The following is a 60938-nucleotide window of genomic DNA, read 5'->3' on the forward strand; positions in this document are numbered from 1 at the left end:
TACTGTGGCTCTTAGAGAGTAAATGAGTGAGTCTGTACTGCCGTAAGATTGCCCGAAGCCCAGAGGTCGCCGCAGGAATTGAAATTAAGGGGGAGTGTTGAGGATAGAGGAGAAGCGCATGTTAGTTTTAATTTTTAATCGTGGCGTTCCTGTGTCGTGTAGGAATAGCAACGTTTATTGCTCCAACACTCATATCAAATATGACAAAGGGAAATCACTGCTGCGGCCTATAAATGAGGATCGTTTCCAGTTCCCTTCCCTAACTCTTCCAGAAGAGTTACAGTACCACGACCGGGAACAGAACAAAACGATGGGTTGAAAAAATGAAAAATTTGTTTACAAAGGATGACATAAATCTCAAAAGAAAGTTTTCGATTATATCGGAAAGTATAGGCGAGATAGAGATAGGTCGACAGTTCTTCATATCATCTTTTTAGCTCATCTGGGAAAAGTGCAGTGTGTGGAAAACCATTTCACATGAAAATCAGAACATCAGACAGTGCCTCGAAGTTCCTTTAGAGCAAATTTGCTCACAAGAAGTCAATACCAGGAGGTTTATTTCGCTTAAAGCTAATGATTATATCATGCAGTTCTTGTTTTGTAATTATGGCTAAAAAGGCGGACACAGAGTTTGATTCTTTAAAGTGTATTGGTATCTCTGACTGGAAGATACTTTCTCGGAGGCCAGGGCAAAAAAAAAATCTACTAAACGTAACACCGACTTCGATGGAATCTCCCGGAAAGAAAGAAAGCGGGGAGGTGTTTCCATAAGTTTTGCCACGAAGAAGAAATTTATTCAATTCTCGCCGTGCGAAACCCGACATGGTTTATGGGGACATAACCTCCCAAAGTGACTCAGGCTATGAGGAACACCGCAGTGAATGTCTCCTGAAATTTCGACCTCCTGGGGATCTTTAACGTACACAGACATCGTACAGTACACGGGCCTCTAGAACTTCGCCTCTATCGAAATTCGACCGCCGCGGCTGGGATTCAACCCGCGTCTTTCGGGTCAGCAGCCAAGCACCATAACCACTGAGCCATCGCGGCGGCGCGAAACACGGCAGTAAACTGCAAAACCCTTGCCATAAAACTGGACTGCTTTAGTGGGAGAAAAAAAATTGAAATGAGCAATTCAACGTTCCAATAGAAAAATGAAAGGCGCAACAAATAGCCACAATGAACATTTTGCAGTGACACCAAAGGCAGCCCTTAATTAGTCGATATATAACTGCTTTAGGCTTTTACAAATACGCTTTAACGATACTATCGCGATCAAAAGTTTACGGGACGCGTGTTCACGGAAAAAAATCATTGTAGCTCTGCTTCGCGACGCAGTCGTGCGTTATTGTTACCAGCGGATAGAGCATCCAGTTCCCTTATACTTTACATATTTCAGGAGACCGGATTACGTGACTGCGCCGCAATAATTTTGGAACGAAAAGCGCCCCTTCTAGCATGCAAAGCTGAAGGTCAAATTACGCTTGGATTTGACCTCTAGCTGGAGGCTCGCCGCAGATATGGCTGTAACGTCACACCACGTGGCTAGTCGCCACTCGTTCCGCCGCTGCGCCGACCGCCACTCAGACCGCTCGCTCTCGATAGTTGTGTCGCGTGTCTAACCACGTGATTCACTCTTGCTGAATTAAAGTCAACGCTCGCCGGTCACCGGGACGAGTTCCTCGAGGAGCCGGGTAGGTTCTAGTGATCCCTACGACAGAGAGCGTCACGAAACCGCGTTGGCTAGAGAAGTTGCGAAAGCGGGCTCGTGGATTTGATGAAACCGATGAAGAACGGGAGGTACGTTTGGAGAAGCAGCGGCACAGGCAACGCAACGGTCTCCCTGAGGCGCGCCAAGTACAGAAGCCGCGCTGGTCAGTAAGGAGAGCCGAACCTCGTTTATTGCCAAAGCTGGGTGCCTTTTTATAGGCATGCTTAACGTGAGGGAAGGGGGGAAGAGAGGGAGAGAGAGCGGCGATAACGGCTACCGCAAAGGAACGAAAGGGTGCGCGCCGGTGACGCGCGCGCAGCTAAATTCACTGAAGCATATGCCACAAATCGACACTTTTAATTGGGCTTGCAGCGAGTTGCGGGCGTACGCATGCTACAAACCGTAGCGTGCGCGCGCTACGGACACGTTGCGGGATGCGTTGACAAGATGGCGGCGCCCTGCTTGCCCGCTTCGGAATAAATGCATGTCGCCTGAGGATTCTTCGACACGATAGCTCGCTCAAATGGTAGCAGTTCGCGTTTGTTTCACACACTCTCGCCTTCGCTTAGTATATGCGATAACTAGCCCCTGTTTTTCAGATAATTTGGCGATTTTCAAGCTCTTAGGCCTAACATTGAAGGACTATGGCCTAACTAAATGCAGTGTTTATTCCTCGCAGGAACGACACCTGTCGCAGCAGTTCTCTAGCTTATAGTCACTTGTCACATTTTTTTCGATTTGCATAGTTTTTCACCTTGGAATAAAAAAGGCTCGCAACGCACCCACCCTCGTTATCAGTAATTACGGATGAAAATTTCTTCAACCCAGCGTTGATGTGCTTTGACTTCTTGTCACTAGATGGCAATACTGTTTACACGCGCCCCCTCTGCGACCTGAACATCGAGAGAGCAAACTCCGCAAAACTGCGCATGCGCGCCCAGAGGGTAGGTGGAAAGGAGGACGGTTGGCGGATGTGACGCCAGAGGGCTTTTCGGTTTTCTGTTTTTGCGGCATGTAACTCTCAAACCCCGACGCCTAAAATTATGCCGAGGCCGAGGATGGCGCGCGTTTCAGAGAACGGGCGAACTCGTGTATGCTCCAGCGCCTCGTTGCACTATCTGCGCTTTCGTTTCTCTCTCGTGAATCGGCCTGCTGCTGTTTTGGTAGATGCGAGCTCGGTGAATTTTGCTCTCAGTTCATGGTTTAGGCAGTCCTACCTTCAACCTTTTCCAGACTGAGGTGAGTGCTGTCAAAATAATTCATTGTGCACGCGCGATGTTGTTTCGTACTTGCCCGCCAACTAGATAAAAAGTGTTCGTCGTCGCTCTGTCATCGCCTTGTGGCTTGTTGAAAGAGCTGCTGCACGACTGCGCAAGTGTGTGACGGTCTCGATTATTAATGCGGCGTCTTCTGATGTAAATTTCGCGACATCGTGTGGGTGAAGGCGCGCGAGGAGACCGCGGAGTGGCGTCGATGAGGTCGTTTTTTCGCGCTTGAAAGGACTGTTGCATGTTTGCTACTGTGCACCTATCGATAGTCGGTTGCCTCTAACGAAGGTTTGTCTTTTTCAAGATTCATCTCCTTCGCTCATGGCCTCTGTACAATTTGGCCGCAACTGTTATTTCTGTGTGTGCCAGCGTAAACGCACTGGACTGTGGGATTTTACTGCCTTCCTCGCAGCTTCAGCAGCTGGGGTACGTGACTTCCGCTATGAAAGCGTCGGGATTCCCGACAGGTAGGTGGCGTTTACCTGTGCGGACCAGTTGTATGTTTTCCTTCCTTTTTCGCGCGGTGCTGCAATGCAGGAGATCAGCTTCTTTGTAATATTTCCGAAGAGCGAAAGAAGGGGTTGCTGGCCAGCGAGGAGCCTAAGTTTAAATATGAGCTGGCTCAGTGTGAAAAAAAACTGGCGTACCTCGGAGTGCCACGAACCTTCTGTACAGCATGAGACTGCAGCAATGCATTCATTGTGCTTATCCGCTCAGGCCCGTCACTGCCAAGTAACTCGTGTAAGGCGACGGATGCCGCAAGGAATACGTGACTTCATTAGCCTTCAGCTAGCACTAGGTCGATGCCCATGGAAATATTTATCGTTTTACAACCGAAATAACTGCATTGGTATAATTCTTTGCGTTTGTTTAAACATTTGGGATGCCTGTCCCTACCATAGTTTCCCAACACTTGTTCTGTGTGCTCCAATGCATTCGAGGAAGCTATGGGAAAGATTTCCAGAAAAAAATTAATGCATTCATAAGTAACAGGCTGTGCATGCCTTTAAGCCGCTGCCAAGGGCACTGAGAGGGTATTCAGACAAACCAAAGATGACGCTGAGCCAGCATGTCTTTTGGAGGATAGCTAGCGGCCGCTGTGTGGACTTCGTGTGGCTGTCAAGGGACAAGGCAGCAGCTGCTATAACCACTTTCCAGTGCAGTTCATCCATGCAAGCAGCATATGCAGCACTTACCGTATCAGTGAATCCACTACACTGTTTCGTTTTGTTGTAATTGTTTTGGAAATGCACATCTTCTGCATTTACAAAACAATTAATTCATGTGTGTATCAACCAGCAGCTACCAATGCCGTTACTTTGTTTTTCTGCTGCAGCAGGAGCCCTCACTTGCTTTACTCAATTCTGGGAATGAGTTTGTTGAATTCATCTGTGCAAACTGGCCGTGTTTGTAGCATTACTCTGATCTGCAGCGTGCGCCTTTCCTTATTTGCAGATCCTTCCACCAGCTGGATTCTACCTTGACCTCATTACCACAGTGAGCTGAGATTGGTATGGCGTAATGCATACTTTCGCTGTTTCCACCGGTTCAGAGCGTGCTCCTGGTTAAGTTTGAAAAAGTTCGAATTTTTGAAAGCATGCCCGCAATGTATTTACTTTTATTGTGGAGTGTGTATTTTGGCACCTCTGCATTTTACGGTACGCTGTTGTTTGAAAAGTTATTCTGAGCACTTTCGGCTACATGATTTGCAGAGAGAGAAGTTGGGGAAACACCAATGCACCTATGTAATTTGCCTACGGAATGAAAGCAGCAGATTTAGATCTGTACAAGTCTGTACTAGATTCATAAGCAGACAGTGTGCCGTATAGAACAAGCTATACACAGCCTCTTGTACATGTATAACAGCTATTGTTCTGTGGGAGCAGCCTTTATGTGAAGCTGCTGTGGTGGCTCAGTGATTATTTTGCTCTGCTACTGATCTGAAGGATGCGGGTTTCCTAATGCCTAAAATTCCTAAAAAAAAGTCTTGTGTGGAAGCACTGTGCGATGTCAGTGCACGTTAAAGAACCCCAGGTGTTCGAAATTTCCGGAGCCCTTCACTGTGGCGTCCCTCACAGCCTGAGTTGCTTTAGGACGTTAAACCCTCATAAACCATAAACCTTCATGTGCGGTGGTGTTCAAAACATAGCTTTGTTGAAGGTAACTTGGCATGTAATAGGCCACAGCTTCTGTTGCAACTTGTATGAGGCAACATGCCCCCAGATCTGTCGCCGTGTATTGCAGTTGCTTGGGTATACTAGAATTCAAGACAACCCTTCATCTGGTTGCCTTTGAGTCAGGTGCCCAAGTGGTTCAAAGTTGAAACTCTTAATGGACTGTAGACACCTATTTTTAGTTGCATGTTTTCTTCTTGCAAATGGTGCTTTGGACATTGAACTTATGGATCATCACTTGCTTTTGCCTGCAACTGCTAAATAATTTATTACTGAATTTCTTATTTCATGTTGTTCTCGTTTCAGTTTTATCAACCGAACAATGGCGGTGACATGTAGTTGGCCTTTAGGTTGCGTCAGCAGGAAGAAACTTCACTATACATGCTTTTACGTAGGTTTGATTTACTACAACACTTAAACCAGCCTGCTTCTAGAAATGGATTGGCAACAAATGACGTGTCAGCAGTTGTATTGCTGTTTTTATCGTGTCTCACGTGACCTAGATACCAACTACACATCACAGCCATCGTTCAGTTGATGAAACCGAAACAACGTCGGGAAGAAATACAATTCTAAATTATTTACCGGTCATAGGCGAATATCGCACGGTGGTACATGTATATTAATGTCTAATGCATCATTTGAAAGAAAACATGAAGCAAAAATTTGGTGTCTGTAGTATTTTAGGCACCCTGTGAAATACTCTTGTGGGAGTGCTACAGAGAGGAAAGGAAAGCCCACTTCATTGGCAGCATTTTTGCTGTTTTCCTTCATGCGTTTTCTCACCTGAACAGTTTTTCTGTAGGTAATGTGCGAACACAAAGAATTGAAACTTCTGTTTCTTCAAGTGAGGACTAAATTTACTGTAATATCTAATATTTTATTATTGTATTATTACTGCACGATTTATATTGATGATTCTTCTTCCAAAACTCCAGGGCCTTATTTAGCTCTCTTAGGCTGTTGTACCATTCTTTAAATCTCTAGAGCTGGTTAACTGCTTCATGTTTTTGTACTTTCTGTTGTATATTTCTGCTCTGTTAGTGAGAAAGATTAATCTCCATGAAAGTGCGCCCTCCCAAACAGAGTGGTGACATGCTCAGTTTATTAATACCCCTCCGTCTCTTCGTTATACTCCTGTGTACATGTAGGTCTTTGAGGAACTGAAGTTTTTGTGCATAGGTGAGTATATAGTTTGGAATTGAGATGTGAACTTACAGTTGTAAACCACAATTCTCAATTTTCGCAGTACATGCACCATGACATGGTGCATGTACTTGTGTGGGATAAAGTAACACACCTGTCCCCTTTGTTGAGCTTGGCGCATGATGGCCTTAGCTGCCTATGTGCCATAAAACCCAACACAACACAACACCTTTGTTTCAAAATGCATTTGATTTCCACTCTTTGGAGTGCAACCTTATTAAATCAAGCTCTGAATATAGAATGACAGCAGCAGCTTTGTTAGCCGGGCCACCATCAATGCAGACAACAGTACCGTCGATACACCCAGCTCTGTATGGCATTTGCAAGTGCACCGTAAGCACAGTTAGAGTAGTTCTAGGCAGTGGTGGCGGCAACGAAGGCAGCACACTATTGGAGAGATCAGTTGCCAGTGCTAATCAGTGGCAGTCGTGGAAGTAAGCCAGAATCTTGAGCTTCTCTCAGCAGCAGTCCTAGTGGGCAGGTCGGTGCAGGCGTAAGTCATGAGCAGGAACAGGGCAGTCTGAAGTCCATAGTCACCACTCATGGGGAACTCTGGGACAGAAGAAGGTATCTGGGTTCACAGACATATACTTTGGTGAGGAGTAGCTCAGCTGCAAAAGAGCAATGTCATTAGAGGGCAGGGACTGCGGAACTTTTTTTGGGGGTGGGGGGGGGTTGGGGGGCAGGACTTGGAGTTTGTTCAGTTATTTGTTTATTTATTCCATGTTTTACTAAAATTATTATTGAATTTTATTTACTTTTGGTTTATACTCTTATATTTTACTGCTCAAAAATATATTTGAGCAGTAAAACTTAAATTGAAATCGGCAGCTTTATAACCTTTTCCAACCTAGCGACCACTACACTGGACATCAGAAAAAAAGCAATGAAAAAAATCAAACAAAGCTAAATCAAAACCAAAACCATTTTGATGGCTTCTGGAAGAGACGAGCAATATCTCCATCATGATAGTTCCTCTCTTGGCCGCATCTTTTTAGGAGGGCAGCTTCCACGAGCAGACCGCCACGCGCGACGTGCTCAAGCAAACAATTTCTTTTAAAGTTTCCTCTTCATCCAATTCAAATATATAAATTCTCGCAAGTGAATCAAATTTCATTTGAAACAATGGTTAAAAGTTTGCCCTAGTTGTGAGTAGTTTTTTCGCAATGTGATAATATTTTTATCTCCAATGTACTGGTCACTAGGATTTAATTGTTCGTATTGTTCTAATCCCTGCGCAAGCAGGTTACATTTGATTTTCAATATTGTTTGGTGCCAAAATTACATAACTCCCACTATCGTTCGAGAAATACCCTGATGTGGATTTGTCGTGCAAGTAATATGCTTCTGAGCACCATTTGGTTGTTTTATTTGTAGGAAAAACTCTCACTAATGAGGAAATTCAGGAAATTTTGTTTGGAGACTACTCGAACCTTGATGTCAATTCGTACTCAGGCGGCAAAGCGGAAAAATTCCAACCACAGTCTGTGCTTCATAGTGAAGAAAGTAGCTGCAATTCTTAAAGTGCAGATGAAAATGTGCTACTCCTAGGGCAACAAATAAATCCCAGTGTTCAGTATACTGGACATGGTTCTCCCTTGAAAACCGCTGTACTTACTGCCCTCGTAATTTGTTTACCAGCTTTTTAATAGCTTCTTAACGAGATAAAACCACCACAAATGTTTGTGCTCGCCACAAAAATTCGGGATAAAAAGGGATAAAGATGTAGATGCAAGGAGTGATCAACTGCATTCAGAAAGTTTGCGCATAGTCTGTGTGAGTTCTGCAAATTACATTCATGAACAGGGGTCAGTAAATCAACTAGTACTGCAGGGATGTGATTGGCTGAGGTTACTCAGATGAAATGCTTTATGACTGGCTATAAAGCAACTAGCTGAGCCCCGCTGTGCTTTACATTAATAATGTCCTAAAACTGAATGTCAGAAATCTCATCTGGGTGCATATATTAAGTTAGTCCTTAAGGTATATTACAGTATATTTAAAAAAGTGATGAATACATGCATGATACAGTAAAATACAGTGAACATTCCAGTAACCTGTATAAACATTTCTTTCATAACAGCTATATATGAAAATCAAACTTTATTTGGCTGTTAGCACTCCCCTTCCCCCCCTTATATGAATGTGCCAGTAATGCCAAAATTAAATTTATTCATTCATTTACTTGGCCGTCATGTTCAACAATGGGAAATGGGCACTTGCTGCTGGAGGAGTAAGGTAGAAATTGAAAGCTCCACCTTAAGGGTGTGACGCGATGAGTTGAACGTAGTGGGTTCTTTCCCATAAATGCAGAACATCATTCTCCACTTAACATTCAGAGGTCCCTGGGAGTCCTCATACCACTCCTGGCGTAGTGGTGCAGTGGTTTAGAGGTGCGCCACTGCTCTTCTATGGCAGGTGCTGTCACCGGTGGCACTTGAGCGACAAACGTTGGTCTTCCCGAGCGACCAATCATTAATTTAACTGCCACCCGCCACGGTCACCAGAAAATCCGGTGTCAGCGTCGGCATTGTGTGTGAAAAACCGCGTGCATGGCTCGGGCAGGTGGTGCCCAGAGAGCAACCTAGGAGGGAGGTGGGCCGTCTTGGTCACGTGACCTTGCGGCTTCATCACAACCTGCCCAGCGGAGAGTGAGCAAACAGCCTACTTTGGCAGGTGGCAGTTAAATTAATGATTGGGCGCTCGGGAAGAGCAACATGGGGCTCACCACTGGGAGTACCTGTCATCGCAGGGCAGTGGTGCATCGTTTAACTGCTGCACCACTGCTCCAGGAGGGGCATGAGGAGTCCCAGGAGACCAACAACGCTATCGTGTCATACCCTTAGGGCCAAGATTAAGTGTCCCTTCCAATTTTTCTTATTGTAGGTCATGGTCTAAATCTGCAATTCCTTCTGTTTCGGTTGCTATAATTTTTTATCAACTGCATAAAAACCTGCATACTTTAATTGTGGTGGTCAGTGCAATTGCTTCATCCACTACGCATTTCACTGTGCTAAACAAAAACTTATTCAAGTTGTCGGGAAGCATGGGTAACCACAAGGGGAAAGTTGCACTTCTACTGCCAGGGCAGCTGTGGTGGTTCTTTTGTGTGCTTGCAGGTCCAGATCAGCTTCTTCAAGCCCTTGTGCTGCACTGACAGCATCCAAGCAAGTTGTATTCCTTCTGTCAAGGAGAATGTTGTTTTCTAAAAATGTTCTGCGAGGACTACAGCAATGCATCGATTGCTCCAATGATGACATACTGCATGCAGCATGAGAAACAAAATGGCAATAGAAAGAGCACATACACATACCAGCACTGCCTCACAAGTTCAGGCTGCAGATATTATTTTGTCACAGCTACAAGACAGTGCTGGCACGCATATGTGTTTGTTCTATTGCTGTCTAATTTCTCACACTGTGCACAGTTTTATGTGCTGCCTCCAACTAGCCCAGCTTGCATTGCAACCTACATTCACGGCTGATAGGAGACTGTGCATGCAAGCTGCTGTTTACAGAAGTGGTATACAGGGTGCTCCGTATTTATCAGTCGGGGTTGTAAAAAAATTCTCCTGCGCAAACTACTTACCTGTTTGGACTTGAGCACTGGCCATAACGTAGCTTATGATAGTCTGCATTTTTCAATAATTGGTTTAAACATCAGGACTTGCTTGAATTGTCCGGAATCGGCGAAAAACTACAGTTGTCTGCACGGAGAATTTTCGTCTAGGTAAGCGGAGCAGCATATTTGACAGGCTGTGCCAACTGGGGTACTGCGAGACCTACCCCAGCTCCGAGCAGGGATATTGTTTGCGTCGCAGTTCACCAGATGGCAAAGCCTCTCAAATCGGCTATCCCGCTCGCCTCCATGAAAATTCCGCGCGCAGACGACTCCAGTCCTTCACCAATTCTTGGCAGTCCAGGCAAGTTCCGACCTTAAAGTATTTATTGGAAAACACAGATATCATAAGCTACCCTGTGGTCTGTGCTTTAGCAGAAATAGACCAGTGGTTTGCGCAAGAGAATTTTTTTACAACCCTGACTGATAAATATGGAGCACCCTGTACATGGTTCCTGTACCATGCAGTGAATGCACTGGCAAAAAGTACTGCAAAAAGCTATCTACATTGAGGTGGTCATTTTTCTTTCCACGATTTCATTCCAGAGTGAAACAGTTATATTTTACTTCTGTTCTCGGAAAAAAAGGGCACACAAACACGTACAAAAAAAAAACTCACGCAGTGGCTCAGTGGTTATGGTGCTTGGTACCTAACCCAAAAAACGTGGGTTCAATCCTAGCTGTGGCAGTTCCATTTCAATGGAGGCGAGATGCTGGAGTCCTGTGTACTGTGCGATGTGTCAGTGCATGTTAAAAGACCCCGGGTGGTTAAACCGACAGCCCTTCCTTCACTATGATGGCATCCCTCATAGCCCGAGTCGCTTTGGAACGTTAACCCAATAAACCAGACCAAACCTGTTCTTGCAAAATGTGTTTCTAGTTCATCACTCTGATGCTTTCTGCTCTCATTTGGAACATAACACTGCACAGTGCTGTGATCGACAAGAAAAAAGACCTGTAGTTGATCTCCCGCTCTTGGCCTCCACTTACCAAATCCTGGCAAATCCTGCGGCTGATAGCAAGGGCCTTGACGAGTCGGAGAGTGCCGCTTCACGCATGCCTTTTCCGTGCCCCACTATTCGGCGGGTCATGCGGGTGACATTGAGACGTGAGGTGCGGAGTGTCTACAGGGTGTGGGTGGGTTTTCCGCCATGTTGAACCCAGAGGCCAAGGACCCGGATAAGCGGGCATTTCTCAATGAGATGGTCATGGCTTCGGAGGCAGATAGAGCCAGGTGACTTGTAGCGGGGTCCGTGTGTTTGAATCACTTCAGTTTTTTCCAGGGCTTGTTGCATGCCACTGCTGGTTAAGAAATCCTCAACGGTTAGGATGGCTTTTTGAAGAGCCTCTTTTTTGGCTGCGAGGGAGCCCCGTGTAGACCTTAAGGAAATATTGTCTGCATACGTGGTGTAGCTGAGGTCCTGTTGAGCAGCTAGTTGGTGGGCCAAGGGGGCCGTAGCGATATTAAAAAGGAGTGGGGAGAGGACAGCTCCTTGCAAGGTGCCCTTATTATGAGTGTCGAAGGGTTGGGATTGCATAGTGCCTATGCCGATTGTGGCAGTGCGGTTGGAGAGGAAGGCGGTGATGTACTGATAGATGCGGGTGCTGCAGTTGATACGATTGAGGCTGTTCAGGATGGCTGTGTGGGCGATGTTGTCAAATGCCCCCTTGAAGTTCGCCTCCAGATGGCATGCCCGTGAGTACGTCATTTTTAGCAGGAGAAAGGCATCTTGGGTGGAAAGTCCAGGGTGGAAACCGATCTTGTACAGGGGAAAGAGGTTCTTAGCATCAGTACGGTTTCGGAGGCGGGTATGAACGACCTGTTCGTAAACCTTGCCGAGGCAAGACATGAATGGGGCAGAGGGCCTTAACTGAAGGAGGTTTGTTGAACTTGGGAATGAGGATGACCTCCACATGTTTTCACCCTGGAGGGAGCTTTCCAGGGATCCATTGTTGCTCATTTAGGTATGTCGTAAATGCCTGAATGTTTTCCCTGGAGAGGTTACGTATGATGGCATTCATAATTTTGTCCACTTCCGGGGCGTTAGACCTGGTGGCCAACCGCACAGCAACAGAGACATAGGTGATGGGGGCATCCAGTCTGGGTTGGGGAGGCTGGTGTATGGAGCATTGGATGGGGGCAGGTGGTGGGTACCAAAGTATTCTGTCTGAAGCTCGTCCAGCAGAGCTTGGTCGGAGCCCTTATAGGTGTGGGCTATGGTCTGCAGGGTGTGATGGGTGGCGGCTTTGGTGGTGTCCATGTTGAGGAGGCGCTGAGGATGGTCTAGGTTTCGGATGTCCTTAGTGTACCCTTGAGCGGAACACAAAACCGGAGCCAATTTTGGGTGGACAGCTGGTAGATGTATCCTTGGGCTTGCTCCATGAGGTGTGCTATGCAGCGCTAAGTGTGCAATTGTGCTTTTGTCGTCACCATCTATGTAGGAGGCCATGCCGTGCCTCCCAGATGTGTAGGAGGTGGTTGTAAGCTGAGGGGTATTCTACAATGCCTGGAAGGCAGCGGTTGTTTTTGAAGTGATGTTCATATAGGAATTGGCTCCATTTTGCTATGTCTGCTATGGATGATTTCCGTGGTGCAGTCACCCGTAATTTATTCCAGCTTGTGATGCGGATGGTGCCCATTGATGTTTGGTGTTGAGGGGACAGGATACTGATCGACAAGACGAAATAGTCTCTTCCTAGGGCCTCTCCTAGGTTGGTCAAGGCAGCTCGTGGAATGTTTCGGGTGAAAGTGAGATCGGAGGAGGTATCGTTGGATATGTGGTTGTGCGGGCGGATGGGAGAGGTGAAGTCAGTGAGGAGATCTAGTCCCAGTGCATCTACTGCACCGTGTAGAGCGGCCCCTTGGGCAGTATCAGTGGTGCTGTAGGCCCATGTGGTGTGGGGTGTGTTGAAGTCTCCCAGGACCACTAGGAGAGTTGAGAAAGAGATAGGAAAGTGAAAGATAGAGGATAGGAAAAGGTGATTGTCGATTTCCCCCGGTCGGGTCGGGAGGCAACACAAAGTAGTGTGTTGCCTCTTCCGAGGAGCCTTAAAGGTCTAAACGCTCGACATCGGCTCAACCTTCAGGATCTCCTTTTCCCCGGACACGGCGCTGCCGCGCACGGCTAAACATGGGTGCTCGGGTGCGTAGTGGCACACTGCTTGCCATCATCCCCCTGCAGGGATGTCCCTGCGGATGCTCGGAAAGGCATGGCGTTGCAACTCACCATCATCTACATCTTGCAGATGCCCCTGCAGGGGGAAAAGAGGAGGAGGGCAGATAAGTGTGAGGACCTGCTGCATTTGGGAAAGAGTAGGTCATCGAAGCTGGATGCAGGTAAACCTAGGTTTCTGCAACCTTGGAGAAGGGAAGCAAGTGGTATAGAGAAAGAAGGGCAGTAAAAGATGTGTTCTAATGTCTCATAGGACGTACAGCCTCTGCAGGTTGGGCTGGTTGCAGAGCCCTGGCAGAACCTTCGTTCAGCTGTTGGAGCACACGGTTGACTTAGCGCAATTCTGCAATAGATCTAGAAGTGGTAGTTACCTGTTTTAGGTTGGAGTCTATGAGTAGGCCTTGGTATCAGACTTTGCTAAGCCAGGGAATAGAGGCGCTGTGAAGGAGGAGGTTGGGGAAGGTGTTTCGAGCCGCAGGACGGTCTTGGATTTGGCTGTGGAGTGTGAGAGGCCAAGAGATTCAAGGTCTGACGTTGTCCAAAGAGCGATGTCTTTAGCATATATAGTTGTGTGGACGACAGAGGGAGTTTCCTTAGGAAGGGGTGAGAGTACTCGGTTAAAGAGCAAAGGTGAAAGAACAGAACCATGAGGAGCTCCCCTGGGTAGGGTCCTGCTGGAGCTTAGGCAATGTCCTACTCTGACATGAAAAGTCCAGGCGGAGAAGAAGGAGGAGATGGCCCGAGACTCCATGTTGTGAAAGTGCGGAGAGTATGGCGGAGTGTGGGATGAGGTCAAAAGCACTTTGGATTTCAAGTAAAGAGAGGAAGGCTGTGTGGTTTCTACGTAGGGACTGTTGGAGATTAGAAACAACATCGTTGACTGAGTTGGCAGTGCAACGGAATAGCCAAAGTAGAAGCCTGGGCGAGTTGGTAGGTACTCATTCTAAAACAGCGCAAACAAGACAAGGAGGACGGAAGGAAACGTACAACACGAGCGCTGTTGTTGTACATTTCCTTCCGTCGTCCTTGTCTTGTTTGCGCTGTTTTAGGATCAGCGGAATTAGCGAAAGTTGCTTCCAGTTTCGTGGAGAAAGTTAAAAGCCCTTGCAAGCAGGTGGGGCAGCGCAGAAACTTATGTTCGATGACCTTGCAAGCTGCAGAGGTGAGATGTATGGGGAGATAGTTAAGAGGGTTTCTTGCTTGCTTGCCATGCTTGAGGATGGGGGGTGACAGCTGCAACGAGCCAATTGTCTAGTGGGCACCAGATTCCCAGATGGAGTTAAAGGTATCCAGAAGGCACTTGCGCTCTAGTGTGTCGCGATTGTGGAGAGCCTGGTAGGCGATTCTGTCAAGACCTGGCTTCATGCACAGCCTCTCGACTCTCACTCTGCCTTACTCCGCAACCTCTCAGCGAGGCTAATGTCCTTCTGCTCCACCCCCTCCACATCTTATGAACTCAACAGAGCCACCAGCAGACGAATGTGTCCCTGTAAAGAAAGATAAATGGTACCGTATTTGGTATCGATTAAATTGAAATTGGCATTACAGTTAAAGCTGGACAACCCAATTGATTTTAGATTTGCAATTTGACTCCCATTTGAGCTGTCAAATGTCTGTTTCAGGTCCCAGTCAAATTGTCACATTCCAGTCAGACATTGCAATTCAGAGGATGAATTTACAGTGCATGCTTGAAGACCTAAATAAAGTGCAGTGGTAGGCTCAAAGAAATTATAGGACGAAAATTAATTTTTAACAGTTCGTGAAAAGAACGACAGTTTACGACGGTTAGAGAGAGATGCCATGGGGTTGAGCTTCGGATTAATTTTGACTGCCTAGGGTCCTTTAGCATGCACTGACATTGTACAGCATCTAAGCCAAGTAGTCACTCTGGATCTGGACCATGAGAAAGAAATTACCTCGAAAATAAGGACAGGTAGGAGTATATTTGGAAGACACTGTTGTAGTAACCACGGACAGCCACCCTATTGCAGCTTATCATTGTGCAGCACAGTCTAGTTGTGCATGTATGCACCAAGTGATAGGAGTGTGCACTTTCCCTCCTCCCTCCTTCCCGTCCTTTTCATGGCTGTAAAAGCTTTGCTTCGAGTGCAATAAATGTTCTTCAGATGCCTACACTTCACTCATGCGGGTCAAGCATCGGGGCACACGCTTGGTGTGAGCAGCGATGTAGCAGCTGTGCAGGTAGTGTAACGAACAACAGTTTGCTAATAACCCTTGCAAGAAAATATAGATCGAAAGGCAGATAGTTAACAGCTGCACCCTGCCATCACTTGTCTGAGAGGATGAAAAATGGACATTACAGAAAAGATTTTAAAATAACCGGAACAATGCAGCCCGTTGTTAGGAGTAAAATTATGAGGAAAGCTTCAGAGACATCAGTGTGGATTAGAGTACAATTTTAAGTTAATGATAAACAAGAAATTAGAAAAAAAAATTGGATTAGGGCGGGACATATAACCCAGAGAATAGATAACTATCAGTCTATTCGGCTAGCACATTAGATTCCTAGGTAACTAAACTAGCAGGGGACGCCCAGAAGTCGGATGCAGAGGTTAGCAAATCAGCTGGGATTGGTGGCTGTGGCTAGTGCATGGCGCAGGGATAATGGCAGATCATTGGGAGAGCCCTTTATCCTGCACAATCATGATGAATCGAAAACTCAGTTTCCAATGTATTTGACCACCATTTAGAGTTGTCTGTCTGAACAAACATTCAAGGTCCATGTAAGGAATTCCTTATCTAAGCAGTTCTTCACATGAGAATGGTTTCCCTCAAGGCGGCGTTCTTTGCTGCACGCTTTTCATGGTCAAAATGAATTGAGCATCCTACCGAGATCAGTATCCTACACTATTTATGTTGACGATTTGTAAATAAGATACAAGTCGTGTAATTTGTCCATCTGTGAACAAAGTATCAAAATGGGCACACAAGAACGGATTTAAACTCAACACAGAAAAGACAGTCAGTGTACTCCTCTAAAAAAAAAACGTGGTGTTAGACCTGAACCCAACATCACACTGAACGGGCAGAGTATTGCTGTCCAAAAAGACCACAAATTTCTTGGCATCATAGTCGACGAAAAGCTTATGTTCGTCACACACATTGAGCAGTGCTTAAAGGCATGCTTAAGTGCATGAAGGCACTGAACCTTCTAAAAATCGTGTCACACATGTCGTGGGGTACAGATCGAGACTGCCTGCTGAGTCTTCTAAATGGTGTAGTTCTATCACTACGGCTGAGTAGCGTACGAGTCAAGAACCACCTTAAAAATGGTCGGTGCAATGTACCACCGGGGTCTGCGGTTGGCTACTGGTGCTTTCCGTACAAGCCCAATTGCTAGTTTGTACAATAAGGTGGACTGATAGTCACTTGAACTACGGCGAAGTTTACAGGTATAGCATACCCCACCAAGGTATTATCTCATGCTGACCATCCATGCAGCGTGCTTATGCGAAACCCGACCAGTACACTGCTGTTTTCAAACAGACCGTCTGAAACTCCACCTTCGCCTATTAGAGTCGCCGCACTTGTCCAAGAAATGAGCATACCAGTCTCTAATACTGATGACTTCTTCTAAAGACGTGACTGCTCCCTGGGAAGTGCATCCAGTTGTCTGTGACAGATCTTTTTGTGAAGTTGGCAAGCATGGGTCACCAATTGGCATAAAACAGCACTTCATGTCCCTAAAAGCAAAGTATCAGTGCACAGAGTTTTACACTGATGACTCCAAGACATCTTCAGTTTGGCCCTGCTGCGGTGGCTCAGTGGTTACGGCGCTCGGCTGCTGACCCGAGAGACGCGGGTTCGATCCCGGCCGCAGCGGCCGAATTTTGATGGAGGCGAAATTCTAGAGGCCCGTGTACTGTGCGATGTCAGTGCACGTTAAAGAACACCAGGTGGTCGACATTTCCAGAGACCTCCACTACGGCGTCCCTCATAGCCTGAGTAGCTTTGGGACGTTAAACCCCAATAAAACCAAACCAAACCAAAACCAAACATCTTCAGTTTCATGTGCAGTTCGCAGCTGTCAATTTTCTGAAGCAAAAACAATGAATAGACACACAAGCATATTTACTGCAGAATGTCATGGTATCCTGCTGGCTGTGAGGTCCATCCTGCAAAAGAAAATCCCTACCTCTGTTATTTACTGTGATTCCTTAAGTGTGGTTGTAGCCCTGTCCTCTGGGAAACCCTATAAAAGCCCCATTATGAATTCCCTCTTGAAATGCTTTATGTTTGCGCGCACATTGAACCTTAAAATTGCAATATGCTGGGTACCAGGTCACTGTGGCATAGATGGAAATGAAGCTGATAGGCTTGCTGCGTCAGCTGCTGAACTGAGTCTTAATGTTAACCAACTTCCATACCAGGACCTCAGGCCACATATTAGAGGACTACACTCCGCAATGAGTGACAGCAGGACTGGGATGAACCGAGAACAAACTGCACACAATAAAACCAAGGATTGGAAGGTATGCCACGGAAAAACAAAATAGATTCAAAGAAGTTGTTCTCTGCACACTGAGGATAAGACATACATACATCACGCACTTGCATCTTTTAAAGGACACCGGCACCACAGTGCGCGAGATGTGGAACCCACATCTCAGTTGTCCGTGCATCAATCATGTGCCCGAGATTGGAAACAGAAAGACGGCAGCACTTCCCAGAGCTATACACATATAAAATACCATTGCACCCTTCTTTATTTTTAGGTGATGACTGCATGCTTTCATTGGATAGGGTTTCCAAAATTTTAACACATGTTGGCTTTCTACAAGCGATCTCATACTCCAAGCAACCTCAGCCCCTCCTCGTTGCTAAGGAGAAGGCTGAGCTTAGCCGTAGCTGCTAGATGCCTCGCTCTTCTTTCCCAACCAAGGGCTTCGGTTGAGGCTACCTGGCTTTGTCTTTGATATGCAACAATTCTTAACACAATTTTTTGGCGCTATACACCTCTTTAGGCCATTCTACCTGGCTTATACACCCTCCTGACACACTATGATCATGAACATACTCGCTACTCTTGGGCTCTATACACCCGGTATTGATTCTAACACGTGTAGTACATATTTTAGCCTGAGCCAACCAAAAACCTTGTGTTTGGCGCTCTTTGGCCTTAAATGCCCTTGAGTCAAGAAAACCCAGCATCATCATCAGTTTCCAATGTATCTCAACTTCATTGCCCATCACTGAGTGGGAAGCTTATTTGCCCACTTTATTCCATGTCAAGGTTTCACAATGAACGGAGTGAAAAGACACAAGACTAACAGTCTTTCACTTATTCTTCATCTTTTTGCGCTTTTTGTCATGATGAGCTATTTCCACTTGCCCGTTAACTGTCCATTTATCACCATGTTTTTCACATGCAGTAACTGGAGAAACTTGTGGCAGTTATATTACAACTGAATCAGACCACATCTGTTTCTTTGCCACTTCTGTTCCACTGAGGCAATAGATTTTCTACAGCGTGAAAAAAAGTTTAGCATTGCTCAACCGCAGGTGCTTGTGTGCAGACCCGCAACGAGACTCGTACGCGCACGCTGAAACCAGCGAGTTCAAATGACGCGCCGTTGCGAAGGCTTGAGTGACAGCACTACAGATGGCGACACTGACGAAAACTCAACGAATAATTTATTTTTTTTTTTTGTCAAAAAGCAAGGCACTTAAAAAAGTTAAAATTTGGTGCTTGTGATTTTGTGCACTGTTAGTCTTTCTCTAATTAAAAGGCGTAGTTTCGCCTGCAACAAAATTTCAGTAATGGCGCTGCGTGCGCTTTTTTCTTTGTCCCTCCCCTCCTTTCTTTTTTGTGTGACGTAGTGGTAAGGTTGTTGCGCGGATATGAAATGTGTTGTAAATGATGTGTGCCGTGTTATTACTGTCCTTTTTGTGCTCTGCTGCATCTGTCGTATGCTTTTGCCAGGTGCTGTAAATGCTAACGAACCATAAAGTGACGTATGTTCAGACAGGCATCCCTGCTGAGTGCCGGCGAACCTTCTCACGCAATGAGCATCATTTTGGTAAGTTCAGCAAGACAACTGGCAGTTCTGCGTAAGGAAAAGGTGGTGTGTGTTAATAATTTCTCGAATATCAGCATACCTGAGTACCATGGTGGCAAGTACCGCGCCTGCCATTCGCATATCGTCCACAAATCGCTATGTGAAATAAGCGGGAACGATTTGCTTCGGCACGTTGAACTCCACGAAACTTAGCGGCTGAAAAATATTTTTGTGGCAGCATATGAGCTTGTCTACGCGAAACATATGCCAGAAATGTTTTCACTTGAATTGAGCACGAACAGGATGCGCGCAGCTTTCACTGGCAGTTCTAGCTAGATCATCGAAACCATGAAACATCGGGTTTACATTCGCAACTGACATCGGACGCAACCTTTCGAGCTGATATTGCAAGTGTGCTGCTCGGTGTCTTAATCTTTTATGCATGATCATCGTAAGGTTTTAGCTTTGCCGACTAATTGAAAATGTATGTTTGAAATGTGCTGGCCGTTTCTTTTCTTTGTGGAGTGTAATAGTAGTTGTCTAGGAAGGAAACGTTTGCACAAATGGGAAGCTTTGCTTAAGTTTAGGTGCACTGCAGAGCAAGAAAGAAAGCGTGATTATTCTTTAGCTGATGGGGTTACATACTTGTTGACCTGATTTCTGTAAGTACAGTGTACTAATGTAGGCGTACGTAAAGCTGTCGATTGGTTCCTTCCTCATGTATTCATTTAAAACAGATTTACTGAGCATAGCCACGCAAAAATGTGTAGTGTCTCATATTTTCCAAGTTTTTAGGGAAAGCACTGAAACAGGCTAACTGAATGAGACGGCGTAGGATCTTCCTCTGTTCCTGCTCAAATCTGAAGGCAACAGATTTCATCTCATTGTCAGCTTGATTTCTGCTTAACTCACTTGAATATTGTGGATAGCCGTTTGGCTTCCCAGTGCGCATCCCTCTGCCTGTTAGGATAGCCGTTTTTGTAAACCAGAACATGGAGGAAGCCTGTTCGTCCATCTTATCCGCTGATAGCTACCTGCCCCATGGAAGTGGTGTGTGGTCAGCCATCGTGGGGTCTGTGATGCCATGTACGAGTCATCTCATGTTGTTGCTTTTATGCAGCCCATCTTTGTGCACTTTGATGCAATGCTCTTTCATGCTTCTCAGAAAGGGCAGTATTTATTCTGTTCTGGCATCATTTATGGAGTTCACGCTTGCACTTTTGCTTTGTTCGGTTGATCGACATATGAAAGGTGTAAAGGACCTTGAGGATTTACCCAGTGCATTCAACTCTGGCTGCAGTATGTGCATGCAGTCAGTAAAAGTGCCATTATTTTTGTGTATACAAAATAAAGTTCTACCTTTTGCATGTTGATTTTTATTATCCAGAAAATATTAGTTGCTGCTAAGAAAGGCTGCAGTGTAGAAGAAGCTTTTGAATGCCTTTTTGCTGTTTTATGTGCCTGGTTATTACTGTCTAGCACACTAAACTTTGCAGCCTATGTGCAAAATATGAGAACATTTTTACTTTACTTATCACTAGAAAAAACAAGGGAAAAAATGTTTGTCTGCCAAAATGTCTAATTCTATACACTGGTGTGATGCGTGTTAGTCCGCTGCTTCTTAATATAAAACCACACTAAAACAAGCAAAGGAGTCATTTTTCAATCACACTTTGCCACTGATGCTAACTGATAACCAACAATTTCGGAACATTGCTAACAAAACGGATTACTCTACAGTTAATCTAAAAGCATCAGGTGGCCAGGTAATATCACATATCCTCGTTATCCACCTTGTAATTTTTTTCTTGTGAACCCCATTGTTATGAACCTGTTGGGGTTGAAAAAATCACGATATCACCTCCATGCGGTATGGACAACATCAACTCTAAACTTCTAAAAAAATATGAAAGTTTATAGGGCTATAATTCATTTCTAAACTGTTTGAGCAATTTATGGAGTCTGGTTGGGTCCCCAATGATTGGAAGGTGGTTTTAATGCACAAGTCTGAAGACAAGCATTCTTCTATTAACCACCAACCCATTTCATTTATTAGCATCCTCTGTAAGACCATGGAACATGGCATCTAAGTTCTCCTTGCAAGTTTCCTAGAGTCAAATTCCTTTCTCAGTTACTGCCAGCAAGGGTTTCATGACACATTTTTATGCAAGACACAGCTTTTTTTGTATTACACACAATGTGCATTTCATCCTGGCCAGGGTTCTATGGCAGACTGCATGTTCCTCGATTTGTACCGTAACTACAAGCGCACCTTCTTCACAAAATCGGATGCCTCCCAACTCGCCAAACCATATACCCAGGATGAAAAGAACTGCCTCTGGAACTCGCCAAGTCATCATTACCCCTTTCTCCATTCCATCGACCCCCAGCTCAAATCAAGACTACCACTTGGGCCTCCGCGTCATCTAGAAACAGTTTATCATTTTGTTTGTCTTAGTGTTGCGTTTACGAACAGTCTACGATACTGCTTCAAGCAAGCAGACAGTCCGTATTGTGACAACTGCAGCTCAGTTGAGACTGTGCTTCATATCCTCTTTGAATGTCCGGCGCACGCCAACGGACGTGCGCGCTACGAACAATGCATGCAGTCCGTCACCCGAGTGCCACTCACAGTGGACTCTATTAGGTTATTCACAGACAGCAGCAACATGCAATGATATTCTTATTTGCCTATTTGGACACTATTGGTGTTTTAGACAAACTCTAAATTGCCAAACACTTGATCACCCTGCTGTCCATGCACAGAACTTGACTTTGGTCTCATCCAAAGAAGCCATCATGCGGTGAACTACTGCATTGCAACTCTCTTCATTGACTGCACTGTTTTCTACCTCCCTTCTTCCATCTTTACTTCCCTATTCCCTCCCCTACGCAGATTAGCATGTTAAAATCCCGGCTAAAATCTGTTTTTCATTAAATAGCTCTTTCTCTCGATTTCTCGAAAGCCTTTGAAAAAGTTCAAATTCAGTAACCTCGTCTTCCCTCACTAACTAGTATTCTCAATGTGTGACTGCAGATCAACTTACCTCCTGTTCTTCTCCAGTGGGCTCAGGCATTCCCCAGGGTTCTTGGGCCCTTACTTTTTCTCGTTTGTATTAATGACTTGCCTAACAATGCTGCCTCTTCTGTCTTTAGGCTCTGAAATTAACAGCGACTCTTACGCTTCTATTCTTCAACCTGATATTAACCGAGTTTTGAAACAAACATGGCACTAGGAACTTAACACTAACAAGTGTGTGCTTCTTAATGTGGCGTTGTAACAGCCACTTTTAAACTTTGCAATACTCCCTTGGAAACTGTCTTTGTACTAATACTTCAGTGTGCATATAACTTCTCACCTCTTAGAAATCGCATTTTGAATTTACTGCTAACAATGCTAACCATACATTAGGGTGTCTGTATCTGCATCTAAATTCTACCTTTCCTCCAGCTCAGTAAAATTACTTCACTCATTCTGTCTAAATTGGAGTATGTACCATAAGTCTGTGGTAGATCACTAGCATCTGAATTTGAATCTGCACAAAACCAACCATTGCGATTCATACTTTCCAGTTATCACCATAGCTCCAGTGTTACCGCTGTGAAGGCTACCTTATCATTGCCGCTGCTCTCATGCCAAAGAAAAATTTCTTGCTTATGTCCTTTTCACAAGATATATGATACCAATCCTCTCCTTAAGAGGTGGCTGCTAACCAGGCCTATGTGTTACAGGCTGCATAGATCATCTCCACAAAATAGGTGTTCCTTCATGTCACACTGAACATTTCTTTTATTAATTCATCCCCAGTACCTGTGTGAGTTGGAACGACCTTCCCCACCATGTAGTTGACATTACTAATACTTTTTTAATACTGCCATATGTAGTCTCTCTCTTCAAATTTTTGTGTTTTCTTTGAATGTTTTCACTGGCTTATTTCCCACAATAATTGTCTCTCTGCCATATTTGTTCTTGCCGTTTTCTTTTTCTTTTCTTGCTGTACTTTATGGTATTTACTGTACGTTATCTCACTCCCCTCTGTAATGCCTTCAGGCCCTGAGGGTAATTAATAAATAATGGTGGTACACACAGGTTGTTTTTGATACGCATTCTTCAGCGTCATACTTGATCTCTGGTTTCAGGCGAGGTGCAATCTAATTATCGGGCTGTGCGAGTATTTTTACAAATACACGATGTCCTGTATCCACGTTTTGTAGAACTTGGCGCTCATGGGCAGTGGTTTTGCGGTGTCCACTTTCAGCTAATGTGTTCTATTTTAGCATGGCCGTGGTATTGCTATGAATTCTGTCAAGTGTATTTTTAACAGTGCTGTTAGTGGACAGCCATATCCAGTTTTTTTCATCATGTTGCACGAGTTGTCTGGCGTATGGCTGTTGAAAAATACTGGATGGTTACCGAAGCTTTTGCAATCATTGTGGTCAATTACGCACCTTTTAGGCCTTCTCATGAAGATGTGTGCCTGTCACCAGAAATGTTCTAAATTGTGCTTAAATAAAGTATGGCTGACAATCTCGACCCTTTCTGTCCTCAAAATTGCTCCAGAATACAGCTATTTTCAAATCTTTGTGGACAACCATCCCACCAAAGAATCGCCAGTCTGCATGCCAGCCATCGATGTTGGTCTCTCTGCCTCTTCCTGCGTGATGGCACATTTGCCAGGAACACATGTATGTATTGCCAATTTTAATTTAAGAAACCATATGCCGTATTTTTCTGGAGAGAAAAAAAAAGCTGCTGTGAAGCTCTCATCTTCACTGTAATCTTTTTTGCTTAATAAACACCAAAAAGGTCAGGACCCAGACGTCCTAATGAACTAAAATTGGTTAGTGCACGTTACAGTTACTGGTTTTGAGGCCTAGGCTGCAATGGTAGGTACAGACGAGGTTAACTTGGCTGCCTTACACGATCTTAACCATTCTCGAGATATTTGTCAACACTCTTGAAATGCATTTTTTCTGCTGCTCATGAAAGATGAGGGACAAGGAGAATGCTACACAGTGTACGCCAGACCGGTCACCGACTAGTGCGGGGACATGAGTTAAAGGAGTAGAGGCACCAAATTTTTCGGCGTGTGCTTTTGCCCTGGAGTAGAGTACGAAACATTAGTAAACATTGATCATCACGTGGAGTTCATCAGTACTCAATAAATAATTTGTAATTTAATTTTTTTTTTCCATTGTAGTTTCAGTTGCCATATCACTAGCAAGTACAAGGTCATGTAAGGCATACAGAAGCGACAGTATAACCACTGCTCTGTAGCTTTAATGCACTAAACTGCTCCAGAAGCCAGAATGGCAGCACGTGAACAAAGAGCTATTATAGTTCAGACTGTGTATGCCTCGCATGATCGGATGCTTACTTGTGATGCCACAACCATCTTTCAACTGCTGAAACCAAAACTGCATCGAAGAATTAATCCAATATTAAGGTTAGGCAAAAATAAAGTACACCGAATTCAGTTTTCAAAATTTGGTTATAAGTGAAAAAGGATAGTCAGTATTCTTTAATAAACACATTACACGCACTAGGGCAAAGAAGAAAATTAAGATTAAGTAGCGCAGTCATTCTGCACACCTCTGCAAACCGGGAGTCTCCAAGCAGTCAAATTGATGGGCTATAGTGCAGAGGGTCATAAAACAGCCAACACCTGGATCCACTAGCTCAATGTTTTCTTCAGCTATTTCCTTGGGGCTTATTGCGAGGCCCTCTCTCCCTTCTCCTACCTTGTGCCATATGAGTGGGCTTGTTTGAAAACAAACGCTGTAAACTGCAGGAACGGCGGTCTACGAAAAGTCAAGGCCTTGGAAGGTCTTCCTTCCTACAAGGCGCAGTCAACACACAGACTCCTCAGGTTTGGAAAGGGACATGAAATGTGGCACTTCAGCACCACACCGCGTGATGAGGACCACATGTTCCAGAGACTAACGGTGAAGAAGTGAGCGCGGGCAGAGTCGTGCGCTCAGACCTAGCTGCATGGTGGCTCCCATTCAGTTGCTGCTATCGTTTTGAGCGTGTGGTCTGTGCTGTAACTGTACTTAAATGGCTTCGTGGAATGCACGTGGTGCTCGTGGGCATCAGCGTGCTACAGGTAAGGTGGCTTTCTGGTGCCAAAAGGGGAGACTTGACCCTGCTTTTGGTGGAGTGACGGAGAGAGCAGGCAGGGCCAAGACAGGGTGCTGACATCAGTCCAAAAGAGAGGAGCCACTGCGCTCTGCACTTGTTAGGTTGGTCAGGCTGATGGAGCTGTGTGAGAAGGGAGCTCTGGCCCAACATTCCTGATTGTTAAATTTGCATGATAGCAACCACCTTGGTTGATTTGTAGACAGGTTGTAAGTAAACTGCTGCATGTTGTTAACTGCCATCACCCACTTAGTGCAGTTGCTTAGTGGAGTGGGCTCCTCCACTGTATGTAGGGACACTCATGCAAAGCCATACACAAATGCCACGAAAAAATATGATATTCCGGCTACCTCGATGGTTAAGCAGCAGTTCTGTCGCTGTCAACATGCAGACCACCTGAGACCCTACCTCTCTCTCCATTCAGTGCAGAAACCCAACATCAGCATGACAACCTAGCTTTTGCAAGTCAAATTGCACTTTTATTTTTGACTTACAGTTCCTTCCATTTCTTTTATAGGTGATGGCATTTCTTCCTATAAGTACAGCTGTAAATTTTTTGTGCCATTTTTGTGCTGATTACTAGTAAATCAAATCCTCTGGCTGAAAAAAGGTTAAAAGAAATTCTAGACGACTTTTTACCACACAAGAGTACCATATTATGTTGCCGAAAAAAATTCATTCCAAAATAAGCGCCAAAAAAAGTCAGCCAAATTTTAGAAAATAAAAACCGAAAAGCCTGACACCTGTATATAAGTTCACTACTGAGCACAGGTGAATTTCACATGGTGATTTATGTTTGCTAATGTCTTACACATCATTGAAATGCAAAAATACGCTATGAAAATTTTGGTGTCCCTAAACCTTAAACAGTTGTCAGCAGTTCCTTGTTTGAAACTGGACAGCGGCACGCACACAGCACCGAAAGTGGCACCCATGTAAAGCTTGTGCGACCAGTGCTTCTGACGTAGGGATACAGACGCTGCTTCGGATCTGCACAATGGCTTGCCTAACCTGTCATTATTGGGACCCACAAGCAGTTGTCTGTCATCAAGACTTAATGAGATAAGCTGCATGCATGGACAATGACTGCCTACGGACTTAAAAGGACTAACTGAACAAAACACCCTACTAGGTTAAGTAGGAAACAAAATGACCTTGCCTCATATTGGCAGATCCAAGCATTATAATACCCGTGGAATCAGAATAATTTTTATTTACCACTGAAAATTGCATAAATCAAGCTGAGGCAACATTCCGCAGAGCAAAACTGTGCCATTATTGGTGTATCTGGCTCAGTGGTTTGGCGCTCGGCTACTGAGCCGGGGTTCCCGGGTTCAAACCCGGCCGTGGCAGTCACACTTTGATGGAGCTGAAACGCAGACGCCCATGTGCGATGTCAGTGCACGTTGAAGATCCCCAGGTGGTCGAAATTATTCCGGAGACCTCCACTACGGCACCTCTTCCTCTCTTTCTTCTTCCACTCTCACCTTGATCCCTTCCCTTGCAGTGCTGTTCGGGTGCCCACCAGGATACGAGACATTTCCTTTCCTCAAAGACCAAAAACAGTGCAAAACCATGTGACGACATCTCAGTAAAATGTGATATACAGTTGATTTTTTTAACTTTTGCACAATTTTATTTTGAAAAGCATGAGAGATACATCAATGTGGCCTGTTGAGTTGGATTGTACAGCAAGGCAGACATTATGTGCCTCATATGAATTTATAGCATGCCATCGCGGTTCGGCCACAGAAGACGACGACAGTCCCAGCACACCTGCCAAGCACGCGCAGACTAGATTTCGTGGCTGCTCAACTGGATGCCGGAGGCGCTGTCCCGTTCCCGCCTGGATGAGTGGGTCCTGCCAGATATATTTGTGGAGACCCGACAACGACTTGTGTCTACGATTCATCTCCACAAATTTGGTGACCCGGACATGATACATCGATAGGTCGCCCTCGACCCTACGTGCCTCCACCATACCAACAAACTGTCTTTGATGCCCCCATTCTTTGGCCCATCCTGGCATCCACGCAACACAGCGCCTTGTCATGGCTCGTTATGTCTGGCCTTGCATCAACATCGACGTTCATTGGTGCTCGCGCACATGGCTCAGCTGTCAGCAAAGCAAAGTGCATCGACACACTGCGACTCCGCTTGGCACCTTCCCGCCTCCCCGCTTCAGCCATCTGCACGTCGACATTGCCGGTCCCCTTCCTCCCTGCGGGAACCACTGCTACCTGTTAACCTGCACTGACAGGTTCACGAGATGGCCTGAAGCGATGCCCTTTCTGGACATAACCGCGGAGTCGATCAGAACAGCACTCATCACACTCTGGGTAAGCAGCTACGGTGTCCCTTCCACCATTACAACTGATCGTGGCTGTCAGTGCAACTCCACATTACTTGCCAACCTGACTCGGCTCCCCGGCGTCAATCACATCAAGACGACCTCTTACCACCTAATTTCGAATGGTGCCATTGAGCATTTTCACCGGAAGTTGAAGGCTTCAGTTACGGCATCCACTTTTCCTTTGCCATGGATCAAGTGCCTACCCTTACTCCTGCTTGGTTCCCGCATTGCACTTCGCAGTAACTCTTCTACCTATGCAGCAGAGCTAACGTTTGGCACTACTCTCCGTGTTCCTAGAGAATTCTTCTAGACCTCGCCACCCATGCCTGCTGACATCTGAGATTACGCATACCGTCTACACAGCGCTATGAGCACTGTCGTTCCACCACATCAGTGCCAGTATTCCGTCCTGTCCATGTCCCTCCCAGACCTTCAGCAGTGCACTCACATCTTTGTTCGCCACGACGCTGTACGCCCACCCTTGCGGCCACCATACGATGGTCCGTTCAGGTGCTCCGGTGTGCTTCTAAGCACTTTCTTCAGCTCATCAACGGCCGAGAGGACACAATCTCAGTTGACCGCCTTGAACCTGCTCACCTTGACACCGACGTCATCGCCAACTGTGCAGCTGCATCCTCACCCGACCGTGCCAGTCCTCGTTGCGTACGATTTGCGCCAAGAGTATCCGCTTTTTGCCATTCACACTTTGCTCATGGCTTCATCACTAGAGGGGGGGCCCTATAGCGTGCCATCTTGGTCCGGCCGCAGAAGATGGCGACAGCCCCAGCACGCCTGCCAAGCATGCGCAGACTGGATTTCAGGGCTGCTCAACTGGATGCCGGCGGCACGCTGTCCCGTTTCTGGCTGGCTGAGCGGGTCCTGCCAAATAAATTTGTGGAGACCCAACAATGACTTGTGTCTGTGATTCATCTCCACAGACTAATGATGAATTAACTAAAATCAACTAATTTTTTATAGCAAAAGGCAAGGTTATATTGCAAAATTGATGGCAGTCAGCATCGAAGGTAAGCTGCATTTTTAAAATTTTATTAATTACCAGTGTGGTTCAAAATATCGACCACCAAAAGTAGGCATTTGAAAGCTAGCCGAGTTTGCATTCCTGCATTGGATATTTATAACAAGCCTTCCCCCACACTTCTTACGTGTCAGAAACAGCAGGCGCAATTGGAGCATTTGATGTTGTAGAAGAAGTTGATTTCGGCGATGCCAGGTGCAGTGACTGCATTCTATAATTAGTGTGCGAAAATCAGCTCAACAAGCTTTCAAATGCACGTTTTTGGCGATATTTCGAATGATATCGCATATTAAAAAAATTGAAAACAGGACTCACCTTCAATGTTGAAGGCCAGCAATTTCGCAGTAGAACTTTGCCCCCTAAAATGAAAACTTAAATAGTTCAACTAGGTTAACTAATCGTCTAATTCTTGATCCATATGAGGTACCTAATATCCGCCTTACTGTACTAATGTAGCTCAACAGACTGCACCAAAAGTCTGTTTTTTGAAGAAAAAAAAATCTGTAAAGGTTAAAAAAAATCACCCTGTATGTGGTTAAATGGCCACAGTTAAAGCACCACTGTGTTTTGCATCTGTCAGTTACAGTCAGTCAGTGTCAGTCTGTCAGTGTGCTAAAACTCATCAGCAAAACATACGTGAGTGTGCTGGCTTTAAAATGCAGAGAGGCAGGTTAACACTGATTGCCAAGCTCAGTTTCTGATTCCTTAGTTTTGTCAGTGTGCAATTGCTACTGCACTCACCATTCATTGTTTCCAACATTGGGAGTACTACAAACAACTGTAACCGCTGAACAAAACTTTGCCCATAAAATGCTATGCCATTTCTAACAAAACCATTGCCAAGTTGCGTGTCTTGCATACTAAAGGTTCATCGTCATCAGCCTGGCTACGCCCACTGCAGGGCAAAGGCCTCTCCCATGTCTCTCCAATTGATCCTAACCTTCGCCAGTTGCGGCCACTGTAATTACTTCTAATTACAAAATTACAGGTAATCAATTACCTGTAACACATTATGTACATCTCTGGCACTGGCTACCTGTGTGTTTGAGGTTGTGATGCACTGTGTCAAGATGTGCAATGGTGCTGTTCAGTCCAACATTCCCGTCGTCTCAACGCACTTTTGGCTTTTGCATTTCCCTCTCTCTTGGGATTCCGTGTAAAGGATACCCAATGGATGCCTACCAGTGGCATCCATGTCAATATTCTGATGTGACCTTTGTCAATTAAAGTATAATTTGAAAAATCTATTTGGCTTACTGCTATAAACTTTTTCTGCTTTTAACTGAGAAGCCAACGTGTAACTATGCGCGACCAAGTTCTTTCTTGGAGTCCCATTCTTGGAGTTGGAGTCCCAACTCTATCGTAAAGCGCTAACTGCATGAGGTGATGATTTGCAGCAATGAGCTGAGGGCCGCTGAACCACTGTCACTCAGGTTCTAGGTTTGTAGGAAACTTCGCCCATTGCCCAGTCATCTTGTTCCACTCCTTAAACCGGGAAAATCACCACTCGACATTTCAGCATACCGCCCAACTGCACTCTCCAGCAGTGTCGGGAGAATCATGGAAAGAATGTTGTTAACACATGCGGAATGGTACCTGGAGCGATACCAAATCTACCCTTGATTTATGTCTGGGTTTCGAAATGTGGCTGACCTTGTAACGTCCGTCCAGCACCAAAAAAATTTGAAAAGATTGACCGTGGCGCTGTTCTTGGACATAAAGGGCGCCTACAACAACGTAACACAGGCCATTTTGGATGCATTAGAAACTGCTGAGATTTGAGGCCTCATGTTCAGCTGGATACGCAGCTATTTGGTCGAGAGGTCGTCTTTTGTTCAGACTCAAGACGGACCAATCTCTTTGCATCTAAATTCACGCGGAGTCCCACAGGGTGGAGTGCTGAGCCCAATACTTTTCAACCTTGCTCTTATCAGCCTGGTTGACTCATTGCCACAATCTGTTCAGATCTCTATATATGCCGATGATATCTGTATTTGGGCATCAAGCGTGACCCGTCCCTAAGCTCATGCGAGACTGCAAAAGGCGGCAACGATACTGACGTTATACCTTCGTCAGCAGGGCCTAAATATTTTGACAGAGAAATGTTCCCTCGTGGCATTCACACGAAAAAAAAAATGACAAGTTACCCCATATATATTAATGGCAACGCCATTCCCTATGAGAGAAGTCACCGCTTTGTTGGCACTATTATCGATAGGAACCTCTCGTGGAGTCCCCATCTCTACCTCTTGCGAAAGAGACTGACAGCGATTGTTCATATTCTCTCCTTCCTCGGGGGAAAGCCGTGGGGCACATCTGTGCACTCGATGCTTCTACTATACCGTTCGCTGTCCCTGGGATATTTGCGGCATACCTTTCCCATTTTAAGCAATATTAGAAAGACAAACATTCAGACACTTCATAGTGTTCAAGCGCGAGCTCTACAAATCTGCCTTGGACTACCTAAATGTGCCTCAACAGCAGCCACAATTTTTGTCGCTGGGGGGCATCCCGTTACTTCATACATTGCTGTTGAAACCATGAGAACACACATTCGGCACGTCACACGAGTTTCGAGTCATCTTGAAGCTCTTCCAATGCTCAGACCACATACTGCATTGGCAAAAGTAATTCAAGCTCATCGTGCCTATCTTCCTTCGCAGTTCGCTCATGCCTCAAGACCATGCTCACCCATATGGAGTCTATGAACCTCGGGTACACCTCTCTATTCCGGGAATTACTAAGAAATCTGGTGTATCATTGCCTGCTCTTAAGCAAATGACACTGCATCATCTGCATATTAACCATAAACACCGCATGCATGTCTACCCAGATGGCTCAGTGACTTCAACAGGCTCTGCTGGGTCTGTGGTGATACCGGCCAGGTCTATTTTAATGAAGGTGAGGACTACCTATCTCACCTCTTCAACTGGTGACAATGCAAGCAACATGGCTGGCAAGTACTCCGGCATGCAGGCACATCTGGAAAAAATCAACCCTCAAGCTAATTTTATCCCTTGCGCTGCCCACTCACTAAACCTGGTCGGGGCACATGCTGTAGATCCTTGTGTGCAAGCCATCAGTTTTTTCGGGTTTGTACAGCGTGTATACGTTTTCTTTGCTGCATCTACTCATCGCTGGGCTGTACTCAAGACCCACCTGAAACAAAACGCGACAGTGGTAATCTCAGACACGCGGTGGTCAGCTCGAGCGGATGCAACGAGGGCTCTCGTGGCCGGCTCATAAGAAATCACAGCCCCCTTGATGCAACTATCCGAAGGTCAAGTTGAGAGAGGAGGAACGAAGCACGAGGCAGAGTGCTTGCTGAAGACAATGGCAACGTTGGAAACTGCACTGTTGGCCGAGTTTTGGGATAGAGTTTTGCAACGTTTCCACGCCACCAGCAAGGCACTTCAACGCTCTCACTGAATGCTGCTGTCAGCCTGATGAGATCATTGTGTGAAGGAAGCATCAAACAATGCTTCATACAAGGCAAGCACCCAGAGAAAACCAAAACAGTCGACACGACACGACAGCGCTGAATGTACAAGCACACCAGAGACGCAAGATCCTTCAGCTAAATTTCCCTGTGAGACTTTCTTCGTCATGATCGACAACCTCCTGCATGCGCTCACAGCTCGCTTGAGCGCTTACACCAAAGTCTGCTCGCAATTTGCTGTTATTGCGGATTGAAAGAGCTTTTCCCCAGCACAGCGGCGGCCTAAGGCAATGGGCCTCGTCACAAAGTATCCTTCTGATCTGGCCGGCACATTTCCCGATGAGCGTGAGCAGTTTATTTCATTTGCGAGCAACGAAGGCTGTTCTTCTGCGACAGACATGCTGAAACTTCGAATTCGAGAAAAGCTTGAAGGTTCCTTTCCGGATGTTCACGTCACTATTAGACTTTTTTTGTGCTTGATGGTTACGAACTGCACAGGCGAACGATCATTCAGCAAGCTAGAACTCATCAAGAACAGGCTTTGATCAACGATGATCAAAGCCTGAGCGATTTGTCGCTGCTAAGCGTGGAGACGGAGATTCTGAGGCGGGCCAATGTTGAACATCTGATCAACAAACTCTCCCTGCAAAAGGCCCGAAAACGCTTGTAGAACTTGTAGGATGTGGGTTAACATCCGTGCCTTTCCGCCCTCTCTGTATCTATCTGTCGCCCATTACCCGAAAATGGCTCGTCAAAGTAGCCAACAGAAAAAGGTGTTGCGGGTACAAATGTGACTAGTTTTTATCACATCTGCTTGCGCTAGCGCACGCATGTGCGCCAGTCATGGGCTCCAGCAGTCGGGAGCGTGCCCCTGTCGGATGCACGATAACGCATTCGCCTTCTTACGTATAGAGAGCACTAAAAATAGCCGCGTTGCATCAAGCGGCACGAGAAAGGCAGAGATGCGGAACAGGCACAGAGGCGGCCATAGCCCTGGTTTTAAAAAGGGAAGGTCAGGGGCTCTTTCGCAGGGAGAGGACTACTGACGGCAGGAGTGCTTGCCCGATTGCGTCATACATAAGTGTGTGCTCGGGCACTTATGCCCAATTTCTTTATGCCTATTCAAACGGGTTACCATTGCCTAGCCTAGGCACTTCATTTTTCGAACTCGCGCAGGCGCGGGCGTTTATGTTGTGCTTTGTTTTACGTTGCCATAATAAAGGCACCTTTTTTGTTGAACCTGCGTTGTTTGTCAGGTCATTCGCCATTCCCGAACCCCTTTGGATCAAAAGGCATGGATTCCATCATTTAATAAAGACAATAGTTCACTGTTCTCTGTAGCTGCATCCACAATTCACTTCGGCAAGCCCAGCAATGATACGTATTTTGCAAGAAGAGTTTGTGTTTTCAGCATGGTTTAAGCGAACAAGCTGCCAACATGCATACACAATTCACTGAAAGTTTGGTAGGAGCTGTGGAAAATTGAAGGGAGTATAGGCTGCACCTCTCACTTATTACATTTTATAGCACCTCAGAAATGTAATTAGGCACCACTGTGCAGTGTACTAGTGCAGGTGTCTAACACAAGGTGACTGAAGCAGCCACAACCGAGCAACACTGCTGAACGCGCCGCTCTGCTGCCAAGTTTCGCTTCACACGGGTGTACCAGTGGCAACGGTAGCGATCGCCGTTGTCATTGTACAGTACGTCGCGACGAATGTCACTTCATGCTGTTACACTTCAGGTAAGATCAAATGCGCTTTTTCTGCCGACATACAACATTTTCTTTTTAATTGTTTACATGTTTTCAATGTGTTATGTGCCATTAGTGAGACTTTGGCCCGGAAATTTGCTCAAACAAGATTTTTTGTTTTTCTATCGCTTTCCCTTGTTTGATGAGAACATTATAAATAGAGGATCTCATGTTACTTAGCCCAGCCACATACCGCATTAACATTTCTTTCTTATTCGGGCCAGTGTTTGACTTGATAACACAGGTCATAAACGCGAGCAGGGCCGCAGGAAAAGAAAAAAAAGATTGTCACTTCTGTAGGCACCCATCAGTTGTAAAAGTGCTCATACTGAACAAGGGTCATGCCTGTGGAACAAGGGTCCTCAAGTAGCTGCGGAACCCTGTGTCCCGACTTCACACCTTCCTACCTAACATGGACAAAAATACCCAAATGCTATTTGTAACAACTGGATGAACAGGGAAATATCCTGCTATCAGTAGCCATACTATTAATCAGTCCCAAAATAAAGTAGGCAAAGGGAAGAGGGCAGAGAAAGGAGACTGATCTCGGGAACCAAAAAAGTACTCCAAGGAGCCCATTTTCAAAACCCCCGCATTGAAAGGAGTCCGAGTCTGGCTTGTTTATATGGCACACTGTATGCTTATGAATCCAGTGCAGATTTGCGCAGGCCTAAATCTTCCATTCATTGTGAACCTGGCAAGGAACTGCACACGCACATTGGTGTTTCCCCAACTTCTCTCTCTGCAAATCATGTAGCCGAAAGTGCTCAGAATAACTTTTCAAACAACAGCGTACTGTAAAATGCAGAGGTGCCAAAATACACAGTCCACAATAAAAGTAAATACATTGCGGGCATGCTTTCAAAAATTCAAACTTTTTAAAACTTAACCAGGAGCACGCTCTGAACCTGTGGAAACAGCGAAAGTATGCATTACGCCATACCAATCTCAGCTCACTGTGGTAATGAGGTCAAGGTAGAATCCAGCTGGTGGAAGGATCTGCAAATAAGGAAAGGCGCACGCTGCAGATCAGAGTAATGCTACAAACACGGCCAGTTTGCACAGATGAATTCAACAAACTCACTCCCAGAATTGAGTACAGCAAGTGAGGGCTCATGCTGCAGCAGAAAAACAAAGTAACGACATTGGTAGCTGCTGGTCGATACACACACGAATTAATTGTTTCGTAAATGCACTAGGTGTGCATTTCCAAAACAATTACAACAAACAAAACAGTGTAGTGGATTCACTGATACAGTAAGTGCTGCACATGCTGCTTGCATGGAACTGCACTGGAAAGTGGTTATAGCAGCTGCTGCCTTGTCCCTTGACAGCCACATGAAGTCCACACAGCGGCTGCAAAGCTCTCCTCCAAAAGACATGCTGGCTCAGCGTCATCTTTGGTTTGTCTGAATACCCTCTCAGTGCCCTTGGCAGCGGCTTAAAGGCACGCACTGCCTGTTACTTATGAATGCATTAATTTTTTTCTGGAAATCCTTCCCATAGCTTCCTCGAATGCATTGGAGCACACAGAACAAGTGTTGGGAAACTATGGTAGGGACAGGCATCCCAAATGTTTAAACAAACTCAAAGAATTATGCCAATGCAGTTATTTCGGTTGTAAAACGATAAATATTTCCATGGGCATCGACCTAGTGCTAGCTGAAGGCTAATGAAGTCACGTATTCCTTGCGGCATCCGTCGCCTTACACAGGAGTTACTTGGCAGTGACGGGCCTGAGCGGATAAGCACAATGAATGCATTGCTGCAGTCTCATGCTGTACAGAAGGTTCGTGGCACTCCGAGGTACGCCAGTTTTTTTTTCACACTGAGCCAGCTCATATTTAAACTTAGGCTCCCCGCTGGCCAGCAACCCCTTCTTTCGCTCTTCGGAAGTATCACAAAGAAGCTGATCTCCTGCATTGCAGCACCGCGTGAAAAAGGAAGGAAAACATACAACTGGTCCGCACAGGTAAACGCCACCTACCTGTCGGGAATCCCGACGCTTCCATAGCGCAAGTCACGTACCCCATCTGCTGAAGCTGCGAGGAAGGCAGTAAAATCCCACAGTCCAGCGCGTTTACGCTGGCACACACAGAAATAACAGCTGCGGCCAAATTGTACAGAGGCCATGAGCGAAGGAGATGAATCTTGAAAAAGACAAACCTTCGTTAGAGGCAACCGACTATCGATAGGTGCACAGTAGCAAACATGCAACAGTCCTCTCAAGCGCGAAAAAACGACCTCATCGACGCCACTCCGCGGTCTCCTCGCGCGCCTTCACCCGCACGATGTCGCGAAATTTACATCAGAAGACGCCGCATTAATAATCGAGACCGTCACACACTTTCGCAGACGTGCAGCAGCTCTTTCAACAAGCCACAAGGCGATGTCAGAGCGACGACGAACACTTTTTATCTAGTTGGCGGGCAAGTACGAAACAACATCGCGCGTGCACAATGAATTATTTTGAGAGCACTCACCTCAGTCTGGAAAAGGTTGAAGGTAGGACTGCCTAAACCATGAACTGAGAGCAAAATTCACCGAGCTCGCATCTACCAAAACAGCAGCGGGCCGATTCACGAGAGAGAAACGAAAGCGCAGATAGCGCAACAAAGCGCTGGAGCATACATGAGTTCGCCCGTTCTCTGAAACGCGCGCCATCCTCGGCCTCGGCATAATTTTAGACGTCTGGGTTTGAGAGTTACATGCCGCAAGAACAGAAAACCGATAAACCCTCTGGCGTCACATCCGCCAACCGTCCTCCTTTCCACCTACTCTCTGGGCGCGCATGCGCAGTTCTGCGGAGTTTGCTCTCTCGATGTTCAGGTCCCTCTGCGCGCCCCTGAGGGACGCTAGGGCACGGCCAACTAAAAGTGTCGTGAAGGCTGCCACTACACAGAAGGGCAGCGGATGTTGCCATCTCCGCGGGCGTCGACATCGGCCACTGGTTCGGTTACTTTTCGCTCCGGCTTAGCTCAGCCGAGTTGAGCCAAAGCCATATTTTTTTTTCGCACAGTCGCGTCCCGTAAGCGTTTGATCTAGAGCAGGGGTTCTCAAACTGGGTTCCGCGGAACACAGGGGTTCCGCGGGCTGTCTTCTTGTGTTCCGCGAGAACCCTCACCGGCTCTGACCCGGCAGCTGATATGAGACTGGCTCTGAGTGCTACTGAGCCACGCTTTGACTTGCTCTTAAAAGGGAAGCCTGAAATATTCTCAGGTAGGCTTCACAGAAATATACAATTTTAGTAATTCTGTGTGTACAGCTGCTGATCAGTGCAAATCTGTGTAGCATAGGCTGTAGTGTCACAATTCTGTAGCTTTTACATAGCTATGTGTGTCAATGTGTGTAGAATGAAAGAACCCCGCAGTCGGTGAGGCCAAGGAAAGCGCAGGTTTTTAAAAAAATTTTGGTTCTTGCTATAGATCAGAATTAGTGCTTTAATCATTTTGGAAAGAAAGGTATTAACTACAAAGTAGAAGGAAAAACAACACTCCTATAGACCAGATTTTTTTACCCTCGCACGCAGGCTGCGGACGCGCGCCTACTCTCTACGCCAGTCGCCATCTGTCGGCGCGCGCGGCCCGAGGGACTGCGGGTCGCGCCGGCGCCGCGCATAGAACGCATGTTTACGTGTTCGCTTCTGCCGTTTTGTGCTCCATCAGCTAACGTATGAGGGTGTGTGCTGTGCGTCACTACTCACATTTGCCTTCTTCCAGACAGTGCTGCGGTTATCTTGTGCGAAGTTACTCGTTAACGTGACATCCGAGGGTAGTCGACCAGGTAGTGTACCGACTGGAAACCGGCACTTCGAAGCAAATTTCTGCGCTCTCGTGTCGTTTGTTGTCGCCTTTTATGTGCGATATCATCTATGATAATTTTATGCATCAGAATATAGATCTATTGATTTGACTCAGTGGAATAGTAACCGGATAGGCGAGCTGCAGACTGAAGGTTGTCCCGACGGAGCGCGTGTTTTCGATCACTAGTACGTGTTCGGCATCCTTGCGCTGAGCTTGCTCTTGTTCCCATTAAACACATTTCATGCACAGGATTGTAAGCACGACCGCTACCGAATCCAGCTGCTTTTTCCGCACACATGTCAGAGGTATCTGGGGGGTAAAGGTTTATCTATAGTATCTTTCTGCTGTTGATATCTACCTTAGCTTGGTTTGGTTTATTAAGGTTTTACGTTCCAAAGCGACTCAGGCTATGAGGGACGCCGTAGTGAAGGGCTCCGGAAATTTCGACCACCTGGGGTTCTTTAACGTGCACTGACATCGCACAGTACACGGGCCTCTAGAATTTCGCCTCCTTCGAAATTCGGCCGCCGCGGCCGGGATCGAACCCGCGTCTTTTGGGCCAGAGCAGAGAGCCGTAACTACTGAGCCACCGCAGCGGTGCGGTATCTACATTATTCATAGGAAAATATGCGCGATTTCATTACATTTTCCACACTTAGCCAAACGCCTACGCAACGCTCTCACACGCGGCGAGAGCTCCTGAATAACATAACGCGACTTCGGACCTCAGAATTAGTGAAAGCTGGATTAGCTGCTCATATCTATTCAAGCTTTTATAAATTAAGCGAAAGTACGTTTTTATGCACAAGGTTGCATAAACCATGACAAAATTTGTTTTCTGTTGGCGCTGCGACTCAGTTGAGCTCACAGCGGTAATTTGTTGATAAACTGGCGCGGCGACAAGAAAGCCGTTTGTGGAAGTGGGGGGGGGGGGGGGGGCTTTATGGCTGGCAGGAAGGAATAAGAGTGCATGGGAATTGGAACTGCATACTAGCCGCACACCTAATTCTTGATATTGAATAAAAAGTTTCTTTGCGGTGGAGCACCAAGACGGAATTCGATATAAGCACGAGCGCGTTCTAAGCGCCGGCACAATTAACCTGAATGTCAAACTAAATGTCATTAAAACGCGTCAATGTTATCGCTTTGATAACGTAAATACTTCCTGCAACACAGCCACGCAGCGGAAGTATGCTCGACAATGTTTTTTAGCGCCCGAAGCGCGGCTATATGCAGGCGCGGCCGCGGAACTGCCGCAGCCCCGCAGTCCCCAAAGAAACGCCCGCACCGCGGCGCGCCAGTCGGTGCAAAATGGCCGCGCCCAGGAGAGGCTCAAAAATCTGGTCTATAGGAGGTATTCACATGACGTCATCCGCAAGGGGCGCTAGCGGCCGGCGCGGCATTCGCCATGTTGGTGGTCGCGCGCGCGGCCGCCGCAGCCAGCGGCAGCGTTTGAATAGCTGGTGATGGGTGAAATGTGAGTGTATTTCGCGTCTCGCCGCACGTAATTTCTGTCCGACCCGTGCCGCCGCGTGACTGAGTGAATATTCCGTGAACTGTGCGAAGCAGAAAAGAGCGGGCACGCTCAGAAGGTTCTACTTTGTGAAAAGGTCGACCCCCCGTAGGAATGCGGAGGCACCGGCATGGTGTGCGACGTATACAAGACTGCTGCCGCGCGTTGAATTCACCGGTATCGAGGCCCACCTTGTGCACGGCTTAAGTTTGCTGGCAGGCCAAGGAATTAAAGGATATAAACCTATGAGAGGGTGCAATTACTTGACAAGCGGGTGAGTCCAAGAGTCGTGCTGTGGGTGCCGACGTCCGCGGTGCCGACGGCCGAAGTGCCGTTTTTGAAGAGGTGAGTAATTCGAAGGGTCTGTTCACTTAGCTGTAGCTTAACTTGTCATCTCTACCTGCTGAAAGTGGCGTGTTACAACTGAATCTAGCGGAATGGCTGCACACTGCGTAGCTGCGAAAACGGTCTTGTGCATACGAAGCAGCGCTATGTAGCTATACAATCAAAACTGCAAAACATTCTCGCTGTGTCTGCCGTTCGTGCTGCGAGCGCATGGCAGTATTTGTTTGGCCGTTCTGTCGGGTAAATAAGGCAGCTATGACGCTTTGCCTTTCTGCTGAAAGACCGTACGTCTGAGAAGCGTCAGCAGTTCGCGGACTACAGCTAGGCGCTTGAATTATCAATTTCTGCGGTGGCAGTTCTGGAATTTCGGTAATTAATCATGCTGTTTATCCACGATGTGCCCTGCATGACTAGCTGACAGTTATCAACTGATATTAAAAGCTGCAAGTCGTGTACGTTCTTGCGTGCAGCGCAGCCAGCCAGTTTTGCTGCCGAGTTGAGGCAGCTCGGTTATATTACGGCGCAGAAGAATTCTGCTGCAAACTTCATGCACAATACGCGCTCCACAAAGATAAGTGGTCGCTGACGTATTCAACAACGTACAAATATGTTACGGATCATTAACAGTTCAGGCCGGGTACCTCACGGCGCACCGTGACACTGCGCGAGCTGGCCTGAAACGACCGCAAACATGGCGCGCCTGCCGCGACGACGCTCGTGCCGTCTGGTAGCGCGGCCTCAGTGAATACCTCCTATAGTGGGAACCGAACCCACGACCTGTGAATATCGTGTCCGTTGCTTTTCCGAGAGCTACATCAACGACTGTCCAACCTGCTACTTGTTTGGGTATTAATGCTGCCTGTAAACAAACCTTAAGAGTGTTACCAGTGCCACCCTTCTCCTTAGCAGTGGACATGGAACGTCTTGTGTTACTGCCAGCTTCATGTAGAGCGTGATCGACAGAGAGGGCGGAAACTGTGCGAGAACCCTCTTATGCTGCCTATGGCTTCAAGACTGCCAGAATTGAGACCCTCGTTAGCTATTAGCAGGGAACTGAAAGAAGGGTGGTGCTGGTGAACACTCTCGAGGTTTGTTTACAGGCAACATTAATACCCTAAAGAGTAGCAAGAGCCGTTGATGTGGCTCAGTTGGAAGAGCACTCAACGTGATATTCGGAGGTCGTGGGTTTGGTTCCCACCACTGGCGTGTTGTTTTTCCTTCTACTTTGTGGTTAATTACCTTTGTTTCCAAAATGATTACAGCACTAATTCTGGTCAATAGCAAAAACCAAAATTTAAAAAGAAATCCCCTACGCTTTCCTTGGCTTTGCCAACTGTTGGTTTGTTTCATTCATGTTTCATAACGAGCCCCTCATTTCCCTTTCACTTCCCCGCTAAAAGCGTGTGTAGAACTGATTCTAGGTTACCTGCTTTTTTTTTCTATATTATGAGTTTTGGTATTTAGTCATTTAGCTTTCAGTTTATATTACTCTGAAAGTTGACAAGTAAAGGCTACTTACTGTACTGTCATTTAAGCCAGTATTTTTTAGTATCTAGGTTTTTTGTATTCCTTGCAAGATGACAAAGCATTTGGTGATATTTTGATTTTGCACTGTTTAATGTTTATTAGATAACTACGATCTGGCAAGAAAGAAGGAACTACAAGCTACGCTGACATCTGACCTGGGTTCTGAACCTGAAAATGTGCGGCAGAAAAGGAAGAGGAGGCCAGTGCAACGCCTGATTTCTTCAGATGAAAGTGACAGTGAAGGAAACACTTATGATGTGCCTTTTGCAGACTTGCCACATCCAAGCCCTATTTTTGTTCCGCAGCCACCGCCGCCGAAAATAGCCAAATCCAAGGAGCATGCCTTATCTCCACTAGCGACTACAGCTTCTTCAATCAGACGGTCTCCTGCGACCACCTTGCAGCAACCTACCGAAGACAGTCAAGCACCCCAGCAAGGCAAATCACATAGAAACTGTGAGTGCTGCAGTCATTATTCATAAATTATGTGATAATGTGCACATCATATGATCATAATACCATTGCAAATCTGATAACTTGCTTGCCTTAGCAGCAGGAGTGTTTATCACAATTGCATATATGCAGAATGATAGCATCATGGAGGTTCATTTCAAGGCAGTCTTGAGAGCACAGTAGATAAACAGATGTAACTTAATACATAATAAACTTACATCTGCAGTGGCATATTTTTGACGTAGTATGTGTCAGGGCATTGCTTTAAAGTTACAATGTGCTTCTCAACAAAGAATGTTTGCTTAATGATAATGATCAGGCAGCCCCTAATTTTCATGATTTGTCACTGCAGTGTTTGTGTTCCTTAACTCTTTACAGGCATTCTGAGCACTTTAGAAATTCGCTTAGCAAATATTAATGAGCTTCCAGTGATGGTAATGTTCTGTTTTTCTAATGGAGATTTGGTGTTCACATCTTTTAGCATTGCAGCTGAAGACCATCAGAATGCTGAAGGAAATGACAGTCTTGATGAATGAGCAGCTGAAAATACTTAAGAACCTACAGAACACCATCGTGCTGCATTTGCAGCCATCGACAGCAGCAGCAGAACCCGTGGATAGCACTGTTCTCGACTTGCTTCCTCTTTCAACGCACTCAAGACTTGAACAACTTGAGCAGCACCTCTGTGTTGCAAAAAAGAGATCTGACCTAGTGAGTGCAGCATTGAAATTATTGTAAATGATGTTCCTAACCATTTATAACTCAGATGAACAACTGTTAAGTATTGCAAAGTCACAGTGGCATTTGAACTTGAATGTGTAGTCAGTAGTTCTATACTGCAATAGTTTATTACAAGCTTCCTTGGTTTTAGAAGCATGGTCCATGATGAAAAAGGGGGGGCCGCAAACAAAACGGAGACAAGGAAAGGAGACAACAGGGCGCTCGTCCTCTTGTCTTCTTTCCTTGTCTCCGTTTTGTTTGCGGCCCCCGCCCCCCTTTTTCATCATAAGCAGCTTCCAACTCATCCAACCTTCCATTCCGTAGAAGCATAGTGCTAGAGTCATTAGCCTTTAGGTTTTTTTGCAATTATTAAGTACCCTTTCTTTTTGTTGTCACTATTTCACCATTGTGCACGTTTCTATTTTAAGGTGGCACACCTCTCACTCATAGGGGGATCATCACTTAAAGATGCCTTACGTCAGGTTATGAAAAAGTGCATTTGTGACAGCTTGGCACGAGACTTCTCGCTGACCGGAAGAAAAGGGAAGCGGTCATTTATTGGCCTTCAGCTGCTTCTTGTCATAACAGGTACTCTTTGCTCTACTTTTATTTATGTGCTCTGGGCAAATGTTTAATATTTCCCAGTCTGTCGGCTCAGAATTTTAACAACCACAGTCTACTCATGCATCTGTACACAAAACTATTTGGCATGTCAGTTATTACTGGCACAAAACCTTGTGAGTTGTTTACATAGCTCTGTTATCTAATCTGTGGCATCTTGTTGTGAAGAATGAGTCTGTACATTGCAGCTTGCTAGTATAAAAAGAGAAAACAAATGAAGTTAGAATGTGTTCTCATAGGGCTTACCTGCATTTAATGATAGCAGCCTTGGGGTCTAGGTCGTCTGGTCTTTCATGTATCCAAAAAAAATATAAGGAATCTTTTTTCGTGTGAAACAAATGTGCCTAGAGCATGTCTACATGCTGTTTATGTTGCTTTATTGCATCTGCCAAAAATCATGCTAGAAATGTGCAGGGCACTTCACATGAGGCATGCAAATTAGTTCTGTATGTAGGGATGTCACACTGCACACTGTCTTCCTTTTAGCAAATGCACTCGCCTCATGTTGGCTGCCACTGCTTTACCAGAATGATCACAAACTTTCTACCTAAGTGCATGTACAGTCATGGGCGTCCGGAGGGGGGGGGGGGCAAGGGGGGGCGGCTGCACCCCCCTGGAAAATCACTCACTCGAACCGTGAGTGATGTCCGCACGCCAGGGGCGGTGGTGCGCTCAGCCAAAAGGGTAAAAGCAGCCCCGCTTCCACGCTTTGGGTCACATCTGCGAAATGCCGCGTCCGGGCGGGCGTCGTTCCGCCGTTTTCAAACCACGCCATCGTTAGCTCTACTAAAAGGCGACCTGTTGCAGACATACAGCGGCATCGGCGAGCATGTGTTTGAGCCTTCTTACGATCGGTGTCTGTTTTTTGATCTCTAGAGAGATAGCGGCACGGAGGCAGACAGTGCACAGAGCATCTTGTTTTCGCCTTCGTCGCTCGCTATAATCAGGATACGTTCGTACGCCGGCCACCGATGAATTCTTCAGGAGGGAAGGACAAATCAGCCGTATCCACCCCCGCTTTGTCGGGCTGCTCAGGGTCAAGCGGGCGGTGGGTTGGCGCCGCAGCCGCCGCTCGCTGTCTCCTCCGATCCACGGGAGAGCGCAGTTCGGTAGAAGCGCCGCTTTCAGAATCTTCGGCAAAGGGGATTAGCTGCTTTTGTTCACGGCGACGCAGTCTCCAGAGGCGCCCCCACACCAGCGTTTCTTGCGTCTTCTCCGAAAACCAGCGCCTTTGGTCAACGCAGACCGATGGCGCCTGCCTGGCTCGCCTGTAACCTCTGGCTGGGTCTCAAATCACAACAGCGCCCATGTACTGTGCGTGTCAGTGCACGGTAAAGAGACCCAGACCCAGGTGGTCGACATTATCCGGAACTCTGTACTACTCCGTCCCTCATAGCCTGATGCGTTTTGGGGCTCTGAACCCCATAAAAACACAACAACAAATTTTCCGACCGGAGTGGCGAGTGTTCCTTCCCCTCGGAAGTCGTGCGGCGTTCCTTTCACCCCCCAAAGTGCGCATTCGGGGATATTGCGGCAAGTAAGCCCTTGCACGTGTGCGCGCCTCTGTGTTTGTGCTTCAGTGTTTTTAGTGGCCGGTTGTCAACGAAGGTCAGAACAACCAAGACAGCGGACGAGAAAACGACGAGCGGCGAGCAGTGTGTGTGCAGTTGCTCGACTGTGCGGACGCGCGAGCAAAATGGAGCGAGGTGTATGAAGCGGCGAGCGTGCATTTATCTTGTAAAGAAGTTTTTGTTGTATATATAGTTGTCTTTTGTTTTCAACGTACGCGTTCAACCGTTTTTCCATTCAATGTGTATGATGAGTATGCACCGAGAGCGTGTAGTGAAGCACAGAAATGAATTTATCGCCCGTGTAATTACACAATTCGCCCAGAAAAATCCGAGGCGCCTACAGTTGCTGTTCAAGGAAGACTGACTGAGTGACTGTAGTTGCGTGTTTGTGAACATATTGTGCTGTGTGCTGGTCATCAATCCGGGTGAGTCGAGAACCCGTATGCAGCAAGACTGAGCACTTCTCCACGAAGTGATAGTATCTTTTTGTATTTTTTATTAATTTTAATTGTTTTTTCGTTGATAAACTTTAATGTATCTCTCCTAGCCGCGCTTTAATTTGCTGTTTGTAATTTTTCTTTCATGTGCGTATTTTACTTATTTTTTTATTTGTATATAAATAAATAAATTTACTCCGCAAATAGTGCCTTTTTGCTACGAATATACGCCCCCCCCTCCGGCGCCAACAACCAATGGGGCCCCCCCTGCAAAAAATTCTGCGGACGCCCTTGTGTACAGTTGCTGTTATATTTGCTACAAGCATGCAAAACCAGGTTCACCTTATAGTGTTCCAAAATAGGCGCGTTATTGATGAAAAATTTTCATGAAAAAAAATTGTACACAGTATGTTTTGCTGCCATTGAGCAGTATAGGCATATTGTGGACAGAAAACACCATTCTGAGCACTCAGTAAGTAGCTTTGATATTAGAGTAAAATAAATTGTTTGTTTCTGACTGTTTTGACCGCATACTTTGTTCTTTTCTAAATGATAATGCTGCTGTAATCATTATGGGTGATTTTAATATTGATGTATCAAATAACAATTGTCCGTCATGTTATGAATATGTTTCTTGTTATACTAGTTACGGGTATACGTGTCTTGTTGACTTACCCACGAGAGTAACAGAACACAGTGCTACAATTATTGACCATTTGTTAACTAATGTCCCTGTTTGTAGTTCTTTCGTTATAGAGGCAGACATTACTGATCATTATCCCGTGCTGTTTACAATGTCAAACTATTTGAAAATTTCTAATAAGCATTATAATCGGAGATTTTTTAATCACTCGCGGTTTGTAAATAATGTATGTGCTATTGACTGGTCGTCTGTATATTCATCTAGCTGCGCCAATGACAGCTATAACCAGTTTGTTGAACTTTACACAGAAGCAATGACGTCTGCGACCACCTCTTACTCTGTTACTGCTAAGCACAAAACCCCACGAAATCCTTGGGTATCGAACTCGGTCTTACTTTGCATTAAAAAGAAATACAATATGTATAGGAAACTAAAAAAACAACCCTTTAATGCATCATTAAGACGTCGGTATTCTGAGTACTGAAGAATTTTAAACAATGTGCTCTTTGCTGCAAAAAAAGCTTACTTCAGTGATCAGGTCCGTTTTAATGGAAAGGATTCAAAGAAAAACTGGAGCATCGTGAACAAATACCTTGGCAGAGAAAGAAAGCAACAACTTCCTGATAAAGTAGCATATAATGGCACAACGCATACGTCACCAGAGGATATCTGTGCAGCTTTTAGCGATTACTTTTCATCAATAGAAAATGTAAATCCCACGGAACCTCGTGCCACATGCCTCGTTCGACCAACTCGCTCATTTTATCTTTTTCCCACAGATCATGATGAGGTAAAGTCAGCAATAACCGGCATGCGTAATGCTTCTTGTGGCATTGATAACATTTCAGCCCAAAGTGCTAAACTAGTGATAGAAATAATATCTCCAGTGCTAGCCCATATTGTCAATTTAATTTTCTCGACAGGAGTTTTTCCGGCAAAAATGAAAGTAGCGAAAGTTCTTCCATTATACAAGTCAAAAGAAAAAGATAACATCCAGAATTACAGGCCAATATCAATATTACCGTTTTTCAGCAAGGTCGCTGAAAAACTGTTAGCAGCAAGACTTAACAGGTACCTAGAAAAACATAGTATTCTGTCACCCTACCAATTTGGGTTCAGAAAAGGATATTCCACAACAACTGCCGTTTCGACCTTTGTTGACATAGTTAGGAAGTTTATTGATTCAGGTTCCCTAGCAGCAGGCATATTTATCGATTTCGCCAAAGCCTTTGATTCTCTAAATCACTGTATTCTTAAAGAAAAGTTAATTGGTTACGGCGTCAACGGCACACCCCTAACACTCATTGAAAGTTACCTAACGGACCGTCATCAGGTTGTTTTCTTCGGAAATTCACAGTCGAGTGCAAAGGTGATTAATGTCGGGGTTCCCCAAGGCTCCGTGTTGGGACCTTTATTTTTTTTACTTTATATCAATGACTTGCCTTCCCAATTAACTTATGCCCAAACTGTATTATATGCTGATGACACGACTTTAGTATTAGCAGATCGCGATGAAAGTGCCCTGATTAGAAAAGTAAATAAAGAATTACAAAATGTACATAAATGGTGCATGGCGAATGCAATCAACCTTAATCCTAATAAAACCGTCTTTATCCTTTTTCACTCTGGCAGAAGAATTGTTTCTCAGCATACAGAAGTAATTTACAATAACCGGCCTATTCACCATGCTAACAACACAAAATTTTTGGGTATTGTGATAGATAATTATCTCAAGTTTGATTTACACGTCCGTTCAGTGATTAAAAAAGCCTCATACGGCCTGCATGCACTTTCCAAATGCCGAAATTTTTTCCCCGTTGATGTACTTGTTAACCTTTATTACGCCTTTGTCCATTCACATATTAATTACTGTATATCTGTTTGGGGATGCACATATTCATCTCACATCGCCCCCTTATATGTTTTTCAAAAAAGAGCTCTTCGAATTGTCGCGCAAAACATTCAGCATACTCATCTAGATGAATTATTTGCCGTTCTTGGTATCCTAAGTGTATACGACCTAGTAACTTACAATACCGCTTCCTTAATTTATCAGATATTTCACAACACACTCAATTTAACTACAGTACGTCTTCATCGCTCACTACGCACCAACACGTCTACTACAAGACATCGGCTCTTGCTTCCTACCATACACACAAATTATGGCCGGCAAACGTTGCAATTTACGGGTCCTCATTTGTGGAACAGTCTTGATTATAACATTCAAATTTCACCTACACTTCATGCCTTTCAAAAACAATTAAAACATTTTCTACTAAGCTCAACCTAGTGTACATTCTTTAGTGCTTTTTTTGTATTTTTTTTCTAATTATAATATGTTTATTTCATGTTTTCACTAGTATTCAGTGCCTACTGCTGTAACATGCTTATTGCTATATAGTTGCCTTATTTGTTATTTGTTGCTGTCGTCTACATCATGTGTAACAGCTTATAGTGGTTGGGACCCTTAAACAAATTTTGTTGGGTCCCTGAAGTTCTGTGTTTGTATTTCTTTTTTTATGCTAAATAAATACTTTCTATTCTATTCTTAACGCTTAACATTTCTGAATAGTATGTTTTCTTTTGAAAGTGGCCAAAATTGGACCATTGTAATACTCAACTGTGCAAGTATTTGTAATGGAGTGCAAGTACTCCAGAGGTCTCTGGAAGCAATTAAATTGTGCTATTTCTTGCAGAGACACTTCGAAGCTCATTTCCGAAAGCAACGGACTGCCAGATTCAGATGTGCGTAGCAGACTGGCTGCGGTATGCTCCTTCTAGATGCAAAAAGCGGTATGAAATTTTTTTCAGTTTTTTTCTTTTTCATAGCTCCTTACAGCAAATTAAGATAAATGCTGGCGTTTGCACATTTCTTTAGTGTTCTACCACACTGTATGGTTTCACAAATTCTGCCTCTCTGTCGTTGCTTTTTCTTAAGAATAGTTCTAGGGCTTATTGCCTTCACCTTATAATCATTTGTATGCAGTAAAGTTTAATAATTTAAACTTCAGAGGCTGGAAAAAAATATCTGAATTATTTGAAGTTTTAATTATCCAATAAGCTAAAAAAATTTACAAGAACTGCTTGCATCAAAATATATTTATTTGGTAAAAGACTTGGAATGGTCACCTGCTGGAGAACAGCATGACAATAGCAATTTTTTGCATTTGCATTTATGCTGTGTCGTGCGCACACTATGGAGAGCATGAGTGCAAAACTGCTCTAAAATGGTGCAAGTCTCCTTGGCATTGTTCCTATAGTGCAAGACGGTAGTGGTGGTTCCCTCTCACAAGGAGCTTCACCTAGTTTGAGGAGGCTTGACTGCACAGCATCTGGCTGGCACTTAAACACACAGTGTCGGTGTAATGAAAGAACCGCGCGGGTGGAAGCAAGGGAAATAATCAATGCCACCAACACGGCTGTCGGTGAGCATCCAAAATGGCATGCAGCTAGGCTTGGTTGGCTTGCTGATGCGCAGCCAGCAGCCGAAGCTATTAAAAGTGAAGCCGAAATTAAGTGTTTGGCATACTTTGGGTCAGAATTAAGGCCATCCATTTGTCACTCTTGCTGTTGTGCATATGTCAGAGATGCATAGTCATCTCTGCAGAATGCAGTTCATGATTGAAAAAAGCCATTTTCACAAACAGTTCTGTGTGAATAATACCTAAATGCGACCTGCTTTTGGGATCCCATTGGGATTAATCATTGCGAGACCTGTAATGCCTGAATTGGCAAGCATTCGAGACATAGTAGATGGGTGTTGGCTGTGGGGCAGTGCTGACAATTTGAATTACTCGGATATTTGAATTAATGGGGGTTGAAATAATGAGCTTTTACTGTAGTTGCATGTCTTGAAGGTCATGCGGAGCAGAGAGGAGGCAGCCGCCGCATTGCTTGTCATGGCACTGGCTAATTAATGAGCTTCCACTATATGCTGCTTACCCACTTGCCACACAGCATGAAGAAGTAATTGCTTGTGAATGGTCTGCATAAGTAAAAGAGAAGTCGAGAAGTCATGCTGTTTTATATTAAGACAAACTTTTCGCGAAGCAGACGTTTCATGACAGGCTGTTTAAAAGAATGACAGAGTGTATGTTGTTCTCGTTCAAACAACAAATAGAGGCTATTCGTGTTTTCTTTTCTCTTGCTGTCACCTCTTTGCGGCATTCATGTTGGACCAAAAGAACCCAAGCTGCAAGCTCATTTAAGCCATGCACCAGACTGAAGGGTGTGTGCATACTTCCTAAAGGCCGCAAATACACTGAGCATTTCTTGTATTTCTTTCTGTGGCATTACCAACAGTACATTCTGTCAATGGTATTTAACAGGGCATATTTAGTTGTAAAGAAAATGTAAACATGCTCTTGCTGTTTACACTTGAGTCCACGTTTTGCAGCATGGTCCGAAAAGTAAATTTATGGTGACTTTCAAAGGCTACGATATATATTGTGGTATATGTTGCACCTCAAGTGCTTAATGATAAAGCTATTTTTCTCTGGTTACCTTTCAGAGCTTAAAATGAGGTATACGTGTTAATTCTTGGTGTCACAGAAAGCATCATTTCTTTCAAGAAGCAGCTTGTTTCCTTTATGTTTCAGGGAGATCGCCAGATTGGTAAGGGCTGAAGCTGACATGGAACCAGTGGAATGAAGAGCAGTACATCAATGTTAAGGTTTATGCAGGCAATGTTGCTACCTCTATTCCTTAGCAGCACTATATAACTGGTGTGGTGAAACTGTTATTGCCAATAAGATTTGTCATTAGTGTTCATGTACCGTTTATTGTTTCTGCTTCACTGTGCTTTCTGGAAGCAGGCTTGCATCTTTTTATTCATGAAACATTGATCACAAGTTTTCTAAGTGTGCTCACTGCCTCGAGTCCCTGGCAGCAATATTTACCTGGTGTGGTCAACTGGTATCATTACAGCATTTATTTGTTATTACCACTTCATGCTGTGCTGTCTGTATGCTGTTCATTGTTTAAGCCAGCTTTGTTTAGATTTTTTATCAATGTGCCTACTTGCTATCACTACCTTTAGTTCCTGCCAGCAATATTTCATTGTTGTGGTGAATCAGTGTTGTTGCAGCAAATGTTTACTGTTTTTATTTCACGCTGCACTATTCGCATACTAATCTGTTGTTTCTTTCTGCTGTGCCATGTGCAGGCAAGCTTGTATTCTTTTCATAAAAGAAGAATCTTAATTGTTCTCTGTGTATGTGCTGCTAGTCGCTGCCTCTAGTCTTTAGAAGCAATATTTAACCGGTGTAGTGAACTGGTATCATTGCAATATTTATTTATTATTACCCCTTTATACTATGCTGTTTGTGTGCTTTTTATTGCTTTTCTTTTAAACCAAGCTTGTATCTTTCTTTTTTTTTCACTTTTTTAGTAACCTGGGCAGTTAAAATAGTAATATTTTGTCTGATGACTTTGCACATTGAACATTTTAACATACTGTCAAGAACAAAAGTGGTGTATGCCACTCAGTGGCCGATAGAGCCTTACAAAGCTGCATTGCCAAGCCATCTGCCAGTAGCATCTGGAATGAGATAACTGTTGGGGAGCTCTTTGTGTAGGAAAGTGACATGCTGGCTGGCAGGTAAAAAAAGGGTCATCATTTTTATTGGTCCGAAACACCGCCCGAGGACGGTGCGGTGATGTAGTTGTCTGGCTCTACTGGCCCCGTCCCCTGCACTCGTGCTTCCTACACTACATCACCATCAAACTCACTGTAGTAAAGCAGTCAGAATTTCATGCTTCAGCAATTTCATTGCTTTCTGTTTGAATTGATCATTGCTTATACTGTTCTTATCAGTATTTTGAAATGCCAGTAGCTTCTCGGACTCACACTTGGTGTTGAGAAATTTTGCCGTGCTTTGTTTCCTAGTGAATGTAGCATTGTGATTGGAGCTGTATTAGGCATATGTCTACAACATGGCAAATTGCTACCAAGCTTTATTTTGCCAGCTTCAATGCATGGTTTGTTTACCGTAACCTGTATTTGTAATGGTTCTGTCAGCCAGTGTCACCTTGAATTTTGTATTTCATTACTTGGTGTATGCATTGTTTTACCAGCACTTCTCATGCAACTAAATGAGAGCTTTAGTTTTACTGTGACGTCATCTTTTTTTTGTGTTCTTCACCAGCTTTTAACTTTCATTGACACAGTTTGTTGGTATTGTTCTGATCTTTGTATTTGTTAAGTGCCAAACATTTTTTTTTTAGTAATAAATATTTTTGTTTGTATGTCAGTCTTTCTCTGCTACAGCCCCGCCGGGGTGATGCAGTGGTTAGGCGCTCGACTACTGTGCCCAAGGATGCGGGATCGAATCCTGGCTGCGGCGGCCGCTTTTCGATGGAGGCGAAATTCCAGAGGCCTGTGTGCTGTGCGGTGTCAGTGCGCGTTAAAGAACCCCAGGTGGTTGAAATTTCCGAAGCCCTTCACTACGGCCTCTCTCATAGCTCGAGATGCTTTGGGATGTTAAACCCCCACAAACCAAACCTTTCTCTGCTACAATTACACCTTGCTTGTCCCACTTTGTATGAAAGTGTGGTTGAGATCAGAAAAGCATTATTCATTCGTTTTATATTTCATAACTGACAGGAAAAACTTGTTCATGATAAATATATTTTTTTCCAGCAAAGTGTACTTTACATACCACCCTGCAGCTGTGGTTAGGGCACTTGGATGCTGATCCCGAAGATGTGGGCTCAATCCGAACTACAAGAGCCACATTCCGATGGAGGCAAAATGCAATATCCTATGTACTGCGCAATGTCAGTGCACATTAAAGAACTTCAGGTGGTTGAAATTATGCAGGGAACTCAACTATGGCGTCTCTTATAGCCCAAGCACCTTTTTAAACTAGCTATCATTTTACTGCTTCCTGCCATGTGTTCCGAGAACACTGCATTATGTAAAAAGAACTGCCCTAAATAAGAATACTAAACTGCAGCTACAATGTTTACATGCCCTCCTTTAGTCTTGTCTTTTAGTGCAGCATATTTTCATGGAACTTCGTCTAGTATGAACTGCATGTGTGCTGCACAAGCATGTCCCCTGAATGTTATGGCGACGTGACTAATGTTTGATTTTAATGTTTTGTGAATGTGGATGAAACTTTGCTGCAATGTTGTTGTACATATGCTAAATATGGATGCAATGTTGTAGACAACATCGCAGCAATGTTTCTGTATGTATGTTGTCTTGACATGGCCAAAGGAGGACGCTAGCCATGTTGGTGCAACCTAAAAAGGCAATATTGGTACAATGTTTCAGCAACAATTTGTGCTACAATTTGTGTACTAAGCGTACGCTTAGATACTTGTATATCTCACGTCTAAATACCTTCCAATTCTGATATTCTGATATATAATCATTGGTTTGGTTTGGTTTATTGGGGTTTAACGTCCCAAAGCGACTGAGGCTATGAGAGACGCCGTAGTGAAGGGCTCCGGAAATTTAGACCACCTGGGGTTCTTTAATGTGCAGTGACATCGCACAGCACACGGGTCTCTAGAATTTCGCCTTCATCGAAATTCAGCCGCCGCGGCCGGGATCGAACCCGCGTCTGCCGGGTCAGCAGCCGAGCGCCGGAACCACTGAGCCACCACTCCAGGTGGTCGAAATTATTCTGTGGATCTCCAGGTGGTCGAAATTATTCCGGAGACCTCCACTACAGCACCACTTTCTCTCTTTCTTCTTTCTATGAATGCCGTCCGCATGGCGAAGTTGGCAAAGCGCGTTGCCGGCGATTGCGGAGACGCTTCCTGCAGTGCTGCCTCTGCTACACCGCTAGAAGAAGTCTGCGTTGCCACTTCCAGCGCCGTACCTTCCGAGTCAGCAATGCAAGGAGACGGCGTTTCAAGTGTGCCTGCTGTCCCGACCGCATCAACCTCGGCGATCGCGGCACCCTCTCTCGCGTCTGTCGCCGTGAGCAATGACGCATCGTCGACCGTGCACGTGAAAACGCACTTTCTGACGCCGGAGGAGATAGAGGCGGCGGAGGCACAACGTAATGCTGTGAAAAACAAACTCGGTGCCACGCCCGCGACGCTACGAAAATTTCAAGCGATGTCGCCCGATGCCGCACCTGCCACTGCTACTACCGAAGATGAGGTTTTTTGTCTTGTGCAAATGTGTGTGTTCGGCCACCTGCTCTCCAAAACCTTGTGCGAGCGCTGCCTTTCAACTGGACTGGCAATTCAACAAGGTACCCAGTTCGGACTGGCTACAAAGCTTGAGTTGGTATGCCCACATTGTGGGATTATTGCTAATTCTTGGAGTTCACCACGCCAGAACGCAGGAAACGCTTTTGAGGTGAACATCCGAGCCATTATGGCTATGAAGCAAATTGGAAAGGGGCAGACAGCTGTAAATGACTTTTGGGCTGCTATGAATGTATCTCACAGAGGACTTCATCACAAGACATACCAGGAACATCTGAAGAAGACATTCAGGGGCCCAGAGACTCAACGCATGGAGAGTTTCTATTCAGAATCAGCAGCTGCTGTGAAAAAGGTTTACCAGGGAATGGACCCAGGATTTACCAGAGACATTACTGTGGTCTATGATGGCACCTGGCACAAGCGCGGACACACATCCCACATTGGAGTTGGGGCAGTGATAGAGTATCACACTGGCCTCATCTTGGATGCAGTTGTCCTCTCAAACCAGTGCCTCGGGTGTCAAACAGGACCCAAACCTGAAGACTCCGAGTACTCAAGCTGGCGTGAGCAGCACATCTGCCAAAAAAACACCGATGCGAAGTCTGGAAGGATGGAGGTCGAGGCAGCCTTGATTCTTTTCGCCCGTTCACTGACAAAGCACAACCTCCGTTATACAACGATTGTGTCCGATGGAGACAGTGCCACCTACTCTGCCCTTGTGAAGGAGAATGTTTATGGGCTGGTCCCAGTTGTCAAAGAAGAATGCCTCAATCATGTGCAGAAAAGGATGGGGGCTGCACTGCGCAACCTAGTGCAAAAGAGTGATAAGGCGTTGGGAGGGAAAGGAAGGCTGACAAAGGCTCTTATCGACAAGCTGACGGATTACTATGGCTGGGCTTTGCGAAACAACTCGAATGACGCGGCAGCAATGCAGCGTGCAGTGATGGCGTCCTACCATCACATCACATCCACCGATGCGGAGCCTCACCACGACCTATGCCCAGAGGGCGCTGGCTCATGGTGCCGTCACAAGGCTGCTGAGGCAAATGGCTTACCACAACCAAGGCACAGGTACAATCTGCCAGGCTATGTCGCTGAGGCTATGCTGCCTGTTTATCAGCGCCTCTCCGAGCCTTCCCTTCTTCAGCGGTGCCTGGGAGCGAAGACTCAAAATGCATCGGAATCATTTCATTCTGTTCTGTGGTCACTGATGCCCAAGGAGCAGCATGCATCCCTGATTGCAGTGGAGACAGCACTGAATGATGCAGTGATGCGGTACAATGCTGGAAACCAAAGGGCCACCAAAGAAATTTCTCTGTTTGCGGGGCTCACACCTGGCCACCTAGCCATCCATCGAGCCGTGGAAAAAGATGCCCTGCGCATGGGAAAGGCTGAGAAGCGAGGTCAAGCGAAGACTGAGAGGCGGCAGAGAAAGAAAGCCTGCAAAGACACCGCAAACTATTCTGCGGGGACATTTTAGACCCAGAAATGTTGTGTCAAAACTTCAAGGGCCGTTTTCTCAAAATGAATATTTTTCCTGGTGCGGCTGCTTATGCAAGCAGTATCTCTGGAACCGCTAATCAGATTCCCACCAGGTTTTTTTTATTGTGTGCCTGAATAAATTTCTAAGGGCAAGACAGGCCCACTTTTTCAAGTTATTGAGTCTGGAATTTATTATAAGCAATCAAAATTAGGCTAATGCAAGTCTAATTAGTAACACTAAATTCAATGATGTGCTAAAACTTTTCAGCAAGGAAATTAAAAAAAGGGCTCTGTCTTGCCCTGTGGTACCTATTCAGGAACCTTCATAATGAATTTGACAGTGCTAACACATTTTGCAAGTTCTCCAGGCATATCATAAGGAACCTATGTGAACCATTCTGATATACTCCTGTAACTTGAGTACCAGTGTATGTAGCTCCATGAAACTTTGTAGTTATTCATATGTCTATGCCATGAGTGTACCCTGAAAATTTCATTCAGTTATCTCAAGAAACAAAAACGTTGGTGTTCGAAGGTAGCCTCCCCCCTTAACATGAGTTTAAACGTCAAGTGCTAGTCATATATTCAGTTTCCCACATCAATCAGTTCACTGGATTGCAGATTGCACCCAAAACATGATCTCTATCACACCTTCAGTTTCCCACATCAATCAGTTCACTGGATTGCAGATTGCACCCAAAACATGATCTCTATCACACCCAAAGAGAATAATCCGGCCTACCAGGCCTCCTCCTTGATGGCTTCCCTCACGGTCGGATGGCGGCCGGGCGTCAAAGAGCCACCTGCTACCACACTACGGCTGGTGGACTCAGCTGCATCCCAAATGGAGCTCTGAGAATCGATCGGCAGTGACCAAGGGAACGCAAGTCTCTGCTCCAAGGAAGAGGCAACTTCTGCAGCAACAAGACTCCTTGTATGGCAAAGGTGCCAAAGAGTGGCCAGATGTATTTTGTGCCACCTATGAATGCATGCAATACAAGGCAAAGCATGTCACCCGGACATCGCTGTTTTGCATGAGAGCAACGTGTGCAATGCAGGCCGCTTGTCTCAAGAGCCCACGCAAAAAATCGGGTGCTATTTTGCAAACAATGGATACCTGTTCAAGCGGCTCACTTTACGCAGCAGAAGTACTATCGCACTCAGTACGACTTACAACACGCATCAGGTGGTACAAGCTGATGTCACGAAGCAATGCGAGTGGGGCGCTCCTGCAAAGTTCTGTGTATAGCTGCCGAGCAGCGCACTCGATACAGTACTAAATGTCCAAACTGGCTCCACGCAACCACTTGCATATGATATAGTGAGCACAGGCTATGTACTATCGGGGACAAAAGCGGTATACTCCATGCGGCGGGAGCCGTAGCAACGAAAAACTGCATTGCAACACCATCTACAGGTGGCATCTGGGATCGAGACAGCCAATGCGTGACCTTTATTATCAGCAGGCATGTCGCTTGGCTCGTTTCAATGTTTCGGGCTTTAGCTCGCCAAAATGCCGCAGTTTTCCACTGTTCCGGCTCCCGCCGCCTGGAGCATACCACTTTTGTCCCCGATAGTACATTGTGAGCAATGCAGTAAAGAGTTTTTATCTTTTGCGCGTAGCACTTCTAGCCGAAAACATGGATTTCGCCGATGGCAGTCCGAAGCCTGGGCCGGCCTGCACCTCTCAGTTTTGAGAAAAGGAAAGGTGCATGGCTAGTTCATTTTGTCAGTGCCGACTTCGAGCTCTTGAGGCGTCCACCGACAAAGTGAACTAGCTATGCGCCTGTCCTTTTCTCATAACTGAAAGAGGGTTTACACCGAAGATAAGACTGGAAATAAGACTGTCTTATTTGCTTCATGCAAGCCACGCCTTCACGCTCACTCTTTCGCAAGCTCTTTCTCCGTGAGCTTGAAGTGCAAAGGAGACTGGCGATGCCATGCCGCACATCTTAGCCGATGAGAAAGCGGAGTGGCCACATAGAACGCTGGTACACTTTGCGCCACTTATAAAAGTATAGCAGGGGTAAGCAAAGAAGGGAACGGGGATGAGGGGCTCGTTATAAATATGAGTGAAGCCAACTGCCACAGAAACCAAGGGACACAGGTTTTTTTTTAATTAATTTATTTATTTAGTGCTGTTGTTTTCGATTTAGAATATTACTGAATATGTTATCACTTAAAGCCAATTGATTAGAAAAGCAGAAGAAAAAAAAACGGCGTTTGACCGACTCCAGATGCCTGGGACCGCAGGTTTTTGAAGTTGACGCATGGGTGGATCCAGCTTCATATTCTCCCCTAGAAGCCATGCCGCTTTCACCATTCCGTCCCGAAGACTCCTGTGGCTGCGGAGGAACAAAAAAATTACCGACGATTACGTTACTTCCTAATGCGAAATTTGAGCGCAGCAAATAAGCTGTTTCACCTTTTCGATAGATTGAGGCAAAGAAATCGAGCAACACATGTATGCGCTATCACAGAATTTTTTTTTTAGCAGACGGAGGACTTCCATCGGTCGTCTCGCTCATGGCTCAGAAAGAACTGGCAGATAATTTCGCAGTGGCGAACGGCAGCGGCAATTTCGGCTCGGGCGGTGCACATATACAGATCCGCCGCCACCGATCTGGCTCTCTGATTGCCACCGCACAGGGGTTGCATTGGAGGAGGAGCGAAGAAAGGAATTAAGTTCGAGCCGGCGCTTTGACAACCGGAGACTCGCAGGAAGAGGGGGGAGGGGGGCGGCGTGTACACCCAGCGGCAAACGATGGGGGCAGAAGCGCGTGCAGCAAGCGGACAACACGATAAAGGGAGGAGGGAAGAGATAGCAGCGACTGACTAATGCCGCTGACGCCGATAGTGAGTCAACCCCAGCTGCGGATGAAAGGGGGGCGGAACTGGTTACGAGGCCAACGACAACGCCGACGACGACGCCGACGCGAAACCCAGGAACGGACGCCAAAGAGCTGCGCTCTAAAAACAACCACGTGCCGCCGGTGGGATCCGAACCCACGTCCTCCGAATTACGTGTCCGGTGCTCATCACATCAGCGGTAAGTCAGGACGTGCTACGTCCGCCGCTTAAGAACGTCTGCACATGCCATCTGTTAAGTACGATCGTCGGCTAGACTTGGCACATAAATTGCAGCAGCAAGTTCGGGGTGCGATCATTGTGGGGAACAAAAAATTTAATTTTGCGAACAAAATTCAGGAGCGTGATCATTACGCGAGTAAACACAGTAGATATCTTGTTCTAACTGTAAGTTTCTTAATGCTTGTGCAAAAAAGTTTGTTTTCATTCCTGATTGGTGACCCCTTAGATTTGACTAAAAAAGAATCTGCAAACCAGCTCCACACTGAAGCTTGGTTACACATACTACAGTAGTTCACAGTCCCAAATATAGATGCTACACAGTTGCAAAGTGAACGAAGGCATAAAAGCAAGAATACCTACCTGTCGTCAAAGTAGCCATGAAAGCCAGCGATGTGTTTGTGGCTGGGGCTTCAATGCGCTTCAGTCTCGGCCGTTGACCTGAAAGACGTAAAAATAATGTATGAGAACAGAACTGGACGATACACAATAGATTCAGCAAAGCAATGAACGGTGTAGCAAGCACACTACGTTTATCACGAAAGCTGTGCACCGCAATTTCATTGTGTTGTGTTAGGTATTAGAGTGTATAAGCAATTGAGGCCATCAAGCACCAACCAGAGCTAAGGTTCAGTGGTTTGTTTTTGTGTTGCAAACTAACACATCCTAATTAGATGATCCAGGGTGGCCGTGAGCTGTGGTGTAGGTCACAGATGCGCCTCGGATCTGTGTGGCTATGGCTGTGGGGTAGGCCAGAAGCTGCAGCTCCTGTTAGACCCCTATCCTGGGAACCTCCACATGCCACGGGTGTGGCCATAAAAATTTTAAAAACTATGAGGTAGAGTCAGGTCGCATGCCATATGTCTAATCCTTGCTCTCTCTCTCTGCTCTGCTGTGAAACGAAAAACCCAAGAGATGAAATCTGCAACCGACGGAGTTACATGTTCGGGAGGAATCACTCAAACTGCATACCACCTAGGTAAACTAAAATTCAACCCGCCTAGGACTTCCCACAGATATGTGCACAGAAGAGTATTCAAAAGTTCTATATCTAGAACACTGGTATCGCATCGTGTTCCAAGAAGTCAGATCAAGGTGATATGCGAAATTCGCGGTAATTCTCGCCAAGTCCGCCCCGGCATCGGTGGGGCCCGCTGGACTCACCTGCCACCAGAGCCACCGGAACCACCGGGCTGAAAGTGGCGTTGATTTTTACACCGTCTTGAGCTGGTCTGGAGCTGCATGGTGCATCCGTAATTATTGTCGATGTTCCTCATTAAGGGATCGCGCCACAAGCAAAGCGTGTCACACAGTACATGCAATGTCATCGAAACTGACTGCAACATCTTTCAGCAAATACACAGGTTGTTTTGTATTCAGTTGATTTTTTCGCACCATAAGATGCTTACACTTCCGCGCTCTAAACGCAGAGTTAAGAGCCTTTTGTACTAGAGCACTTCAAAGTTTGCAGCAGTTCCAATTCATGCAAAACGCTACGTTCTAACAACCTGTGACACAGGATGTGTGTCCTATTGCTTCATATTCGCTTTGAAGCAAGCCATTTGGTCTGCCGGTATCATCTACATGATTTTGGAGATAAGAACTACGCTATTAATTTCACTTTTATGTCCAACTTTTCTCTAATCCTATTTTTTCTCTGCTGTCATGCCTTTATCACCGCAGTGGAGGGGAGGATTTATCGTGTTCCTCTAGACTTCTGGCGCCCTCCTTGAAGCATGGTGCATTAGAAATGCAGTGACTGCAATGCCGCAGAGGATGATAACTTGTTTTTATCTACAAGCGTGCTACATGAAACTCTTAAACAGTGCCACCGCAACAGATGGCAAGTTTCACTTTTAGGTGACCTGCAGTTCGTCCTTTGTTGTCGACAGCTCATCGACTGCCTATCTTTACATCGCGAGCCCCCCAACAGGCAAGGATCTATGAAGAAGGCGAATATAACCGTTTGCTGGCGAGGAAAAACAGCGATTCGATGCTGTCCTGTAGTCAATTCTTCTTTAAATAAGCTGTATTTACACGCAGCAAATACAGCCTCTAAACCTTCAACTAATAAAGGCCGTCCCTCTGTGACCGCGCACCGCTCATGTGTCCAGCCACAAGCACAAGATATTGGTGTTTTGCCATATTAATATGTTCTTGAGCTAAGAAGAGTAATTTTATGATAGTGGAATGGTATCCACTTCCTGCAGAAAGACAAGCCAGTTGTCACGTTTAGGAGCTTTATTTCACTCTTTTAAAAGACTGATATGAGAATCTGTTTAAAATAACTAACACGAATCCAGCCTCTTGTCAACCTGATATGATAAACGCAATTTCACGAACGCGGAAACGCTGGTCAGAGAATTTCATGCCTCTGTCGTGCTAATATAAACGACTACAATATCGCTTCGAAACTCGAACGTAATGTGATCATTTACAGACCAACTAAATATTTCCACACTATGATTGAAAATCCACTCAGAGATTCCGCAGATCTCCATCTGAAGATAGAGTTAGCATTGAATGGTCCTAAATGAAATAAAAACGACTATGACTTACCGGGCGCTCCAATGCCCGTCGATGGCCCTCTCTTGATCTAGTGAGTGTCGCATCGATAAGACAAAACCGAACAGTCTTCTTTTGGCTAAACAGCTCGTTTATTCGGGCTCAAATT

At 45.5% G+C, this 60938-nt stretch overlaps 3 protein-coding genes and 3 long non-coding RNA genes across 11 annotated transcripts in view; 4 read left to right on the top strand and 2 right to left on the bottom strand.

Moving 5' to 3' along the window:
• Positions 1-2675: 2675 nt before the first annotated feature.
• LOC149357387 (uncharacterized) lies at positions 2676-14127 on the top strand. The gene is made up of 3 exons (XR_016291811.1): positions 2676-2950; positions 4435-4490; positions 9479-14127. It is a non-coding gene; the product is annotated as an uncharacterized LOC149357387 (long non-coding RNA).
• LOC149357388 (uncharacterized) lies at positions 5878-36592 on the bottom strand. 3 transcript variants are annotated; one of them, XR_016291807.1, is made up of 5 exons: positions 36374-36592; positions 34834-34889; positions 28260-28541; positions 6529-6911; positions 5878-6460 (listed from the first exon to the last, which is right to left on the bottom strand). It is a non-coding gene; the product is annotated as an uncharacterized LOC149357388 (long non-coding RNA). The 3 variants fall into 3 exon arrangements; XR_016291806.1 differs by lacking the exons at positions 5878-6460; positions 6529-6911 and having other exon boundaries at positions 24348-28541; positions 36374-36590; XR_016291808.1 differs by lacking the exons at positions 5878-6460; positions 6529-6911; positions 36374-36592 and adding an exon at positions 34975-36235 and having other exon boundaries at positions 24348-28541.
• Positions 18064-31768, top strand: LOC149357389 (uncharacterized). 2 transcript variants are annotated; one of them, XR_016291810.1, is made up of 3 exons: positions 18064-19191; positions 21390-23856; positions 24963-25553. It is a non-coding gene; the product is annotated as an uncharacterized LOC149357389 (long non-coding RNA). The 2 variants fall into 2 exon arrangements; XR_016291809.1 differs by lacking the exon at positions 18064-19191 and adding an exon at positions 26817-31768 and having other exon boundaries at positions 19231-23856; positions 24963-25277.
• Positions 36593-36784: 192 nt separating the features above from the next.
• On the top strand, positions 36785-50266 carry LOC149357390 (uncharacterized). Of its 3 annotated transcripts, XM_089584584.1 has the most exons (6): positions 36812-37109; positions 41181-41534; positions 42013-42242; positions 42680-42839; positions 48223-48319; positions 50125-50266. In XM_089584584.1, exons 1-6 carry the CDS (start codon positions 37037-37039, stop codon positions 50174-50176), a joined length of 966 nt encoding a protein of 321 aa, XP_089440710.1. In that variant the 5' UTR covers positions 36812-37036; the 3' UTR covers positions 50177-50266. The 3 variants fall into 3 exon arrangements, with proteins under 3 accessions (XP_089440711.1, XP_089440710.1, XP_089440708.1); XM_089584585.1 differs by lacking the exon at positions 50125-50266 and having other exon boundaries at positions 36785-36840; positions 48223-48634; XM_089584582.1 differs by lacking the exon at positions 50125-50266 and having other exon boundaries at positions 48223-48634.
• A 2945-nt stretch (positions 50267-53211) lies between these two features.
• On the top strand, positions 53212-55326 carry LOC149357391 (uncharacterized). The gene has a single exon (XM_089584586.1). It carries the CDS (start codon positions 53235-53237, stop codon positions 55173-55175), a length of 1941 nt encoding a protein of 646 aa, XP_089440712.1. The 5' UTR covers positions 53212-53234; the 3' UTR covers positions 55176-55326.
• A 1951-nt stretch (positions 55327-57277) lies between these two features.
• LOC149357392 (uncharacterized) overlaps positions 57278-60938 on the bottom strand; it is a 12450-nt gene continuing 8789 nt past the window's right edge. The window contains exons 5-7 of the mRNA XM_089584587.1: positions 59429-59502; positions 58628-58705; positions 57278-57522 (exon numbers count right to left, since the gene is read on the bottom strand). Of these exons, the coding sequence (XP_089440713.1) occupies positions 57494-57522; positions 58628-58705; positions 59429-59502 (181 nt within the window). The 3' untranslated portion in view covers positions 57278-57493. The remainder of the gene's footprint in view (positions 57523-58627; positions 58706-59428; positions 59503-60938) is intronic.

The sequence above is a fragment of the Amblyomma mixtum genome, chromosome 3 (genome assembly GCF_055824585.1).
Source record: "Amblyomma mixtum isolate Tamu chromosome 3, ASM5582458v1, whole genome shotgun sequence".
Taxonomy (NCBI): domain Eukaryota; kingdom Metazoa; phylum Arthropoda; class Arachnida; order Ixodida; family Ixodidae; genus Amblyomma; species Amblyomma mixtum.

What these genes read in the sequence shown, in the direction of transcription:
- LOC149357390 (XM_089584582.1), top strand. Translation starts at nt 37,037, where the DNA reads ATGAGACTGGCTCTGAGTGCTACTGAGCCACGCTTTGACTTGCTCTTA. An exon ending in AGGCAAATCACATAGAAACT is followed by an intron (nt 41,535 to 42,012) that starts GTGAGTGCTGCA and finishes CACATCTTTTAG; the next exon opens with CATTGCAGCTGAAGACCATC. An exon ending in CAAAAAAGAGATCTGACCTA is followed by an intron (nt 42,243 to 42,679) that starts GTGAGTGCAGCA and finishes TTCTATTTTAAG; the next exon opens with GTGGCACACCTCTCACTCAT.
- LOC149357391 (XM_089584586.1), top strand. Translation starts at nt 53,235, where the DNA reads ATGAATGCCGTCCGCATGGCGAAGTTGGCAAAGCGCGTTGCCGGCGAT.